The 57,812-nt window shown below is 44.3% G+C and overlaps 1 protein-coding gene across 2 annotated transcripts; it reads right to left on the bottom strand.

Annotated features, from left to right (window-relative positions):
- Positions 1 to 9,640: 9,640 nt before the first annotated feature.
- Positions 9,641 to 42,413, bottom strand: LOC146060098 (acidic mammalian chitinase-like). Of its 2 annotated transcripts, XM_083172982.1 has the most exons (12): positions 42,216 to 42,413; positions 40,620 to 40,663; positions 40,354 to 40,383; positions 37,792 to 37,993; positions 37,039 to 37,095; positions 36,792 to 36,957; positions 31,324 to 31,448; positions 31,015 to 31,138; positions 23,483 to 23,668; positions 15,932 to 16,048; positions 11,947 to 12,076; positions 9,641 to 10,490 (listed from the first exon to the last, which is right to left on the bottom strand). In XM_083172982.1, exons 2-12 carry the CDS (start codon positions 40,642 to 40,644, stop codon positions 10,201 to 10,203), a joined length of 1,452 nt encoding a protein of 483 aa, XP_083029108.1. In that variant the 5' UTR covers positions 40,645 to 40,663; positions 42,216 to 42,413; the 3' UTR covers positions 9,641 to 10,200. The 2 variants fall into 2 exon arrangements, with proteins under 2 accessions (XP_083029108.1, XP_083029107.1); XM_083172981.1 differs by lacking the exon at positions 42,216 to 42,413 and having other exon boundaries at positions 40,620 to 40,683.
- Positions 42,414 to 57,812: the final 15,399 nt, after the last annotated feature.

The raw sequence follows: 57,812 nt of genomic DNA, 5'->3' as shown, positions 1-57,812 counted from the left end.
TGCTACTCCAACTAAAAGTGCTGATCCTGCTCTTATGTCTAATATTTCTACACTCCAAATCCTTGTACTTGATACTTCTACAATTGAATCTGGGACTTCCCTTCTCCTGGAGGAGTGCAATATAGGCGAGGATTCCGTGTCTCAAGATGCAGATGTCCAGAGAGACGTCAATTATCTCTCCTGCATAAGTGATACAAGTGCTGTAATGCTGTCTGTCACTTTTCCTGAGCATGGTGATGTGGCAACCCCAATAGCTCCTGTGTCTCTGAATACCCAAAATATGTGCTCCCAGGGTGTTATATCTACTGTAAAGGCTGATCTGAATACTCTGCTCCGATGCTCTTCACTTGCTGAACCTTGCCCTGGACTGCCCTGCCTCATGTTAATGGTCTATGTACCACTCTGGGCTTGCTGCCCTGCTTATGGTGGAATATATCCTGTCGGAGAGAAACTTGCTCTATATGCATCTCCGTTGCTGGTGGAGGATTGGCCGGATTAATATTTTTACCTCCTGCGCCCTTCAATGCCTGTTGGCATAATGACTCTTGTGATTGTTATGTATAGGTGTGTCAGTCCTGTCTTGCCTAGTATTTTTCCTTATTAGAGCCCGGTCAGTTTTTCTTATGAAAAATATAATTTTTTTTAGTTCTGCCTCAGTGTACCAATCCTGGGTCCCTTACAGCTCCTGTTTATGTTTACCTTTTGAACATATATTTTCATGTGGGCATGACCAAATTGAAATTGTTTTGATATTTCTAAATGTGCAGTTAATCCTATGCTAGTTAATAAGATATCCTGTTATCGGAGGGAGAGACGGGTTCTCCACAGACGATTAAAATCCTTGTATAGTACCAAGCCATGGCCCCAGTTATCCCATCCGCTTATTATCCGATCACTATATGGGGGGGGGGGGGGGGGTGAGGGATGTTTAGGTAGGTACGGTAGTGTAGGGGGTGGGAGGAAGGGGTGAATTAGGTTTTTTTAGGCTAGGTTAGCTAATATAGCTGATGGCCACTAATTTATCTCTTTTTAGTGATGGGGAGTATAGTTAGTTGGGGGGAATGGTGCGCTGTTAGGGATCCAAGTATACCTAGGTTGGGGTTAGGTCATACAGGGTGGGGGGATTTTGGGGAGGTTTGTTTTGGGTTATTTTGGGGGTTTTGCTTTGGGTAGTGTAGGTAGTACTTTAGTTAGTGGTAATTAAGTTTTATTTTCATTCCCTATTTTTTATTCCTTATATTCCCTGTTTGCTCGGACATCTGATCTTGCAACAATCTTTCCTAGAATGTCTTTACCATGCAATTAGCATATGTTGTATTTTAGTGAGACATTTTACCATATATATCTGTGAGTTATATATTCCCTACTGCCACCAGTCCAAATGGCGCCTTTGGACATTGGTAGTTCATATATCCTGTAATGCGAAACTTTTTTCGTATCTCCGTATTGTGTTTTACTATATGTGTGCCCTATGGATGTCTATTTACCAACTATGCGGGATCTGATGCTTGAGCTTGTTACATTTACTGTTTACGCAGGGGGGGAAAGTATACTTGTAGTATATTAAAAATTTCAATAAAAATCATTGAATTTAAAAAAAAAAATTTGAGGGGGTGAGAGAGAAGAGGGGGGAAGGGGAGGGGATAGTGGAGCCAAGTATAAGGTTTTGTGAGTGGCACCTCAAAATCTCCAACAAAACTGCCATTATGTACAACATCCTGATGCAAGAGGCGTGTACACTTGATATCATGGCACAACCCCAATGCCGGATTGGTGGACCTGGAAAAATTGTTGAGTTGGATGAAAGTTGATTTGTTCAATGTAAAAGCCACATTGGACTTGTCCTACCACAGCAGTGGCTCTTCGTTGGGATATCCCGTCACGCCGGTGACTGTTTCATTATACCAGTGGCCAGCCGTGATGCCTAGACCCTAATGTCTGCCATCGAAGCACACATTGAGACTGTTGGTGTGTGTACAATACGCAAGAACTTGAGCAGGTGGGGTACCACCACATGCACGTCAACCACCGGTACAACTTTGTGGACCCAGACACTGGGGTGCATACACAGAATATTGAGAGACTCTGGGGCTCCTGCAAATGGAGGAATAATAAGCAGAGGGGCACTACACGCTAATACCTGGACTCTTACTTACAAGAATTTATGTGGCGTAAAACCCTAGGGGCAGACGATGCATTCCTGCGTGTCCCAACTGCCGACAAAGCAGCCGACGCTGAGCATGATGCAGCTGCATCAACATCAGCTGCATCTGGAGAGGCTGCTGTCAGGGAAGAATAAATGTTTTGAACCTTGATGGGACTTGTTGTTCTATGCTATTATTTAACATTGATCATTGTTTTTCTTCATTCTTCTTTATTCTGGGACTTGTTGTCTACACTATTAGTTAACATTGCTCATTGTTTTTCTTTTTTCTTTTTTATGTCAGCAAAATCCATTTGACAGTTAACACGAGTCATCATTATTGTTTCAGATAGATGACATGACGGATGTGAATGTGTTCTTGAAACACCCCCACTATCCACTTCCAAGTGTGGCGAGCGTATGCCGACTATGCTGGGCTGCCGTTGGCCTACGCTGACAACATAGCGTAACGGCACCTTGAAACTACACAAGAACCCCCCCCCAAAAAAAATGGTACAGGGGATAGCTTTGGGGCCCTTAAACCCCTGGGCCCCATAGCAGTTGCATCCCCTGCACCCTCTATTGTTACGCCACTGCTTTGAGGCAAAGCTGGTTATATACAATTGTAATCAATGCAATTATGCAGACATAAGTTAGATTTGAACTATCTGAATATAAGTTGATACGTATAGCTTGCAAACTCTGAACATTGAGCCAGATATTGTGTAAAGATAACTGGGCATTGAAGTAAAAGAAATCTACTCATAATATTTATTAATTAAAGTGCATACCTTCTCACTAAATAAGAGGAAATCAAATATGCACACAAACCCAGTAACATGGGGCCTTATTCTAGTTCACTCTTTCTGACAAAATACTTCTTAGATGGACAAAACCATGTGCACTGCAGGAGGGCAGATGTAAAATGTGCAGAGAGAATTAGATTTGGGTGAGTTATTTTGTTTCTGTGCAGGGTAATGTCACAATATGCATGTATTTCAGTTACCTGCTGGTCAAATCCTGCTGGCTTTGTCTCATGCTGCTGACAAGCTCTGTATAGTTGAACTGTGCTGTGAGATCTGAGCTCAGCTAATTAGTTACACCTGGTGAACCTCTCTTGCTGGGAAGCTCTGTGTAAACTGAGCATGCTCAGCCCGTTGATTAATTCACCTGTGAGTTCCCTGTGCTTCCTATAAAAGGCAGTCTCTGGGAGACAGAAGCTGCTAGAGTATAGGTTCACACCAGCTCCAGCGTTCCAGTGCCTTGTCCTATTCCAGACTTCTGATTATAGCATCTGACCTTGGCTTGTTCCTGACCATTCTCTTGCCTGATCCTCCGGTACCGTGTCCAGTGATTCCTGTGTATGACCTTGGCTTGTTCTTTGACCATCCTCCTGCCTGCTCCCTGCGTACCGCATCCTGTGCCTTCCTGTGTATGACCCGGCCTGACTCTGACTAATCATTGCTGCATCCATTGGTATAGTTTCTGTCCACCTGTTATCGACCCAGCTTGATGAACACGCTCCATATTCCACAAGCTACCATCACTCACACGGGGAACCTGACCAGGGGGCCGCGACTGACGTGTCGGGTGCCGTAGAAGCCCATATCCCGCTTGGAGGGGGTCACTGGCAGAAAACCCCCGGCATGGTTAGACTCCGCGCCCCTGTGTCAGCTCTAGCCAATCCCCGAGTGGTAGTGCACCCCAAGTTTGTGACAGGTAAATACTGTCTGCTTTATTTTTACACTGCAATATAGATCTCACTTCGAAGTAACACCCCACCCAAATCTAATAGTTTTTTTTTTTTTGAGGAGAAGGCCGCCTTTTATCTTAATGCTTCAGTGGGGGTGCTATCCAGGCAAATTATGTAGAACTTTGTTAGAGAAAGAGAGAAACTAAGAGGAAATGGTGTGCATCCACAGCACAAACTCTTTTTCTCTTTCTCTACCCAAGTTTTTTCTGAAGAACATGGCAAAATAATTGGAATAAGTATGTTTTCAGAATTTAGGCCTAACATATTTTGCAAAACAACAGCATTTGCTTGTGCCGATATCGCAGGACTTTATCAATGCAAATAAGTTATCTTCATAAAATAGCCCCACATATGCCAGAATACAAAATGACCTGCCTGCATCTTCTGTATATAAGGGACCATGTGTAAAATGTGCAAAATATCAAGGTTTGATAGCAGTTAGACTTGAAGAGAAATGTTCTGATTAAATGGAATATAGGGCCTTATTCTAGTTCACTCTTTCTGACAAAATCCTTCTTAGATGAACAAAACCATTTGCACTGCAGGTGGGGCAGATGTTACTTGTTTTGGGTGTTTTGCTTCAAAGTGAGATCTATATTGCAGTGTAAAAATAAAGCAGCCAGTATTTACCCTGCACAGAAACTAAATAACTCACCCAAATCTAATTCTCTCTGCACATTTTACATCTGCCCCCCTGCAGTGCACATGGTTTTGTCCATCTAAGAAGGATTTTGTCAGAAATAGTAAACTAGAATAAGGCCCATAGTGTGAAATTGTTTGTATGGTAAGAAAGTAGGGGGAAACTTGTGCAAGTACTGGAAGCCTACAGTACCTCCAAGATCACATTTTCACTATAGAACCTAAGGTCATGGATCATTGTTACATCAAAAGGGAATAGTCAAGACACCTGCAGCACACAAGTGATTTCGCCACCCTTCATGGAGCCCGGCAAACAGCTTCCCTCCTAGTCTTCAATCTCCTAAGGCATCTCTTGGTGTCGGCTCTATTCAGGGCTGTTTCTAGACAATTTAGCTCCCAGGGCAAAGGAATGAAAATGCCCCCCCCCCCCCCCCCAAAAAAAAAAGTGAACATGTCATAGAAAAAATTGCGCGCGCCTCAGGCACGCGCGGCAAAATAGGGGTGTGGCATATTTTTAAAGGGGGTGAGGCTTAATATAAGGGCGTGGTCTAGCAGGAAAACAATTACCTTACATCTCACCTTTGCAACCTGCAGGTCCAGATATTGGTTACCGCAGGAATTGTCATTGTACTGTGATGTCACTGTGTGAAGGCCACACAGTGACATAAAAATATAAAGGCCCACACAGTGACCTAGTACGCCTCACAGATCAAGGCCAAACAAAGACAGGCTACTTGAATCATTATACACTATTTATCCGTGATTCCAATTACACATGACACTGCACACCGTCATGACAATTACACATTGTCGCACACCGTGATGACAATTACACACTACGTCGCACACCGTGATGACAATTACACATTACGCCGCACACCGTGATGACAATTACACATTACGCCGCACACTGTGATTTATTTATTATTTATTTACAGTTTCTTATATAGCGCAGCAGATTCCGTTGCGCTTTACAATAGTAGACAGTGATAAGACAAACTGGGTAACAACAGACAGACTTGGAGGTAGGAGGGCCCTGCTGCAAGCTCTGTGATGACAATTACACACTACGTCGCACACCGTGATTACAATTACACATTACGCCGCACACCGTGATGACAATTACACATTACGCCGCACACTGTGATGACAATTACACATTACGCCGCACACTGTGATGACAATTACACATTACGCCGCACACCGTGATGACAATTACATATTACGCAGCACACCGTGATGATAATTACACATTACACCGCACACCGTGATGACAATTACACATTATGTCGCACACCGTGATGACAATTACACATTATGTCGCACACCGTGATGACAATTACACATTATGATGCCCGTTACACCCCACACTGTGATGGCAATTACACAATACTCTCCACACCGTAATGCCTATTACACATTATGCCCCACACGCCGCTGCCGCACAACTCATGCCGTTTACTAATATGCCCCCACAGTGGCATATATGCCCCCACAGTGCCACACATATGCCCCCACAGTGCCACACATATGCCCCCACAGTGCCACACATATGCCCCCACAGTGCCACATATATATGCCCCCAGTGCCAAATATGCCCCTAGTGCCACAGATATGTCCCCAATGCCACACATATGCCCCCACAGTGTCACACATATATGCCCCCACAGTGCCACACATGCCCATACAGTGCCAGATATGCCGCCACAGTGCCACACATATGCCCATACAGTGTCACATATATATGCCCCCACAGTGCCAAATATGCCCATAGTGCCACAGATGTGTCCCCAGTGCCACACATATGCCCCCACAGTGCCACATATATATGCCCCCATAGTGCCAAATATTCCCATTGTGCCACAGATGTGTCCCCAGTGCCACACATATGCCCCCACAGTGACACATATATGCCCCCACAGTGACACACATGCCCCCAAAGTGCCAGCAGCACAACTTACTGTTTCTCTGGGTCTCCCCCTCCAGTCCCCCGCTGGTGCTGTTGATGCTGCTACTTTCACTGTGTCCCTGAGCCGTCAGCCATTCATATCTCGCGGGCTGGCTCCTGATTGGCTGCCAGCCCGCGAGCTCCTATGATTGGCTGACAGCCTAATGACACAGTGAGCGAGGGGGAAGGAGAGCGTCGCGCGATGCGCTCCCCTCCCCTCGGAAATAACTCACGCTGGCTGTGCCTGCCCTGCTCTGTTCGTTGCGGAGTTGCGGACAGGGAGAGGGGGAGGGAGGCGGAGGCGGAGGCGGGCGTCATTGGGGTGAGCTCAGCTGCCGGCCGGGCGCCCCGGCTGTTTAAAAGAGGTGGACAAGCCGTGCGGCGCCCTGGGCTGCTGCACGGCTTGTCCGCCTGTAGAAACGGCCCTGGCTCTATTGTGTCTAGATACTGTATACATAAAAGACAAACCAATACAATACAGACATCAGGTGGACCTGGGCCCCTAGGACACACTGGGCCCTAGGCAGCAGCCTGGTTCACCTTGTGGAAAATCCGATCCTGATCGTGAGTGAACAATAATATCATACATTGTTAAGCAGTGGCCTAAGTTTGTAAGTAAGTTTTGCCCGCGATTTCCCATAGGGAACAATGTTAAAAGTGTGATTGGACGCGATTTTACTGTTCAATGCCTCAATGCCCGCGATTTTTCCATAGGAAACAATGTTAAATGGGCCACAGAGCCCAAATAGTCCCCCTGAAGTCTGAAATGGCCCCCACAATTGTTAACGCCACCCCACGATCAACGTGAACCCGAAGCGTGGCGAGCGCTGCGGTACGCGTCCTCCGACCTTTTCATACCCCCACTATCCACGTCGGCGTGGAGTTGAGAATAGAATAGTGTGGCGAGCGCAGCGAGGGGACGCGGATACCTTCACAGGTAAACGCGTCCCTTCGCGGGCTTCACAGGTATCCGCGTCCGCTCGCCACACTATTCTATTCTCAACTCCACGCCGACGTGGATAGTGGGGGTATGAAAAGGTCGTAGAACGCATACCGCCGCCGCTCGCCACGCTTCGGGTTCACATTGATCGTGGGGTGGCGTTAACAATTGTGGGGGCCATTTAAGACTTCAGGGGGACTATTAGGGCTCTGTGGCCCATTTAACATTGTTTCCTATGGAAAAATCGCGGGCATTGAACAGTAAAATCGCGTCCAATCACACTTTTAACATTGATCCCTATGGTAAATCGCGGGCATCGCGTCGCACCCGTTTTTTTAGTGCATGCGATGGGCGCGATTTTTTACCCCCGATGACCGCGATGGACATCGTGGGCGCCGTGCTAGGTAAAGAGTACCATAGTCTGTTATGAAATATATATTATATACTGTATGTATATACAGAAAGAGAGTGAGGAGACACATATATTTCAGTACTCAGCCACAGAAGCGATTTTGATGGCTTTCAATTAATTGACTTAAACTGGCAGTGGTGGAGAGGTGCCCCCTTGAGAGCAGGAGCCCGGCGGCAGATGACTCCATTGCCTCCCAGAGTTATGCAGCCTCTAGAGATACATGGTTCCGCTGGTTAAACTTCAAAGACTCCAAAACATTCAAGACTATTATTACATCTCTCCCCCCTTAGCCTCCACAGGATAGATCAGACTTCCTTGGTCAGTGATATTCTGGCTATAGGGTAGATTTATTTATGTATTCTCTCTATTATTCCTATTGTACTACCTGTCTACTTACAGTTATTACAGGACTTATATTTTATCCTCGTAGAAGCTAGAGCTGTTCTCTCCTCCCTCTCCCCTTCCTTCTTCACCTTTTCTTCCATGCTTTCCTTTCTCTCCTTGCTTCACCTACATCATGAGTGATTCCATGATTGTTATGCATGCTTTTCCCATGTCTACATTAAATTAGACTATGCGTTACATACTTGAAAAATATTTGTGCTGTTTTTGTTTTTTCTGTTCTTCACTTGTTTGTTTTCCATATGTAAACCAATAAAATCAATTTGCATCTGAAATGCTGGAAATCGCTTGATTAGGTCTGCTTCTTGCTTATTTAGAGGGGCATAGTATAATTAGTAGAAACCAGCATGGGTTTGTATAAAATCGTTCATGCCAAACTCACCTATTACATTTTTGCAAGGTCAGAAAAAACCTAGATATGGTGTATGCTGTAGATGTGGTTTACCTGGACTTGGCAAAAACTTTTGATACTTTGCTACATAAGAAGTGAATTTGGGTCTAGGCTCTCAGGGTAGAAATTTGTAGCTGGTTAAGAAACTGGCTGCGGGATAGAGAACAGAGAGTGGTGGTAAATGGTGCTTTTTTCAGGTTGGATACCTGCCCTAAGTGGTGTACCACAGGGATCAGTGCCCGGGAAGCTTCTATTTAACATATTCATTAATGATATAAAAGAGGAAGTACTAAGCTAAGTATCCATCTTTGTGGATGACACAAAACTGTGCAAGGTTATTAGAACAGATAAGGATGTTTCCTCGCTACGGAGGGATTTAAATAAATTAGATGAGTGGGCAGAAAAATGGAAAATGATGTTCTAAGCTGATAAATGTCAGGTCTTGGAAGACCTAACCAGTGTGCTACTTACAACCTAAATGGTATAGAAATGGGTAATTTAGATTTTGAAAATGACCTAGGAGTCCAAATTGGCAATGCTCAATGTCATGTAGCAGCCAATAAGGCCAAGAAGATACTAGCTTGTTTAAAAAGGGGCATGGAAGCTAGAGATACTCAAATAATACTGCCAGTGTACAAGGTGCTGGTTAGACCTAATCTGGAATTCGGAATACAAATCTGGTCTCCTCACTACAAAAAGGACATTATAAAACTGGAAAAAGTCCAGAGAAGGGCAGTCACGCTAATAAAAGGGTTGGTGTCATTAAGCTATGAGGACAGATTAGCCGAATTAGGAATGTTTACGCTGGAAAACAGATGTTTAAGAGGGGGCATGTAGAAATATATCAGGGGACAATATAACAAACTGTCAGGACATGGGGCCATGCACTCAAGCTAAAGGAGCAGAGATTTTTTACCCTCCAAAGGAAATACTTTTTATGGTCATGGCAGTAAAAGTATGGAACTTTCTTCCAGAAGAAGTGGTGGCGGCAGAAACAATAAATACACTTAAATTAAGGTTTTACAAGCATTTATTAGATAAAAACATCCATGGTTACAACATAATTAAGCCCAAAGTGCATTAGAAAAAAAAAATCAAACGGGGATTTAATATCTAGACAACACCCTCTAAACGGTCCTTGTAAAGATTGAACTTGATGGACATAAATCTTCTTTCAACCTAAATACTATGTTAGAAAATGATGGGTTTTAAAACCCATAAATTACCCCCTCAGGGATATAATTACTAAGATGGGAGTTCTACTGAAGATGGGATAATGCCCATAGCAACCAATAAGATTCTTCTTATTTATCTAGAAGATAATAGATAGAATCTGATTGATCCCAGCATCTAGGTTGGCTTCCGCAGTTGATTTGCTAAATTGATATGTCATGTACCCATTACAGTACGTGACAACATGGATTGATTCACTTGTGTTTATAGCGTATACAAAAAGTTTACAAGCAGGGTAGAATATGGAGCTGCAACTTTATTATATTGTCGTAGAATGCGAAAGAGGTGCTCTGATAAATGGGAGGACAGCAGAGGAGTTGAGAGGGAAGCAGTGGATAATCATGGCCAATTGCAGCAGCTGCATGAGAGATCAAACACTAAGCCACCTGGACACTTCGTGGAGTAGGTCCTTCCGCCTGCACACTGATAGAATTTGTTGGCGTTTAATGGGTTCAGATAAAAGCCATCACCTTTACCAGCACAGAAATTGGGGTCATCATCATTGGTTGGAGGAACACCCGGAGGGATAACTGGGGGCTTTGCTGTAGGGCCTGCAGGTGTAGTTGCAGCAGTGGTTTGGGGTGGGATCGCTGTGTCACATACACTCCCAGGGCAGTTTACGGTTGAACCTACGAAGTGAATTAAAACACCTCATAAATATACTAATCCTTTCATCTATAAACAAATACTCATCTACAATATAATGCAATATATTTAAAATGTAACCAATAATTAATACATAAAAATACTGGGGATGAGGAAGGAAGGAAGGGATGAGGAAGGAAGGGATGAGGAAGGAAGGGCTACACAGAAATGTCAAGGTGTGTACACACTTGTACAATTTAGACTATCTGCATACAATTTAGACAATATAGTGCAGATCTGCACTATATAGTCTATGCAGCCAAGACTTTCTGGCTGCGATACGGGAGCGCACATCGGGATCGCATCTTGATCGCAAGGGTTAAAACCCATACAATCTGCATGAGTTCCAGATGAGATTTTGACTATATAGTCAAAATCTCATGCACATTGTACAAGTGTGTACACACCATTAGTGATCATTTAACTTGCCAAATAATCAATTAATAACAATACTGTAACTGAACTGTAAAAAATATTTAAGAAAAAAGTAGTAATAAGTAAAATGAGTGGAATGGGCCACCCCGGCCTAAGAAGGAGAGTTATGACTAACGCTAGGTGCAGCACTATGGAGCCACCGCTACATTTATGTATAGATATGTGTAGCTATAGAAGTCAGGGCTGGTGTGCTGCAGAGAAGAGAAGCCAGTTGATAGTTTGGCATAGAGAGGCTGCGAGAAGTAAGAAGATTCAATAATGCAGGGAGTCATCATACGCTAGAAAACATTAGAGGTGAGACATAGAGAGAAGATGTAGATAAAGGTGCTGGAAGCATTGAAAGGTTTTGGAAGTGCTGAACTTTGGGATACAGTACCTATGATTTACACAGGTATATAAGTGTATATTGTTTAATAAATAAATATATGTATCTTTTTTTCTTAGCTTACACTGGGTGCCATCAAGCCTGGTCATTACAATGTGCACTAGTTCCATGTTTATTTCACTGCACACAAAGGCCCTAATTCAGGTTAATCATCAAATGATTTCTCCTGCATTCAGTCTCAAATGACATTTATTTTCGAGCGCTAGGATGAAGACGGGGCGGGCAGCTGACGTCCTGTGATGTCAGCCACCCACCCCCAGCAGGCATCGGCCCGTCCACATACCCATGTGACCGCCCAGCATTTTCATATAACGCTGAGCGTTCCCATGGGTTGGCCCAGTTTTCACCCCTGTTCACACCCGGCTCTCCCTCCCCGCAGCAAATGGCCCGGCGAGTGTGTAACTCCCCAAAGCCCATTCGCTCTTGGGGTTTGCACATGCACAAACTCCGGCCATGGGGGTTGGGACCGGATTCGGATCGCTACGAGCGATCCTGAATCGGCCTCAAAATGTAAATCACTGGATTGCAGAGAATATGCTTGTTCTGGATATTTATAGAAAAAAATATATAAAAAATATGCCATCATTATAAATATGTTTCCCATTAAAACAGTCTCATACCTCCCAGCAAGGATTTCAGGTGGTTAATCAGTGGATATTGCCCTTCATTACAGAATGATCCAAGGAAATCATCTAAATCAATGGTCCAAACCATAGCACCACCAAAACCACTTTCCTTTAAAAACTTTACCTAGGAAAAATGGGAGAAATCATTACAAATGGTCAAGCATTCCTTTTCTTAGTACAATATATCTATATCTATATTGGAAACTCCACAGAGCCATGTTTCCAAGCTTATCAACGTAAGCCATCTGTCTTCATGAACCAACTTTGACCCAATGGATATAAAAGTAATTGCTGAAATTGCTTGAATCCCACTACCTGTGATCTGGATCCTGCTTTATATAGGGTGTATGGACATAATTGGCACTGTATTTGCAAAATGGTTTATTGCTCTTTGCCAACAGGTTTGTTTCTGCCATAGGCGAATCTAAGGGGTGGTGCGCAGTAGCGCATGCAGGGGGGGTTTCTGAGTACCTAGAAACCCCCCAGGAATCTGAGGGCCCTAATCTGAAAGCTAAGTACAAGAATTTTAAAAATTGGACCTGGGGAACCGGAGATATCTGACTTCAAATCAGTGGTCCCATCCAAGCCTGTTAATTGCTTTTCCCAGTCAGATATTTCAGGTTGTGTCTGACTTAGAGTTTTTCTGAGGGTATATTCCAAAAGCCTCTCCCCCTTTGATGGACACTAATAGCTTGTCTCTACTGTTCCCAGAACCAGAGATATCAGCCTTCCAGCAGTTGGTTACTGCTCCAGCTCCACACACCTGGTATGTAGTTTTATATACTCAATGGCAGATTGCTCTGCGTCCTGAACTCTGATCCCCTAGTCCCCAGTACCATTTGGTAGGCGGGATTCTCTATTTTTTCATTCCAATAAAAGCTAAGAAATCTATTTCTGGGAACTGGAGATATCTGCAGTAAAGCAAGCTGTCCTCCCACCAAACATCCTCTACCACCCTGGAAGTTATGTATCGGGACCCCTTCATTCAGCCCAATGCCCCCTTCTCCCACCTCATCTCCCACCATCTGTGCAGTAAAGGGGTAATTAGTGGAAATTACTGAGCCCTACATGCTGAGTGGTTGATATAATACCCCCTACCACCCGCTTGATAGCTTCCGCTCATAGCACCCCCCACCCCTACCGCTGGAGGATAGGTAGGGGCCCCAATACATTGCTATGCCCAGGGGTCTACACTGCTGTTATGTATATATATATATATATATATATATATATATATATATATATATACATACACATTTGGTCTATCTATAATACTTTAACTGACCCGGCATATACTGGGTCACCTAAGTGTCCATATCCGTGCTTTGCTCCGCCCCTCTGGAAACCCCCTTCTGAAAATCCTGCGTTTGCCCCTGGTGCGGGGGTGCACCGGACCACCCATTAGACCCGGCAGCTAACATTGGGACACTCTATGGCAGCAGCGGCTATGCTCATGTCTTTGAGTGCTGAGCCTCCTACACCCACTGCACCAGCCGGACAGGGACATTTTTACAGGGGGACGAGCCGTGCAACTGCACAGGACACGGCAGCCAAACGGCTCGTCACGCTGTTACTACAGAATACTGCCGACGGAAAACTGTCCTTCTCCTCCTCCTCCAGTGAGTCATCTGTCATAGGCATGTTAATGACAATGTCAAGTGAAACTTTAAACAATATGCAAGTGATGCAGTGTAAACAATCGTGGGGCTAATGAATAGCTCAAGTTCTCAGTGGTGAGAACTTAAGCTATTCATTAGCCTCACCATTGTTTACACTGCATCACTTGCTTATTGTTTAAAGTTTCACTTGACATTGTCATTAACATGCCTATTTAGGTTCATGTGTAATACTTTGTACAGTGCACCAGCAATAAATGTGTTTTTCTTTGTAATCACAAACCATATATCCAGCATTATTTCTCCAAACACACACCTAGCGCAGGCCTCAAGAAAACCCACAGTTCATCATACCTCCCAACTGTCACGATTTTAGAGGGACAGTCCCGATTTTCGGGTCCTGTCCCGCTGTCCCACCCGCGGCAGGCATTGTCCCGCTGCGGGGGGTGGCAGTTGGGAGACCCCCCAATCTAGTAGAATAGACGCTGTGCGCATGCGCACAGCGTCTATTCTCGTATGAAAATGAGGTCGCGGCTAATTAGCATAAGCCGCGCCCTCATTTGCATACGCCCCACCCCCTTTTCGGGCGCTCGCGCGGCGAAGCCGCGCGAGTGTCCCTATTTCCTCCGGACAGAAGTTGGGAGGTATGGTTCATGGTATGATTTTTAAATTGTTTATATTATATTTTTATTGTGATAAAACTTATTTGCATTCTCACAATTTACAGAAATATGTTTTTAGAAAAAGTTCTATTTAAGAAATGATTGCACAATCCTGCTCTGCTCATACCCATTTTTATTTGTGGATCTTTGGATCTTTATCAGGCATTACCTGATTCAAAGCAGCTGCAATTTGTGAAGTGCGTGCATATTATTAGATACCGTATATAATATTTTATTTTGTAGTAGTTACACAACTGAGGGGTACTTGAATTGCACTCATTCTGTTTTCTTTTCATACATAGGAACAAATTGCACCCTGCTTGTTCTTTAAATGTGGTGCTCTGGTAATTATACCTTACAGTCAAAATGAACTCTCTGCTCAATCAAATGACACTGCTCTAAGGGGCATATTTTTGCAGAAAGCCCTCTGAAAATTATATTTTGTGGATGGCATTAGCCATTTTAGCCTTTAGACTACATTACCCCAAGTTAATTACCACCTGCACATGTATGGCCTGATAGCAGCGCATGTGCATTTAGCAAACAGAAGTACAGTATACTGTAGTGCTAGTTATCAAGTTTTCTTATACCCCTTTCAGACAGAAAATGAAATTACCGGGTGATGCAGTTCTACTCGGTAATTTCGTGAATAACACGGGTCCTTTTTCTGTGTGAAAGGGCACACCCGTGTAGTAAATCCCGTGTTTCCGACCCTGGAATTGACCAGGGTCAAGGACATGAGATTTATGACCCTTGTTGACCCTTTCACACAGAAGAAATACCCGTGTTATTCAGCAAATTACCAGGTAGAAATTTTCAACCCGGTAATTTGTTCTGCTGTGTGAAGGGGGGTCAGGCTGCTCCCGGCAAAATGACACAACATTTGAAATGCCGTGTATTTGCCGGGATTTTCAGACATTTCTGTCTGAAAGGGGTATTATTTTCTTCTCACAGACACAGGCTCTTAAAAGAGCTGTCTGTCCTTGCATGACTTTGGATACATTCAGGGCCACCGAGAGGTGGGGGGGAGCGGGTACTAATTACTCTGGCCCGAGCTTGCTGGAGGGGCCCGGCGTGGGCCCTGGACCAACCCCCCTTCCCCCTCCATCACAGCAGCACACACCTGCAGCATGTGCTGGGCTGACAGCAGTCTCAGCATGAGTGTCTCAATGACAGCGTGAGAGCTCCTGCTGAGCCTGCTGTCAGCACAGCACATGCTGTAGGTGTGTGCTGCTGCTGCTGAGGGGATGGGGGGGGGGGGGGGGGAGACAATACTAACAATCCCCCCTCTACTTTAGACTGTTTTTTCACCCCCTCCTAAACATTTTGGGGCATGTCCTAATTGCGGTAGGTGGCCGTCTGTGATTAGGTCCCCCCCTCTCGGCAGCCCTAGATACATTGCCCTGATACTGTAAAGAATTTCTTATTTAGGTGGTAAGACCAGGGCTTAAAGTGATTCTGAAGAGGTGGTGGAATACATTTCTGTCTGCCACCCAATCCCCTACCTCCATTAGGCAGAGCCAAGACCAGTGGTAAGATTTTTGGCACCCCCCTTCAGACCATAATGTTTTTCTGTTAGAATTACTGTGCAGGGCCATGGTAAAGGCTCCACCTCAACAGTTCCAAACCCCACCCCCCCCCGCGCCAACACACACACACTTTAACCGCCGTTTAACTAGTCACGATGAAACACCATCTTACTTTGCAGTCATAACTGTCCCTGTTGTCAAATCCAATCCACTCGTTAGCCTTGCAGGCATATGGCACCCTCTGGTCTGGAATCCATTTCACTTTGGCCCCTCCAAGCCAAGTACAGATCTAAAGAGAGTTTAGCATAGCGTATAGTGTTAAAATTCAGATATAATTGCACTGTTGCCAGAGTCAAAATAAATATGTTACATGGTGCGTTTGGAAGACAACACATTAAAATATGATATTGCATTCTAATTTGGTATATGACTAAAATGGTACGTTGTCCAATGGTGCAGAGTTTATATACATGTGCCAGAATTAGAGTAGATATTTTGAATGCAGGACTAAAGTTAAACTGTTTCAACGTTTACGAGAGTATGGAACCGTGCAGCACACGGTCTATGTGCCTATATTTGTGTATGTATACAAAATCCAATTTGGGAATTTGCTAAAAAGTACATACACACACGCCGATCTCTAAAATGATATCGAGCATAGTTTAGCACAGTTTAATGAACAAATAATTCTAAGGGCTATATTCAATGCCGAGGGGCGAGCTGTGACAGCTCGCCCCCCCCACACACACACATATACGTCAATTCCCCCTCGCCCCATTTTTGGGGCAAAGGGAAATCGGCGTATGCGACCGCAGAAGCAGCGAGACTCGTGGCTAAATGCAGTGGGCTCCCTGCATCAGCCACAAGCCTCCCTGTCCCGGAACTTAGAATAGGGTGAGCGGCCGGCGGGGGCAGTGGCGGATTAAGCACGGGGCGACAGGGGCGGTTGCCCCGGGGTCCCCACACATAAGGGGCACTGCTGCCAGTGTCGCCCTGTGCTTGGGTGGTGGGATCACAGGCGGGCTGGCGCAGTGCAGACGGGCAGGGGGTCCCTGCAGCGGTCTGGCCGGTCAGCGACAGGGTCCCTGCCGCAGATGGGAAGTCAGCGGCGGGGTCCCTGCAGCGGATGGGAACTAGTAGCCAATACCGCTACTAGTTCCCATCTGCTGCAGGGACCCCGCCACTGCATACACTGCAAGGACCACGGCGCTGACTGCTCAGACCACTGCAGGGACAGCCTGTGCTGCCCATGTACCAACCTACCCGGACGTGTGTGTGTGTCTGCGGGGGGGGGGGGGGGGGGTGTCTGTGGGGGCCCCCACAATTTTGTTGTCCAGGGCCCCCACTGACCTTAATCCGCCCCTGGGCGGGGGGTTAAACAGCAAGGATCGTTAAACCCCCTCGCCGGTCGCATTGAATATGGGCCTAACAGCCAACTTAAAAAAAAACAAAAAGGAAAAAAGGTTTAGTATAATTTGAAGGTACTGTAAATGGTTAAAATTGGGTTTCAGGACCTTAGATGATGTCAGTCACGATCACACTTAAGAGAGTGTATATTTTAAAGGTTCTCCAAACCCATTTATTTTTCAATATTACCCTATAATTTAGCTCCATAACAATAAGGACTGGTACAGGATATCAGCCATGACAACTCACTAGTTTGGTGGTAGAGGTGGGTGACCACCTAAGGAAGAGAACTTATGGACCCCATACATCTATGCACTGTTTTCCTGACCCAGCCAACCAGATCTGCTGGTCGGCGGTGAGTGCTCAGGGATTTTAAGCATGTTTAATATTCCCAATTCCCTAACTGTTGGGGATTGGGGCATTTGCAGCAATTAATTAGGGATGTACAGTATGGGGGCCATTATTTTTTAATGTGAAGAAAGTTTGAGTGTAAATTTAATAGTGCAATTTTATAGTGTATTTAGAGAAAACATAAATGGTTGGGCGTCATAATAGTAATTATTATACTGTATATTTATAGAGTCAAATAAAAGTTTCTCATATTGCATGCCATCTACATACAGTTGCATTAGGTTGCATGGAGGGTGATTAAGTGGGTATAGTATATAAAGGTGGAGTATTTTTATTATTAAAACATTTCTATTATCTTTTATGCATAGTGCGACACTAAGCATCTGTAGAAAGATAAAAGTAAAATGAATACAGACACTTCAATAAATTAAAACAAACAGCAGTAAAAGAAAGGTAAAATAATCAGATATAAAGAAACTAGGTGTTAGGACTCTGGGGAATATCCCCTCACCAAAACCCTAACTCCGTTGCCTCTAGCTGTGGTCAGCGGACAAGTGCGGTGCTAGGTTTCAACTATAACAGCCACGTTCGACGGACCAGGAACACGCTGACTTAGAAAACTCCCAGGACGCTATAACCGACGCCATAGTGAAGTCAGGAGGGAGTTTAAATAGTGCACTCCCTGCCTACAGGCATGGGAGTTGTGCTGCTGCCAGACGCCAGCGCTGGGCGGAAGTCCAGGACGTTGCCTAGCAATGCCCTGACGCAAGCCCGCCTGTCAATCACCGGCGGAAGTGCGGGGCTTTGCCAGGCAACGTCCCCGGGAGCTCCGTCCCACCTGCTCTGGCTGCCAAAGGTGCCCGCCGGACCCCGTCCCTGAGCCTCCCACAATAAGTACAGAAGGAGCACTCAGGGGCGCCGGGGGTCCACGGCACCTAACAGTACCCCCCTCTTGAGGAGAGGTCAACCGACCTCCAGAGCCAGGTTTCCCCGGGAACTCCTTAAAGAATTTATTCTTCATGGAAGGAGCATGAAGATCTTTATCAGAGACCCACAACCTTTCTTCTGGTCCATACCCCTTCCAGTGCACCAAAAAGGACATTCCCTTACGAGTGACCTTGGAGTCCAAGATGCTATCTACAAGGAATTCCATGTGACCCTGAACAAGGATCGGAGCAGGTCTCCAAAACCTGGCTGAAGGGCAGGCTTGAACAATGAACAATGGAAAGAATTATTGATTCTGAGGGCTTTGGGAAGAAGTCTGAACGCCACTGGATTGATTTTCTGAATAATATTGTATGGACCAATAAAGAGCATTGTATGGACCAATAGAGGACCCATTTTCTGCGAATGCTGACGTAACTTTATATTCTTGGTGGACAACCACACCCAATCTCCAATCTTAAAAGTACAAAGTCTCCGGTGACGGTCAGAAAAGCACCTTGCGGACATGGTCACAGAGGCAAGAGCCCTACGGACCATGTCCCAGATTGCTCTATTACTAGTCACCCACCTAGAATTACCTGTCCCGGCAAGAACAGGATCAAAAGAATTGGACCTAGGATGGAAACCGAAATTGCAAAAGAAAGGAGACATTTTGGTGCCATGCATTATTGTAGGCAAATTCCACAAATGGCAAGTTCTAAACCCAATCCCGCTGAGACTTAGAAACATAACAACACAGAAACTGCTCTAAGGTCTGATTCACTAGCTCCGTCTGTCCATTTGATTGAGGGTGATACCCGGAAGAAGGACTCAGCTTCATCCCAAGGGCAGAACAGACAGCCCTCCAAAAAGTGGGCACAAATTGGACCCCCCTATCAGAGATGATATCCATGGGTAACCCATGAAACCGAAAGACATGGGAGATAAAAAGGGAGGCCAACATTTGGGCGGAAGGTAGCCCAGGAAGGGGAACAAAGTGTGCCATTTTGCTAAACCTGTCCATTATCACCCAAATGGTGTTCTGTCCAGCAGAGTGTGGTAAATCTACCATGAAGTCCATGGAAATGTGAGACCAAGGTCAAGGGAACCAACTGACCCAAGGGGAGGCTGTGAGAAGATTTATTCCTAGAACAGACGTCACAAGCAGCAACAAACTTCTTAACATCCCTTCTTAACGAGGGCCACCTGATGACCTGAGAGAGTAACTTAAGGGTCTTAGAAACACTGGGATGACCAGCCGACCTACAAGAATGAAATTCGAAAAAAAAAAAAAATTCCCTGAGGTTAACAGGCACAAAAAGTCTCCCTGAAGGAATGGCATTGGGAGCCGAGACTTGAGCAAGCAACACTTGATCCATGAGACTTTGCGTGAGACCTACCAAAATGCGAGAAGGGGGAATGATGGGTTTAGGACACAGGTTTTCAACCTGTGGCCCTCCAGATGTTGTGGAACTACATGTCCCAGCATGCCCTGAGGTTTTTTGGCATGCTCTTATAGGAACAAATGGGGCAATGCATGTTGGAACATGTAGTTTCACAACATCTGGAGGGCCACAGGTTGAAAACCCATGGTTTTGGACAAGCATGAGGTTCCTGGACTGCAAAGAGGCTTCTAGAAAGAGCTCATAATTAAAGCGGGCAAAAAACAAGGTCCACCTGGCCTGCCTAGTATTGACCCTTTTGGCTGACTGCAGATAAGCAAGATTTTTGTGGTCGCTGAATATAGTAAGTTGAAACTTAGGTCCCTCTAACCAATGTCGCCATTCTTCTAGGGCAGACTTAATAGCAAGAAGCTCTCTGTTGCCGACATCGTAGTTGCATTCAGCAGCCGAGGACTTCCTGGAAAAGAAGGCACAGGGGTGAGAAAGACCATCCACTTTATCCACCTGAGAAAGAACCGCCCCAATGCCAATCTCAGACACATCAGCCTCCAGAACGAAACGAAGATCAGGATTGGGATTGCATAACACCTGAGCCGAGATGAACGCTCGTTCCTCTCGGCTCCTGAAACCCAATTTTAACCCTTTACAGTTCATTTTCTATTTTTAAGTTGGCTGTAAGGCCCATATTCAATGCGACCGGCGAGGGGGTTAAACGAATATCTCCCTGCACCTCTAGGCCTTGGCGTTTCTCGACCTTACTGGAAGGCATTCACCACATGTCCCCTTCCACCGCAATAAAGACAAAGGCCCTGCGAGCGTCGACGAGCCTTTTTCTGAGTAGACAACGGAGTGACCCCAATCTGCATGTGTTCCTCAAACTCCAACCCTATGTCAACCGGGGTACTCGAAGCGGGGACAGATGGGGAATCCCACTCAGAACGCCTCTCATGGACCTGCCTATCAATGCGGATAACCAACTGCATTAATTCATCTAGGGCAATGGTTTCCAAACTGTGCGCCGTGGCTCCCTGGGGTGCCTCGGGACACATGCAGGGGTGCCCTGGGTTGGTAGTCCAGGACCAACTAAAATTATTAATGGTTAATTATTTATAAGCAAAACCAGTGCTGGTGGCACTGCACTGTACTGTACTGTACTGTAATGTGTACAAACAGAAGCAATTCCTGCCCTTTTCCACATAACTGACCCTAAGAATAGCATATAAATCCAATCTAATTAAAATAAATTTGGCCTAGGGGTGCCGTGAAAAAAATTCTTATACTCTAGGGTGCCGTGATTAAAAAAAGATTGGGAACCCCTGATCTAGGGAGTTAGGGGCAGGATGCTGCACCAGCAAATCTTTGATTTGATCGACTAGACCCTGACAGAACGGGCTCCGCTAAACCGCCAAAACTCCAAGCAATATGCCTTGTCCGGGTCATCGTTAAGTACTAAATGGCCTGAAAAAAGGAATCCACTGACCGAAGGGCAGGACTGTCGGACTTAAGGGCGAACGCCCAGGTCTGTGGATCCCCCTGCAGGAGGGAAATTACGAGACCGACCCTCGAGCCTCAGAGCCTGAAGACAGGGGTCGTAACCGAAAATATAATTTGCACCCTTCCCTGAAATTAAAGAACTGAGACCGGTCACCAGAGAAGCAATCATTTTCGGTTCTTTTACCATGGTCGGCACAGCCAGGGACACCCTCCTGACCTCCTCTTGCGATTCCACCCTCAATGTGAGATCCTGAAGCTGCTGAGTCAGGAGATGGAGTTGGTCAGCAAATACCTGGGCTGGATTGACCGTGTTTGGATCTATAGTGAACCCACCGAGATATGGGCAGCGATAACAACTCTACCCACAAAAGTTAGGTTTCACCTATAACAGCCGCGACCGACCCTCGAGCCTGAAGACAGGAGTCGTAACCGAAAATATAATTTGCACCCTTCCCTGAAATTAAAGAACTGAGACCGGTCACCAGAGAAGTAATCATTTTCGGTTCTTTTACCATGGTCGGCACAGCCAGGGACACCCTCCTGACCTCCTCTTGCGATTCCACCCTCAATGTGAGATCCTGAAGCTGCTGAGTCAGGAGATGGAGTTGGTCAGCAAATACCTGGGCTGGATTGACCGGGTTTGGATCTATAGTGAACCCACCGAGATATGGGCAGCGATAACAACTCTACCCACAAAAGTTAGGTTTCACCTATAACAGCCGCGTTCGACGGGTCTTACGCGGGACAACATGTCTGCCGAGGAAGAGAGATGGCAAGGGGCAAAGCTAACTAATTCCCTACATGGGATGGGGTACCCCCAGAGCCCCCCAGGGGAGCAACAATGCTGAACAGATGACACACTAAAGATAAAGGAATAGGTGTAACAATACACAGGATGATAGAGAAATAACAATAGGAAATGCAACAATGCACAAGATGACTCCGGAAAGATATAAATAATACACAAGATTGGTAATGCTGACCAATCATCTGAGAGATGACCAGTGGATAAGATCAGGTACGCAGACACTGACAGGCAGGAACTGACAGACTGAAGAAAACACCCAGGACGCTATAACCGGCACCATAGTGAAGTCAGAAGGGAGTTTAAATAGTGCACTCCCTCCCCGCCTACAGGCATGGGAGTCGTGCTGCTGCTGCCGCCGGACGCCGCGACCTACCTACGGGCTCAAGATAGGTAAGTGTCAGTATGTATGGGCTTCGGATGTATTAAAGTTTTATTTTTCTTGTGTGTCAGTGTGTTTATTTGACTATTTTTACTATTTTAGTGCCAGCGGGCCCTTTAATGCCCCACATGCTGGGACTTGTGGTTCTCCAAGTTCCAGCTTGCGGGCGAGGCTTGCTGGGACTCATAGTTCTTAAACAATAGTTTATTCTATTTTTTCACACTCAATCAGCCAGGTGACCACCGCACAGGGTCACCGGGGACAGCACCAGGCTTCAGCCTGGTCAGGTAAGTCCTGGAGGGGGGGGGGGCTTTATTGGGGGGTCCCCACTCCCCCAGGGCCCCTAGCCAGGCTGACTGGTCAGTAGGGTTAATGTTTTGGCCGAGAGACGTTATCTAATAAGTGTCCCCCGGCTGTGACATTACCCTGCTGGCTGGTTTGGCCTGAGGCTGGTTCTTAAAATACGGGGGATCCCTAGTCATTTTGTCCCCCGTATTTTGGTAACCAGCCCCGGACCTAGAGCCTGGGGCTGGTTTTAAAAAATCAGTGAAGCCCTATTTGCCGGGTTTCCTGATTTTTTATTACCGGCCCCGGCTCTTTCAAAGCCTGGTACTGGTTACAGCCGTGGGGGGGGGGACCCCACACCGTTTTTTAAAATTGTTTATTTATTTCTCTTTTTTTTTTTTTACACACTGCAGCCTGCACGGATCTGACTGATCCGTGCAGACTGCCTGTACGAATTCGTATTAGCGGCCGTATATACGGCCAGCTAATACGAATCATTACGACATTGGAGGGTTACAAAGCAGTCGTACTTGACTGCTTTGTAAATTCCCCTCCGGAACACAACTTTGCATACGGCTGAAACAGCCGTATGCAGTCGTATTCATTCGTATTAAGAATACGAATACGATTTTTTGTATTCGTATTCTTAGTAAGTTTCCCCCTAAATGTCACCTCATAGTAGGCCCAAAAGCCAGCCTCCCCAGTGTATGGGCCAGATGATCCTGCTCCAGACACAGGGATCCCCACATCACAGCTATTAGGATTAGGGTTCCTGACTGTTCTTCCGTAAGTTGGGAATCCAATAAGGAGTTTTTCTGCAGGTACTCCATTATTTTTCCAGTAATTCATAGCAAACACCTGGGAATAAAGAGGACATATCAGTGAGGGAAATAGTATAGTATATTCCAACACTACCATGGGGAACAATATGTACAATGATTTAATAGGAGCGTTATTTACTAACAAAGCTTAAAAGATGCAATTCTGCATCAAAACATAGGCAATTAGGGCCAGATGTATCAAGCTTCAAAAAGTGATAAAGTGGAGAGTGATAAAAAAACCAACCAATCAGCTCCTGTCTGATATTTTTCAAACACAGCCTGTAACATGGCAGGTAGGAGCTGATTGGCTGGCTGTTTATCACTCTCCATTTTATCACTTTTGAAGCTTAGTACATCTGGCCCTATTTGAACTTTTACCTGCCTATAGTGAGTTAGACTGACCATACACCTAAAGATTGTTTGTCCAATCTGACTTGTTGGAACAATAATATTGTTATATATGGGTGCAAAGGACAATTGATCATTTGTTCGCAAACACTGAAAAACAGAAATAAAGGGGTTTATATACTAATATGGGCCTTCTATTGAAGATGGGATGTTGCTATAGGCAACCAATCAATTTATATCTATCATTTACCTTAAGGTGCTAAATAAATAAGAAGTAGATTCTGATTAGTTGCCCATAGCAACATCCTATCTTCCATGTAACACCTATCTTAGTAAATATAAACCCCTAATGGTGAATCAGACAAATTGGCTAAACCTATTTACATATAGTAGTTAAGGCTGAATAAAGACTTGTGTCCATCTAGTTCAACCTTGGCTAGCGTGTATGATCTATTAGCTTCATCCCTTATTATACAATGTGTATTCTGATATATTTAAAAACAGATTATGATTATTGTATGTACCCCTGGATGTTTTTACCCAATAGATGTTTGTCCAACCTTAATTTAAATGTATTTATTGTGTCTGCTGACACCACATCCCCAGGATGAGAGTTCCACAATTTAACTGCCCTGACCATAAAAATATTTCCTTCTAAGGGAACAAAATCTTCTTTCCTCTAATCTAAACTCATGCCCACGTGTCCCTGAGTCCTTCCTTACAGCAAAAAAGGGCGCCTGACAGTTCCTTATATCGGCCCCTGATATATTTGTATATGTTAAGCATGTCTACCCTTAAACGTCTCTTCTCCAGCGTAAACAATCCCAATTTGTTCAATCTGTCTTCATAGCTTCAATTCTTCATTCCCTTTATTAGCTTTGTTGCTCTTCTTTGGACTTTTTCCAGTTCTATGATGTCCTTTATTTATAGTGCGGGGCCCAGAACTGTACTCCATATTCTAGATGTGGTCTAACCAATATTTGTATATTGAAGGGTTAAAATTAGGAATCCATGTAGCATATGAGAAATGGCACGTAGACTGTCCTTACTATAGTTACGTGCAAGGTCATACATTGTAAGCCTAAGCATGCCTTATCTTTCGATACAGAGTTTCTACTCCCCCCTTTGGTTTCGGTATGCAGTATGTTCATGCATAAACTCCCTTATAATGGAACCCCCCCCCCCCCCCCTCTGCTACCCATTCTCTTGTGTATGATATCTTGTATGCCCCCTGTTGAATCTGCCCAGCAACTATTAACGACCAATAAGAATGTAACATATACTTGTATACTCCCATGTATTTTTGCCTTTTTAAGATGTTGTTAATCTCCAAATAAACCAGAGTGTTTCTTAACTCGCCACCGTGTGTTTGGTGTGTAGTGTTAAGTTACATTCTCACGGGTACCTAAGGGGCTTATCACATCGAGGGGCTAGAGATATATCCTTACAATCTGGGGGCTGAGTCCGGGATCAGCTTGACTGTCTCCAACGCGGTAAGATAGAGAATTTTGTTGTCTGTCTTTTCTGCCGTGGAATTGCAGCCAAAACGCTGAAACTGAACTGAGACAAGACCGTGTTCAGGGAACACGTGAGACAAAACCGTGTTCAGGGAACACGTGAGACAAAACCGTGTTCAGGGAACACGTGAGACAAAACCGTGTTCAGGGAACACGTGAGACAAAACCGTGTTCAGGGAACACGTGATACGAGACCGTGTTCAGGGAACACGTAATAAAGGTAATTCAAGTCCGGGACTTGAGATTACGTAGTTTATTGAGGAAAATTTAAAGGCGCCATAGTTTGGTATCTGGGATACCGTGGTGGATCAGGGATCCACAACCCCCTCGATTTGATCGCCTAAATATATGTATGTACATGTTTGTCTGTTAATGTTGCAACTGTGTATTTGTTTAAACACTCAGTAGACGGGTGGTAAGTGCACGTACGCTGAAGTGTTCTGTCTGTCTTATATACAATTGTACTGTATATTTTGTATTAAGGATACTCAGTAGACGGGTGGTAAGTGTACGGCCACTGAGTGTCATTTTTGTTTAGAGCAATCCTAAGTAGATTTGCAAAGTGATTTGGCTACTGAATGTCATTTTGTTTAAAGTGATTTTAAGTACAATTGCGACTTGACTTGTGACAGATATTATTGTGACCATATGGACGGACAGACTGTTATATTATGGGATCACATCAGAGTAAAGAAACAGAATATCCCCCGCCTTTACCAGGACAGACATGTAAAGAATATGTTGCCCGTGTCTCCCCCACAAATTACTATTTTATTAACCCTTGGGTAGACAATTTAGCGGGATGGATAGGATAATTAAAAATCGTCCCAAACCAATGATAACACCAATAGGATGCATAACATATTTAAAGAAAGCATGCAAAGGACGCAGCTTTACCCAAGAAGATATGAGACTCATTGTTGATGGTATAATTGACCATTACAATGGATGGGACTGGGAAAAAGTTCCACTTATCAGTGTACCCTCAGTCACACAAACAGCTGTAGGTTACCCACTTAACACACAAGAAGGCATAGATGCTATGTGGGATCAACTTGCTCCCCATAGCTGTAAGTTGTAAACAGAAAGTGTCAGAAACAGTGACAAATTTCTGGAAGAGATTCAAGAAGTGCTGGACCGAGGAAGCAGGTCTGCCGCTTCTGCATAATGATAATTTACTTGTTTCTACTTTCATTAATAATCTGCTGCCGATATATATATCCTCGCTGTGAAGCAGAGTGTTTCAACTTGGACCTCTGATACAGTGAAGGATTTTGAAAAACATTTGTATGAAAAGGAAGCAGCAGGTTGTTTTGAAGTTAGAAGAAACACTGTCACACCATCACATACCCTGTTCACACGCTTCCAAAATCAAAACAATCCTAGGAGACAGAATAAACCATTCCGTCCTCCTAGAGACAGACTACCTCAGAGGGCTCCTGCGGGACCCCCACCCAACAGGCAGACAAGCTGCTATAACTGTGAAAGGGATAGCCATTGGGCTAGAGACTGTCCGTTCCCTTCAAACAAACCCCGACAGGTCAGTAACCCCATGCAGCCCAGCCAACCCAGACCAAGAGACAACCCCAGATTTCAGATTGACTGGCAGGGACAGACCTTAAAGGGCCATGACATGGGAAAACATGAATTTACTGTAATACCTGACTGCCCAATCAATTTGCTAGGCAGAGATCTTCTCTCTGTGCTAGAAATCACAATCAGTCCATCAGAAGCAGGAAAAGGAATTGATGTTTCATCACCACACTTGCTCATGACTGACAGTTCTGACTCAAACACAGAATTAGACACTGTAAATCCTCAGATATGGTCAACAGGACCTCAGAGCAATAAACCAATTAATTGTTCCCATTGCACCCATTGTACCTGATGTAAACTCACCCATCTCAGCCATCCCTGTAGATGCCGCCTATTTCTCAGTAACCGATTTGAAAAAATGCATTTTTTAGCATACCTGTGGACACCCAGACACAACTGTTATTTGCATTTTCTTTTGAGGCCAGCAGTTAACATGATGCAGACTGCCACAGGAGTATATTGACTCCCCTGTTGTGTACAGCATCGTGCTCCAAGCCACATTAACCCCCTGGCACCCCCCCTATGGTTCAGTCCTGCTACAGTGTGCAGATGATCTGCTTATCTGTAGTTCAACAAAGGAGGCATGCCGAGAGGATGGTATATCACTGTTAAACTGGCTCTGTGAATGTGGGCACAAAGTGTCAAAAAAAAACAAAAATGCAATGGTGCAAAAAGGAATGTTGATTATTTAGGTTTTGTCTTGACAAAGGGAGAAAGGAAAGTCAGTCCACAACGCATCCAGTCTGTACTGGGTCTGGTCCGCCCAGAAAGAAATGCTGTCTTTTCTGGGAATGATAAACTATTGCAGACAGTGGATTTCTGACTGTTCCTACTATGATAACATTTTGAGACAAGCCACACTCAATGACAAACCTAAACAGATACAATGGTCACAAGAAATGTTAAATGCATATGAACGCCTTAAATGTATGTTTATGAAAAGTCCGGCATTGACCCTCCCAAACTATGTACAACCATTTCATTTATATGCAAGGGACAAATGTAAAACCATGGCGGGTGTGCTGACACAAGAACACGGAGGTAAGCTGCGCCCAGTTGCATTCTTTTCTAAAGTAATGCCTGTGTCGGTCCAGGGAATGCCTGCCTGTCTTCGGGCACTGGCGGCCTGTGCAATGGTGACTGAGATGGCAACCACACTCACTTTAGGAGCACCCACTGTTCTCCACACAACCCACAATGTGGTAGCCCTACTTAAGGGATTGCACACACAACACATGTCAGCCCAAAGACTTAGTGGATATGAGGTACTGCTGTTAGGAAGCCCCTCACTCACCATTAAGTATGCAAACGCATCCTCAGGCCCCGCACCCATTCTAAATGCACTTTTAGGACTAAAGGGCCCCCAGGATGACATTCCTGACGATCATGACTGTTCTGCATCAATAGAGTCAGAGACCTCCCCTAGACTTGACATTTCCCCTGTACCAATACCAGGTTCTGACCATGTATTTGTGGATGGTTCTTGTAGTAGACCCAATGACTCGACATATCAGGCAGGCTACGCAGTGGTACGCCTCCCAAATGACATCTTAGAAGCGAGACCCATTCCATATCAATCAGCACAAGCTGCAGAACTCATAGCGCTCACAAGAGCTTGCCAAATGTAGAAAGATAAATTTGATCACTGAACTACAAAGCTCAGCATCACAAAAAGACTTGGATGACTGGTTATTTCCAATATTGCAGAAAAATCCTATAACAGGATTGATCTGCAAAGAGGGGAAGCCATGCATACCACAATCAAGCGCCCCATTGTTCATTGCTCACTACCATGGGGTAGGACATCATAGCAAAATCACCACAGCTATACTTTTGAGCAAAGACTTTTATATCACAGATGCTAAAACATTGGTAGATTAGTACATTAGCAGATGTATTACCTGTCTGCGCAACAACCCTAATAACCCAATGAAAGCAAAGCATCAACACCTGGAGTACCCAACTACTCCTTTCACACATTTGCAAATTGATTTTACACATATACCTAACAAAGGTACAAAACAGGAGTATGCTTTGGTTATAGTGGATATGTTTCCACGATGGCCAGAGGCATTCCCAACAAAAGCAGAAGATGCTAAAACTGTAGCAAGAATTCTAACCCAAGAAATTATCCCTAGATGGGGATGCCCGCTGCAGATAGATAGCGACAAAGGCACTGCCTTTACAGCAAAAAATCACACAAGCTTTAGTGAAAGCCCTTCAAATAGAGTGGAAATTTCACATTCCCTATCATTCTCAAAGTTCAGGGATAGTGGAGAGGATGAATAGGACTTTAAAGGATAAACTTAGGAAAGCAACAGGAGGAACATTTAATAAATGGAAACAAACCCTCCCCATTATCCTAGCAGAAATTAGAATGACCCCCCAACAGACTCTGGGTTATTCACCTTTTGAAATACTAATAGGAAGACTTTTCCCCACACCCTGGGCTAAGAAACCACTAGTAGTACAGGAAGGAGATCTAGAACAAATTAGAGAAGAGTATGTCAGATCCCTCATGACCAGACTGAGTGAAATTGAAAATGATGTTGTACGTAAAAATCTTTTTAATCCACAGGAATCAACACATCCTTTTCAGGTCGGAGACAAAGTCGTTGTGAAGGTTCTCCCCAGGAATAAAGGTCCAGGAGATTTCACCTATGGTCCAGAGACGGAAGTCGTAGCAGTAACCAGGACGGCTGTCCTAACTGAAGAAGGCCCGACGTGGATACACGCATCCAGAGCGAAGAAAGTCCCGAGTAACGACCCGGATAGAGAACAGATCAAGGAAGGGGTACTAACGGGAGTAGACAACTCTGACCCCCAACAAGGCAAGGTACTAACGGGGGCAGACAGCCCTGACCTCCTACATGATGGAGAAGACGATTCACCAACAGATGAAGTCATTCCAGGATTCTGGACGATGGTGGATAACGTATATTATTCCATTAATTCTTGTCTGCCAGATACCTTTGCACAAAAACTGAAGTGGACATGACTGAAAAGGCAGGCGTATACACTTTCTGGTACAATTCTTTCAACACCGAGGTAGCCGCCTACCAGATAGACTTTTGTACCATTAACCCCTGTGTCTCCAAACAATGGACATAGGGATGTAATAAGAATGGTCACCCAAATGGTATAGAACAGGCCCTTGTTCAGTTAGGAATCTATATATTGATTATTCTTACTATTATCTGTGTTGTTGTTTTTTTTTGTATTATACCATGTTGCTAGGAAGCTTGCTACCAAAGGTATTGAGAACACCCTTATGTATGAATCCATTGCCCCTGCACACGCAAATTCCCCTGAAGGCTACAAGCAATATCTTGCTAAACACAGAAATAAGGAGTTTAGTAAGAAGAATCATATCATCTAAATTCATGATTCTAAGAGGGGATTGAAGGGTTAAAATTAGGAATCCATGTAGCATATGAGAAATGGCACGTAGACTGTCCTTACTATAGTTACGTGCAAGGTCATACATTGTAAGCCTAAGCATGCCTTATCTTTCGATACAGAGTTTCTACTCCCCCCTTTGGTTTCGGTATGCAGTATGTTCATGCATAAACTCCCTTATAATGGAAACCCCCCCCCCCTCTGCTACCCATTTTCTTGTGTATGATATCTTGTATGCCCCCTGTTGAATCTGCCCAGCAACTATTAACAGACCAATAAGAATGTAACATATACTTGTATACTCCCATGTATTTTTGCCTTTTTAAGATGTTGTTAATCTCCTAATAAACCAGAGTGTTTCTTAACTCGCCACCGTGTGTTTGGTGTGTAGTGTTAAGTTACATTCTCACGGGTACCTAAGGGGCTTATCACATCGAGGGGCTAGAGATATATCCTTACATATATATGCTTTGATTTTATGCTTTAATTATATAATTCTAGCATCAATGGTCAGCATGCTTACAGTGTTAAAGTATATTGAATCTCCCACGTCCTTAGAGCCTTGGCACAGGGGGCTGTTGTGTCCTGCCAGAGTGTCCCACCCACCATGGAAATCGTATGTCATCACACTGATGAAATCCAGGAGTCTATAGAGAAATATGGTGAAATAGTCCATCACAATGTTAAGCACAAACCACAGATCAGACACAGGACAAACCAGTCGCTGAAAACAGACATTTTTAAAAACAGATTTTTTTAATATATGTTAATTATAGTTTATTTGTATTATGCTCCTTTTCTATCACCATAATGTTTCACCTCTGCATCTTACCTTCCGATCTTTGCTATCTCATATCCACCATCGATGGTCTGTTTTCCTGCAGCCACTGCTGCTGTGATCAGGAGCCGTGGACGACCCGATCCTGCAGCCTCTTTAGTAAACGCATCAAGCATCTCCTGATAGTGTACAGAAAGAGCTTATAAGTAACTACAAAGGATGAGCTCATGTACCTTCTATAATGGCTACAGACGGGGAATCTGACAAAATATTTCTGTTTATTTTATACCAGATCAAGTAGTCTAAAATATAATTATTATTATCTAAAAGTACCCATTCAGATATAGCTTTGTATAAAGTGGGTCTAGGCTCACAGGAATTTCTCCCACAGAACTGAAATCAACAATACCTAAACATTCTAAACACTTTACAAATGATAACTAAACTGTTATAGCAGTGTGCAGATACCAAGGGCCCAATTCATACCTGATCTCTGCTGTGCAAATTAGCAGCGGCTAGTAAACAGGAGGACACTGCCCCGCTATAGTGAAATTTGGCTCTGCAAATAGATGTGTACGGCTAGCGAAGACTTTGCAGTTGAGCAAATATATCAAAATCCATTTGTTAGACATCACCATCTAATAATTTTCCCCGGATCAGAGTGAAGCAGCTTTTACGTATTAAAGACATCACTGGATCAGCACTAGGGTGGCCAATCCCGGGATCGGGATCGGCGGGATCCCGGGATTTGGCCCCTAAAATGCTGGGATTTCAATCCCGGGATTGGAGTTTCCAATCCCGGGATTTTGGGATTAGACTGCGCATGCGCAGTCTGATGCCGGGCAGCGTCTGAACTAGTGCTCAGACGCTGCCCGGCTTCCCCCGTCCCGGGCAGTGCGGCTCTGCGCAGCGTGACGACGTCAGAGGTCATGCTGCGCAGGCCACATAAAAGCAGCCGCATCCTGCGTGCACCGCGGCCGCGCTGACCTCCCAACGCCTTCATAATACCGCCCACCCAGGCTGCCTGTCTGCCATCGCCTCTTCCCGGACCCCCATACCAGCGCCGGACGCCCGCCCGCCCACCCACCCACCCAGGCTGTATTTTACTGCCTAAACCCCCAGCTCCATCGCCCACCCGCCCGGCCGCACCGCAACTGTAAGTAAATATGCGGGCGGCCGGGCCGGGTTTTTGTATAAAGGAAGCCAATCCCGGGATCCCGGGAATCCCGGGATTGGGCATTTTTCAATCCCGAATTCCGGGATTGACTTCCCTAATCAGCACCTTATTTAAGGAGGACACTGCCATCTAGTGGCCCAAGTTATATTACCGGAGTTAATTTCTCTCTTGTTCAGAGTGACAGTATTAATCCTCTACTTCGGAATATCATTCAGGAACCTATCCCCAACAAGGGTGTATTTTGGACTGTGTTGTTGTGAATTGTTTTAAAGCCCTAGTAAGTGATCTATGCCTGTTTGCACCTTGCCTGCATTGTATTTCGTGCATGTTGTACTGGTATGTTGTAAGGGCCCGGGTTGTAGCGCTGCAGAGGGAGAGTACCACGTCCCCCGCACTTAGTTGACAGTGGCGGGATTTGTGCTCCCACTCTCCAGGACACGGAACTACCGTGTTGTATTTTAAAGTAAACTTGCTATTGTAAAGTTAAGCTGTGGTTAAGACAAGTATAGTTATCTACCAGTGCCGTTATATGTGAAAAGCTGTTGGTTGCCTACCCCGGAGTGGTGGCACGTGTTGTTAATAAACACCCTTGAAGTGTATCCTCAGCCTGGTTATTGCCTCAGCCGCATTACGAAGAATGAAGACGTTTGTCCAGCTCCGACATCAAGGCAATACAGAGAGTTACTGGCCAACCTTTCTGGTGTACCACACAGACATTGTGGTGCATAGTGTGATCAGATTTCTCTGTCTAAAGGGTGTGATGTTAGTGTATTAGAATGCTTAATATTTGTAGACACTCCCTTACTAATATGTGTAAGCCTGAATCTTCGGTGATGGTCCCTAAGACTAGAGGAATGCTGGGAAGTGGGTGTTCCTGAGGCAGTGTGTCTGGAGTTGGAGGGAATAAAGCAGCACAGCAGTGAACTCACTCACATGTCTCTGTGTCCTTATGACTGGATTTACAAACATATGAACAAAACATGTTGTCAGAAGAAGTTTAACTTGGACTGCTAGTGCTCTCAGAGTGTGAAAGATCCTGCAGCAGTCTGTAAGGCTGTGATACTCAGTGTCTGCAAAGCCTGCCGTGTGCTCCTCTCTTCAAAGTGTGAGTAACCATGGATAAACTTGCTCCTTCAACTGGCATGCTAATGTCTGGTAACTTGTCTGAGAACTGGAAAATATTTAAGCAAAGGTTTAATCTATATCTTACTGCATGTGGAGCTGATACAGAGGCTGACAAAGCGAAGGCATCCATTTTCCTCCATGTGATAGGAGAGGATGTGCTGGACATTTATAATAGTTTTCAGTTTGCTGAGGGGCAGAATATGGTACTATCTTCTATAATGCAAAAGTTTGAAGATTACTTTTGTGCCAAGGAAAAATGAGACATATGAAAGATACAAGTTTTTCACATGTGATCAGAAGTCTGGAGATGGATTTGATCAGTATGTTACAGAGCTGCAATCACTCAGTAAAACCTGTGAGTTTGGTGATTTAAAGGATTCACTGATTAGAGATCATATTGTCTGTGGAATACCTGATAATGGACTCAGAGAGAGACTGCTGAGAGAGCAAGACCTAACACTAGACAAGGCAGTGACTATTTGCAGATCTGCAGAAATAACTAGATTACAAGCTAAAAAGTGACCCAAGGAAGCTGATGGTGTCATACATGTAGTGCAGAAAACAGAGCAAAGCAAACCTCCATTCTCAAGAATGAAGCAGTCTAAGCTACAGTCTAATAAGGTAATTTGTAGTAGATGTGGAAATGCTCACAATCCTAAAATGTGCCCTGCGTATGGGAAAACCTGCATGAAATGTGGTAGAATTAATCACTTTGCCAAATGCTGTAAAATGAAAAGTGAAACAACCAAAGTGCATGCTGTTAAACAAACAGAGGAGTTCTTTTTTGGATTGCATTGAACTTTGCGGTGCATATAAGAAAGAATGGATTGTCCCTTTAACTGTGAACGAGATTGTCATTCCCTTTAAGCTTGATACTGGCGCGCAGGTGAATTTAATATTGTTTCAAGACTATAAGACTTTTAGAGTAAAGCCTAAAATTCATCCAGCCAAAGTGAAAGTTACAGGGTACACTGGGGAGGAAATTCCTGTAAAAGGTACATGCTTAGTGACACTAAAATATAAGGGACAACAGTTTAAAACATCTCTACTGATTGTGGATAAAAATGTGCAACCGATTCTAGGATTAAGTTCCTGTGAGAAACTAAGCTTGCTAAAGAAAGTTTTTACGGTGACATCACAAGTAGAAGAGGACTGCAAATCGATGTTTACAGAATACAGAGACTTGGTTGAAGGTCTAGGTTGCTTGCCTGGAGAGCATAAAATAAACATAGATACGCAAGTTTCTTCCTTGATACACCCCTGTAGAAAAGTACCGTTTGCGCTGAGAGAAAGACTGAAACAAGAGTTAAATCACATGGAAGCCTTGGGTGTGATACAGAAAGTTGATGAGCCTACTAAATGGGTAAGCTCCTTAGTAATTTTCGAAAAGAAAAATGGACAACTCAGAATATGTCTAGACCCCAGAGATTTAAACAAAGCTATTAAACAAGAACATTTCAAACTACCAACTAGAGATGAAATCATGTCGCAATTTGTGGGAGCAAAATGGTTCAGTAAATTGGACACATCTTCAGGATTCTGGCAAATGAAGCTAGATGAGGCCAGCTCAAAGCTTTGTACGTTTAATACACCAGAAGGTCGATGCAGATTTCTTTGACTACCATATGGAATTTTGTCTGCTCCAGAAGTATATCACAAAAAGATACACATGATTTTTGAACATATTCCAGGTGTTGAAACAATGATGGATGACATTATTGTCTGGGGATCTACAAAGGATGAGCATGATTCTAGATTGAGACATGTAATGGAACTTGTCAAGAAAGTGAATCTAAAGCTAAACAAGGACAAATTTGAATTTGACCTGAATACACTCACCTTATATGGGCGACGTGGTCTCGGATCAAGGTGTAAAACCAGACCCAATGAAAATATCAGCCATAGTGAACATGGAACGTTTTAACAACAAAGACGACGTCAGAAGATTCATAGGAATGATTACTTACTTAGGAAAGCCTATTTCTCAACTCTCTGAAAGAACAAACTCTCTTAGATGGTTGTTGGACAAAGATAACGAGTGGATGTGGTCACATGAACAAGAAGAAAGTTGGCAAAACTTGAAACAGATCGTTACAGAGCAACCAGTGCTAAAATTATTTGATTCTGCGAAAATTCTGGGGGCTTTTTACATTGGAATAAATGTAACATTGGGTCTCAGGGACCATTTCACATTGATTCCAATGTAAAAATCTCGTCAATCGCGTCGATTGCATCATCTCATGCATCTTATGCCGCACAAACACATAAGATGCATGAGATGCTTGCAATGTAAAAATCTCATCCATCTCGTCGATCGCGTCGATTGCATCATCTCATGCATCTTATGCCGCACAAACACATAAGATGCATGAGATGCTTGAGATATCAGCCCCACACATACAATCTAGATCGTGGGCGCCGTGCTAGGAAAGCAGTACCCTTTAAAGAAAAGAGGGTGTTTTGTTAGTGTATTAAAATGCTTAATATTTGTAGACACTCCCTTACTAATATGTGTAAGCCTGAATCAGGGGAATGCTGGGAAGTGGGTGTTCCTGAGGCAGTGTGTCTGGAGGTGGGGGGAATAAAACAGCACAGCAGTGAACTCACATGTCTCTGTGTCCTTATGACTGGATTTACAAACATATGAACAAAAAAAAGGGCATATCAGCTGTCGAAAATGATCGCCAACTTGTCAAGGTGTATGGTTATGATGTCATGTCACGGAAACATGTTTGGGTTTGATGCATACCTTTGTTAAACAAATAAGAAACCATGGTGGTTATTGGGACTGTGGGGTATGGTGGGACTTGAGGACCCTGGCACCAAACTTGTGGAGAAGTGCAGCAGAAGCTTCTCCTCGCTATACCAGGCCTGCCCACTGAAAGCCCGGAGAGAAGAATTTTTGACAGAACAGATACCCAACTTTAGCAGAGTTGTACGGGGCATGGCACCTCACGCCAGGCATCTCACTACATGGCGTTAAGGCTAGATGTAGATCTTACAATTGATGTTGGGACCATATGACTGATATGAGGCTCAGTCTAATGGCCCTGAGTGGAAGCAGTGTTGTACTCTGGCAGGAAATTAGAATTAGAATGAGACACATGTTGAGGGGTGTTGTTACCTTATTTATTAAACCACCCTCATACTATCCATGAGGAAAGTAATAACTTCCTATGTGATAGCAGATCATGTAAAGTGAGTAGCAGTAGCAGCCCACCTGTATCAGTATAGTAAACCTTTGCTTGTCCTCAGGGGGGCTACCTCGAGTTCCTGGGAACTCAAAGTCCAAGTCAATTCCATCAAAATCATATAGACGGAGATATGAAATCACAGATGTAATGAAGATGTTACGGTTCCCAGCACTGGCAACCATGTCTGTGAACCTAACAATAAAAAAAAAACCAGAGCAAATCAGCAATATGTGTTATGAATATTTGCATTATAACACTGAAATTGATGCTTACTTCTGGGTCCCAAAGTTCCAACCACCGATTGCCAATAATGTCACCAACTTTTGATTCCTAAAACACAGAACACGACAGTAACATAAAACTCATTTTGTAGTAATAGCAGAATCAGGATATATGATGTGTCATTATGGGTGAGAAGTGGTATCAGCAAATACAGTATATGCTATGCTCCCCTGTCATTATCGACACCGTTTTCTTTAAGATGTACAGATGTGCGGGCACTGTGTGACTAGTCAGTGGTACTGCCCGTTGTGACAACTGCAGGTATCAATATCGAAAGCTTCAGGTGTCGTTGCCAAAGCTGCTGGCGACAGGCTGCATGGGAGATCCTACGATGCTAGCAAGATCTTGTGCATGGCCAAAGATGCCAGCCAGGAGTAGAGACACAGGGACAGATGTATCAAGCTTCAAAAAGTTATAAAATGGAGAGTGATAAACAGCCAGCCAATCAGCTCCTACCTGTCATGTTACAGGCTGGGTTTCTAAATGAAAATTCAGAGCAGATTGGCTGGTTGTTTATCACTTTCCACTTTATCACTTTTTAAAGCTTGATACATCTGTCCCACTGTGCTTCACACTAGGTTGATGTGCTGTGGGCTCAATTAAGGGGGGGGGAGGGGGTTCACTCCCCCTCTTCGGCAAACAAGAAGTTTATATATCTTGTGGCTGCCGCTTAGCATATGATATTTCAGCATAACTAGGGCGTTACATAACTAGAGCTATGGACTAGTTCATTGTAATACAAACCTTTGCTTTAAATCGTTGAACTGCTTATAGAGGACATCATCGTTCCACTCATATGGTGCAATCTTGTGCTGGCTCATGGTGGCAAAGCCATATACGAGATGAGTGCAGAGCTGCGGGTCAACATTTGCTGGCATGTACTTTGCAGGCCCGGGCCGATACTGTGACCAGTTTGTGAAGTAACAAACCAGTTTGTAGGAAGAACCTGAACAAAGTAAATTATAATTGTGTTTCATTTATAAAGTGTCAGCATATTACTCAGGGCCAGATGTATCAAGCTTCAAAAAGTGATAGCATGGAGAGTGATAAACAACCAGCGAATCAGCTCCTACCTGTCATTTTTTTAAACTCAGCCTGTAACATGGCAGTTAAGAGCTGATTGGCTGTCTGTTTATCACTCTCCATTTTATCACTTTTTGAAGCTTGGTACAAATGACATAAAATGAATAAAAAATGTCAGTATGACCCTAAACTAGATAACAACATAAGAGGTGTGTGGTACATATCAAACATAAGGCATACCTCCCAACTGTCCCGCTTAACCCGGGAACGTCCCGGTATATGGGGACGTTCCCGCGTCCCACCCGGGGCTGCCATTGTCCCGCGGTGGGGAGGCAGTTGGGAGCTCCCCCCAGCCTGAAGAGAATAGATGCTGTGCGCATGCGCACAGCATCTATTCAGCGGCACAAATCAGCAAAAAATGGGGGCGTGGCCTTAGGTTGCATCATCCCGTGATGCCACGCCCCCTTTTCCGTAGACCACGACCCCCTTTCTGGGCACGCACGCGGCTTTGCTGCGCGCCTGTCCTGGACCATCTAAACAGAATGTTGGGAGGTATAAATAAGGTAGCGAGCGGAATAGTTTTAGAAATGTTTTTGATTAATACCCTTTGCTCGTTACAGTGCAGGCACATGTATTACTCTAGGCAGTTACCAGTTATTTCTATAGTGGATACCGGCTCAACTCTAGCTCCTGGCAGTCATAGGCTACAAGGAAAGCACTGGGTCCTAGGTCTAGATTGTTGTTAAAGGCAGTTCATATCACTAGGACAGTCATAGAATATATGCCCAACATGTAATTGAGTCAAACATGCCTTGCACAATACATTTTCTTATTTATCTTTATCTTATCTTTATTAACTGTAAAGTGCCTCGTTATTCAAATTTGTATTCATAATACAATATTAAGCATTTGATTATTTATAGGTAGGGTTTGGGGGAGGGTTCCCGCTTTTTATTAGAAGATATAATAAATATATATTTGTAGGTGGTGTTCCCTGGCATAAAAAAAATAGTCTATCAATAAGTGGTCCTCGGCTGAGTGCACAGAAAAAGAAAAACTCCCTTTTGGGGCGTTTTTATCTTTAATCTAATTATATAATAAAATAGTTAAAACATGACATAGCATTTCATAGGGATATTTTAAAATTGGTTGCAGCAACATAGAAGAATATTAAAATCTCTGAATCAGTATAGAATTGAGACTGTTTTCAAAGGCCCTTATTCTGGTTCACTCGCAAAGGCAAATTCCTTCTCAAATTTATTTATTCCAACATTGTGTTAATGGTTTTAGTCCAGGTGTGTTCTCTGTAGATTAGCAAAGACAAATTCTAAAATAAGCCTTGGTTTTGCTCTAATAGTGTGACTGTATGATCAAACAGATTGTCAGAAACAACTAATATGCTGCACAACATTTACATGCCAATGATATATCCACTGTCGATATTGGCTGCCGATGCGGGAGGGCGACGAGTGCAGGGGGAGGGGAACGGGGGCCATGCTGCAAAGATGATGAAGGGGGTTGTTAATGCCCCACAGGCAGAGCATATACACTGGGCGATATAATTCAGATATTGCTCAGAAGGGCTATAATGAGTGAGATCCCTCATTATATCGCTTGGTGTGTACAGGGCTTTATGTTTTATATACAAAGGTTCTGTCCCTAAGGAGGATAAAACTTTAGAGGAAAAAGAAGAGTATTACATCACATTATATATGGATTTTAAACCTCACTTTGGGGGAGTGGTCTGGACAATGTAGGCATGACCGGACCATTTCCCGAGTGAGTGCTTGATGTCACAAGCAGCCGTTGCAATTGGGAAAGATGGCGGTGGTGCCATGGTTTGACCAGGGGGTTACCCTAAATGCTGTGATCTCAACAATTCCTGTGATCGCGCTGTGTTGGGCGGTCTACAGCATACGAGTGAGTCACTTGTTTTTTATAGGTCTTTATAGTCAGTAGATATAAATGAGCAAAGTCTATCTACTTCAATGCTCACTTTGATCATAGGTGTGCACAGCCCATTTTCTTAGGGAGTGCACCATTGGAGGGGCGTGCCTATCATCGCCTACTGGACTTCAATGCATGCTCATTGCCAGGGTGTTACTAACAGCGCGCCGCAATCCTCCTCTCAAAATGGTCGCCGCCTTGGAGGAGACAGACACAAGAGGTCCGGCCAGCCTTCAAAGCAGTAACCTTAATGTTTTATAATGTACTACATAACTATTGTTCAATTCAATCTCTTTAGCAGACACACAGCACATATTACATAAGTCATGTCCTCACCCAGCTGTACATTCAGCAGCAGGAAAAGACCTGTGAAAGAAAGCATAAAGTTATAAGACATACAATAAGTGAAATATGACAAGTGAAATATGACATCATGTACATTTAGACCTGCCTAATCTCTTTAAATGTCAGGGAGAAATAGTAGCAATCTCCCTGACTCTCTGATTGCTCCTTACCCCCATTATGTATTTATTATACACTCAGAGAGATATATGCATGGGATCATCAAACAAGAAGGCAGATATAACAAATAGTTCTCTTACCCGCCCAAAGCAACATCTTCGTCATGACTCTATCTGGGTCAGCACTAATGGTAGGTTAATGAGAGAAAGAATGGCTGGTATCAGTGTGGGAGCACCACAGGTGAGAGCAGTAGATAAAGTAACTTACAGACTTTGACATCATAAAATATATTTAAAATAAAACCCAGAACACCCTACAAGATTCAGTTACTGGGGCTGATAGTACTGCCTGCCATTGCATACAGCCCATAGTACGCATGCGCGGGGCTGTCCTTTGATGAGAGCCCAAGGTGATTGACATGAAGCTGGAGTTTGGGGGATAGTAAAGTATGAAAAACTCATGTCTACCTTTTTAATGTCAACCTTTCCCATGTTGACATATTGCACATGTCGACCTAAGGTATGTTGACCTTTTCCATGTGTCAACCTATGGCCTGTCGACTAATAATGTTCAACCTATTAAATGTCAACCTGCCAACATCATCCCTAATGGTGTAATGGTTAGCATTACTGCACAGCACTGAGGTCATGGGTTAAATAAAATTCCCACCTAACTGTGTGAAGTTTGTATATTCTTCCTGTGCTCACATTGGTTTCTTGTGGGTACACCAGTTTACTCGCACACTCCAAAAATATATTGTCTCCCATCAAAATTAACCCTATCGTGAATGTGTGTGTGTATACGAGGTATGGGACATAGATTGCAAGCTCCACTGGGGCAGGGACTGATGTGAATGGCCAAATATTCTCTGTAAAGTGCTGCAGGATATGTAATAATAAATCAAATCAAATAAACTTATTCCCTTGTGTACGATTGTGTGCCTAAATGTGCAAGGACTGAGACGCCCACCTGTGCATGTTGTAATAACATCTAGTGAACCCTTTTATGTCATCATTGGTCCCTCCATTGAAACTGAATATGTATCTCTTATTCCTGCTCGATTCCTACAAAATAATTAAAGGAATAAGAGATACATATCTGTATACAATAAGAATCACTCAATACAAGGTTGGAGAACCATGACAATTTACTCAGGGTCTTTATAGAACACAATAGCACTAACAGTGGTGCAGTATAACCGCAAATTCCCGGAAAAATACCAATTTGTCATTACAAATACTCCAATAAATTTAAGACAGACAAAAAATACAAGGACACCGCTTTTAATAAAATTATTTACTTTATACATACTATTTGAGATATTTCACATATCTGACAGTTTTTATAACACTTAATAAAATATTGTAATTTTAAAATAAATTGACAAACATAATTTCTTCTTCTACCTCTGTGCGCCAACAAAGAAGACACTCTTCTCTATCCTCTCTATTTTGTCAGATGAATTAAGCCTGGCGAAGAGATAAACTGGAGATAAAGTTGAGATAAACTTGAAGGATATAATGCACCAGCCAATCAACTCCTAACTGACATATTTAAAACACAACTGATTGGCTGGTGCATTATCTCCTTCCACTTTATCTCAACTTTATCTCCAGTTTATCTCTTCGCCAGGCTTAATACATCTGCCCCAGTGTACGCTATATCCTCGAAGGTGCTTTGGCAGTCCATTCAGTCTTACCAAAACGGTGCTCCCCGGAAATATACCGTAGACTTACCTTGATCAATGCAGCTTTAGGAGATCCACAGCACGAGACAGAGGTGCAGCTTCTTACAAAAGGCCTTTCAGTAGTGATGAAAAGTGGAAGGGAGAGCTACAATAAACTCCAGGAAAGTAATTCAGGAGTGATACATCCCGAAACACAGACTGACGACAACAGGCAGAGCTGTCAGACTGGTTGGTAAGTAACCTTACCAAGCTAATTGAAGGGGTGCTGGAGGATTCTTCTGATATAAAGAAGGAGGTGGGCTGTCAGAAGAGGAAGTAACAACAATAATCCAGCACAGGAATTAAGCAAGGCTTCAGTGAGCACAGGTTATACAATACATTCATTAATCAGCATCCATAGTCTACACAGTGTTAAAAGACATAGACATTGTGGCCCTCATTCTGGTTCACTCGCAAAGGCAAATTTGTTCTCAAATGGCCTAAACTATGTGCACTGCAGGGGGGCAGATGTAACATGTGAAAAGAGATTTAGATTTGGGTGAGTTATTTTTTTTCTGTGCAGGGAAAATACTGACTGCTTTATTTTTACACTGCGATATAGATCTCACTTTGAAGTAAAACCCCACCCAAATCTAATTCTCTCTGCACAAGTTACATCTGCCCCACCTGCAGTGTACATGGTTTTGTCTATTTGAGAAGGAATTTGCCTTTGTGAGTGAACCAGAATAAAGGCCTGTATCTGCAGTGAAATGGGGAGAGGTAGGATAGCTGTAGAAGAGAGAGAGAATCATTTTTAGAATTCTATAAGCTTCACTATAAACAGCTAAAGGCAAAGTGCAGTCCATAAAAAGAAGGATTTTGCAAGATTGTATGTGAAAAAAAAAAGAAGAAAGCGTAATTTACACACATGTGAATTAAGCCGACGTCCACCGGCTTTTCTCCCTCACGGGGGTCAACAACCCCCATAGAGGGAGAATAGAATAGGTGGCGAGCGTTGCTCGCCACCGTGCCCGCAGCGTGGCGAGCGCAGCAAGCCCGCAAGGGGCTTTGTTGCGCTTGCCACGCTGTCTGAGTCCGGCCAGTCGCGGTCCCACCTGTCGGAACCCTGTACCACACCCGCTCCATATTAATCTCAAAGATTTAATAAGCTTCTGACCAGACCACTAAAAGACTTTTAAGGAAAACTCAGTGAACCAGAAAGAACAAATGTCAAGTTAATCTGTTACGACATATTAAAGATTTCAGGAAGGAGTTATTATGCAATTTAAACCATCTTCAGAACTTAATTGCAGAAATAGATAAAAAATATTATGTGTACATGAAAACTGAGGTTAACCAAATTGTGCAATAGAAAAAAGGGAAAAGTTGAATTTATTGATTAAATAATATTTTTGTCCTGTAAGTTTCATTGTGATTTTTTTTTAACAAGTATTGAATTGAGACATTGAAATTGTGTTTTATTAATCCAATTGTTACATTGTAGGTCAAGGACTGCTCAGTAGTAAAAAGGAAAGGGGTACTTGTGTATTTTGGCGGCGCCCGATTTCAGCATCGTTCGATGAACGTATCGCATCGCATCGCATGCCATGTACCCGATGGCATGCGATGCGACGCGATTTTGACCCCCTATACGATGAAAAATCGTATAAGCACCCCAAAGGGTGCTTTTGAGCACCCTAATAGGTGCTTACAATGTTAAATGCACCCCCACGCCACCCCCCCCACTATAAACGTGAACCCGAAGCATGGCAAGCGCAGCGAGCCCGCGAGGGGTGGCGGTAAGCATCCTACGACCTTTTCATACCCCCACTATCCACGTCGGCGTGGAGTTGAGAATAGATTAGTGTGGCGAGCGCAGCGAGCCACCGAGCCCGAAGCGTGGCGAGGGGACGCGGATACCTCCACAGGAAAACGCGTCCCTTCGCGGGCTTCACAGGTATCCGCGTCCGCTCGCCACGCTTCGGGCGCCACGCTCGCCGCGCCACGCTCGCCGCCCCTCACGGGCGCGCTGCGCTTGCCACGCTTCGGGTTCACGGTTACAGTGGGGGGGTGGCGTGGGGGTGCATTTAACATTGTAAGCACCCATTAGGGTGCTTAACATTGTATAAGCACCCATTAGGGTGCTTATACAATGTTTAATCGCATCGCATCGTATGGCATTGTATGCCATGTACAATGGCATACAATTTGAAAATTGTATGCCATCGTACACTAACCAACGAAATCGCGTCGCATCGCATACCATCGCATGCGTAATGGTATGCGATGCGATGGGCGCCGCCAAAATACACAAGTACCAGGAAAGGAGATAACTATTCTTCTGCTCTGTAATAAAGCAAAAAAAACAACATTTTGTTCAATTGTACTGGAGACTACCGGTTAAATTCTATTTGATTTTATTGATTGTACACTGTATGTTGTTGTAAAGGGGTCATCCCTTATTAAGAAATGTTTCTGTAAAATAAATTAGCTCAAAACTTTAGAATAGAAAACAATGGGCAGTATTCAATGCCGCTGATTCACAAATGTGCGCTATTCTCTTGCTTCACGGCGTATCTTTTGACTGAAAAAGTGATACGCCCTATTCAACGCTCAAAATTCGCCGACGGCGAACAGTGAATGACGCCGCAATTCACTGCTGTTTTCCAATAGGTTTTTCACTGTGATTCGCTGTGAGTGTATTCAATGCCAGGATGGCGAATTGCTTTCAGTGTGATTTTCACTGTGCTTCACTATGTAGCAATCACCATCTTTTTAAGGTTAACTGGAATGTTATCTTTTAAATATAGTTTTTTATTTGGTGTAAAAAAATCAGTAATTTTTTTCCTGTGAAAGGTGCTATTTTTATTCATGTGCACTTGAATTCTGCACATGAATATATATTTAATTAAAAACAAAATTCCACATAAGCCAGCAGGGGGCCGGGAGCCACTCATTACATATTCATATATTCACTTCACACTGCACCCACTCGTTACATATGCATGAGCGGGAGTAGTGCAGTGGCTCCCTTACCCGCGTCCCCTGCCAGCTTTCTCCGGGAGCCCTCCTCCCCCCTCCACACATTCTGGGGCAGGCAGGGAGACTTCCGTCTCCCTGCCCCCGCTGTCCCCCGGCTCCCTGCGTAAATCGCCACAGGGGTTCAAATTGGCCATCTGGGGCAGCGAGCCCCTGCGGCGTTGAATAGGGCAACAGGGAAATCTGGCAGCGAATGCTCCAGCCCTCCGGAACGCGGCGAATGTGCAGCAAATCCTAAACAGGATTCGCTGCACATGTCGCAAATCGGCATTGAATACTGCCCAATGTGTCAAGAGAAGACTTGCCAAGAAAAAATAAATAAAGAATAGATTAATAATACTTACCTGCTCAGTACTTCATCAAGAAAACAAAGTTATTATGGTTTGGACATTACAAGTGCCGGAAGTTACAGATTCTGGGTGGATAGATATACCTTTCCCCTGGCAATGAGAATGTAAACCCCTGGCAATGAGCATGTAACCCACTAGTAACAAGCAAAACACCACTGGCAATGAATAAGAAAAATCTAGAAATGAGCATGTATCCCCTGGCAACGAGCATAAACCCCCTGGCAATGAGCACGACACCCTGGGCAAAGAGCCTTTAGGTAAAAAAATTATAATAAATGTATAGGAAAGGGGTGGTACCATATTTATTTTTGTCAGGAGGACACACACCACTGGAATCACGCCCATAACCTACAAAGTTGAGGCTTTTTAAAGGACTGCTCAATCTAAATTAATGAATAATTTGTAGAAAATAAATGTTAAAAAATGTGTAAATGTATATCAAAAGTGTATAGCAGCATAAAATCTGTATGGCAACTGATAAACCGCGAGATAGGAAAGCCACTGCAGGTTACACAGGCCGTGGAATATTGAGACCCTTCCCCTTGGCATACCATACCCTTGGCATACCTGTAGGCCCAACATTACATTACTGGTCTCTCCAGGGTGCATTCCCAGAAAGAATTCAATAATCCACTCAATAAATTACTTATGAGAGAAAACTCCTCTATTAAGGCCATTTCTGTACATTAATTATTTATTCATGCCCCCATAAACTACGACACTCATCAAACAGGATTGGCACAATGGAGGGACCAGTTCCCTTCACTTACTATTAAAAACATATTGAGAACATATGAATTATCAGTTAAGTTAGTCCCAGCAACATCGTATACGGAATTGTTTTTAAATGTAATCCATAAAACATTTATTGCCACATTGTCATTACCTTATTGCTACCTGTTCATTCCTGCCCTAGCTGTGGTTCTCAGAGGGCGGAATTATTCCATTGTTTATGGGGCTGCCCAATAACTAGAAGATTTTGGGACCAGGTTTGGAGGTATGTGATTCAGCATTTAGTGAATTGCTTACCCGTGGCTGAAAAACCCCCTAATAGGCTATTTTATCATTTATTTCATACTGGAAGGAACCCGGATAGCACAGGAAGTCAGGAAATTACTTATAATTGCTTCCACAGCTGCTAAAAAATATATCTTCCAATTGTGGTTACAACCTACAGTCAAATCGTTCTATATATACTGGTGCATCACAGATGATGTAATGGTTAGCATTACTGCCTCACAGCACTGAAGTCATGGGTTCAATACCCACCATGGCCCTAACTGAGCGGAGTTTGTATATTCTCACTGTGTTTGCGTGGGTTTACTCCGTGTACTCCGGTTTCCTCCCACATTCCAAAAATATACTGGTAGGTCAATTGGCTTCCAACAAATATTACCCTAGAATATCTGTGTGTGCGTGTACATGTGGTAGGGAATATGGTACTTGTTTCCTAGCACGGCGCCCATCGCATGTGATCGTGTACCTTATTTAGTGCACTTTAAGGTGCGCGACGCGATGGGCGCGATGCTGTACAATATTAAATTGTATGCCATGGCATACAGTGTATAGTGGTGTACAATCTGTGTGATGCGACCGACGCGATTTTTGATTGTACAAGCACCCATGTCATGATATGAGATGGGTGCTTAAAATGAAATCTCCCATAGCAACGTACTATGATATGGGTGGTTTCACTTGAAATTTCACATAGTGACATATGTCACCCAATGTAGTAACATATGTCATGTAATGCGAAGAGATATTTAAATGTAAACGCTCCCATGCCATGGGAGCGTCTCAACGCGTGGTAGGACTTTTTCAAACCAACACTGCCCACGGTATGAAAAAGTGCTACAACGCTCATAAAACAACAGTATACATGACAATCAATTACATTTTGAACACTCTATATTACAATTATTTACCACAGTGGTTCCCAACCCTGGTCCTCAAGTACCTCCAACAGTGCATGTTTGCAGGTCTCCACACAGAATCACAAGTGCTATAATTAGCTCCACCTGTGGATCTTTTCTAATGTGCCTGAATAATGAGTGCACCTGCCGGGTTACCTGGAAAACGTGCACTGTTGGGGGTACTTGAGGAGCAGGGTTGGGAACCACTGATTAACCTCATTACATTTTAAACACTCTATATTACCAATATTGACTTACAACACTACATTAAAATAAATCAGACATTTAATCAAATTTAACTGTTTTATTTAAAAAAAAATTTTTTTGGCCTTCTATGGCCTAGGTTTTCTTTTTTGTGTTTTTATTTATTTTTTTTTTTTTTTTGGGGGGGGGGGGGGAAACAATGGTCACCATTTTTGGGGGAGATAACTTGAAATATACACTGAAAATAGCTGCCTTATTGCAAAGGACTATCACAACCAGACAAATCAGAATGTGGCATACAGAAATTGATTATTACGTAACAGTGGTTTGTGAAGGAGCACAACGAGCACGGATCCGATACGATTTCCCGGCGGTCGGGATCCCGGCGGTCGGAATCCCGACACTGGAATCCCGACCGCCGAAATCCCGACAAGGGGGGGACATGGATCGCCCCCCCTTGCGGGCTCGCTTCGCTCGCCACGCAGCGGGCCCGGTGCCTCGCTACGCTCGGCACGCTATTTTATTCTCCCTCTATGGGTGTCGTGGACACCCACGGAGGGAGAAAGTTTCGGGATTTCGGCGGTCGGGATTCCAGTGTCGGGATTCCGACCGCCGGGATCCCGACCGCCGGGAAATAAACTGCATCCCACGAGCACGGACATCGCAAACTTCAGAAGTACCGTACTGCAACCTTCACAAACCAAAATTGCGGTACATGAGCAAGAAAGTTCATCATGGAGCAAAAAAATCAATAAGAGGAACAAGGGCATTGTTGCAAGCTAATAAATTAAAAAAATTCAAGCCAAATTAGAATTAAATTAGTATTGGAAATAACGTTCTTCATCTGGGGTAGGGGTCTGTACATTTATCAGAGCAGTAAACAGACCACCAGACAAAGACGAGGGGTCAGTGGCAGGTGGCATAGGGGGTACTGGCGCATAATAAGAAGGGGGAGGCGGAGGATTAGCCAGCGCACTGTACGTGGGGTGGTGAGGTGGGTAGTTGGGCGGTGGGGCTAATTGCCTTTGGCTCGCAGCATATGGTAGTATGTCGCATTTACCAGACAAAGTTTTGTCTGACATGCGTTCCCTGAAAACTCACCTCTTCAGGCAAGCCTATAATGTTTAAGTTCTACATGCATAACCCTCTGAGGCACTTATGTATTATATAGCTTCCCTTCTGGACTTGTAACTTGGTGGGACTGCTATGGTATTACTGGTGCCTGTCCTTGTGTTTCCCCCTATATCCCTATAGATTGTAAGCTTGCAGCAGGGCCCTCCTACCTCCAAGTCTGTCTGTTGTTACCCAGTTTGTTTTATCACTGTCTACTATTGTAAAGCGCAACGGAATCTGCTGCGCTATATAAGAACCTGTAAATAAATAAATAAATAAATAAATATACCAACCGCTTAAAGTAGCGGAACTGGTCTGGATCCATGTTCCGCATCTCATGGGTAATGTGGTTGGATAAGCTTTGGAATTGATCAGGGGGGTTTGAAAGCGCTTCCTCCGCATACCTGCAAGAATGCCCTTGGCCACTGGCAGCATTGCTGGTCAGCTGTCTCCTCCTGCGCCTCCTCGGGGGAGCTGGTGTAGTGCTCTCCTCCGTAGGGGCCCCCACCTCCGCCACCGATCCAGACTGCTGCTCCGGCTCAGGGGGAACTCCCTAGAAAAAAAAAAGAAACAATTGTAAAATCATTACATTTTACAGTCGGTTACATGTAAGACATGTCACACCAAAAACTTACTATGTCCGTACTCTCCAATTCACTGGACGAAGAGCCTTCATCCGTCTGAGTTCCCTCTGTTCCTCTCCTTGCTCTTTGCTCCACGATGAACTTCATCCGCTCATAGTACCAAAATTTCGGCTTGTAAAGGTCGTCAGTATCGGCTCCTGAAACTTGCAACTCCCGAACCCGATTGCACTCCTTCACCACCACTGTACGCATATTTGTGATCTTCCTCCGAACCCACGCAATGTCCACATCACCGGCACGTGTTCTAGCGTAATTAACAATTTTGCGGTATGCCTCATTCCTCTTCGCCTGGTTGTGATAGTCCTTGTGTGCAGTGTTCCAAAGGCAGATCAATTATCTTCCCCCAAAAATGGTGATCCATTGTTTTAGGCATTTCTGAAAAATATCAAACAAAGAAAAACATTGATGAATAATTGAAGGCTATACTCCCTGTAAAATACAATGCACTGTAAAGTTAATGATTAATATGCAATATAACTCCACTAATATTTACCTTAGGCAGAGAAATTGTCTGAAAAAATAAGGGCAAATTGGCCAAAAATGGCAATGATATCAGCAACTACAATAGAAAGATAAAAGAAAAGAAAAAAAAAATATTACATGCTACTATAATATTAAAAATCAAGTACAATATTAATCACATTTAATTACATGCTAATACAACCAGTACAAGGAAATGGGTTGTTGTTTCTTAGATAGTCTCCATATTAAATGCACAGGAGTGCTTTTGCAATGAAATATCGCATAGGATCGCATGTCAGCAAATGGGATATGATGCAATACAATATTTCATTCTACAAGCACCCATGCCATAACATGTGATGGATACTTACAATGAGATGTAACACCCATAGGTGTATTCAATGCTCCTTTTTCGCTGTTTTTATTGGTGAGTATGCTGTTGTTTCAGTGAGAAGTGAACTTCTCTCACTAGTTTTGGTCCTCACTCTATTCAACTCCACATGTTCTCCAAAAATAACTAGCGATGGTCACATGGTTCGCTGTGCTCTTCTCCCCGTTGTTCACTGGGAGTTTTAGTGTCTCTCTCCAAAAGTCTATTCAATGCAGAATGAGCGAGTGCTGCAGGTTTTATTTTTAAGCGACATTCTCTGTTTTCTCCTCGTCATCTTTTTTAGGTGAAGGATAGTGTTATCTTTGTGGTTTTTTTATTTTTGTTTGTGTTGTTTGGTTTAAAAAAATCTTGTAATGTACTGTAATGTATTTATTGCAAATGTATTTCGATTTTATTATGTTATTTTCCTGGTGATCAATAAGAAAGCAGTTTGTAATGTTCCTAGTTATTTCCCATGATTCCTTTCTTTTTCCTCACTCCTTTGTTTGGCCTTTGAGGAGAAACACAGCTTTTCCACAAAAGACTGACCTTTGTAATAAATCCTCTGCTGAGTCTGCTTACTAAAATGCTCTGAACAGCATACACAAATCTGCCCAGCTCACGTGGAGAGCAGCTCGCAGCCTCGCACTCCTGCAGGAAATGGATCTTCTCTTTCTCTCCAGCTACAGCAAGCCCAATTACACTCGCCCAATTATGCTAAGTTTGCTCAGAGGGGCGGCGACCTGGTCAAGCATTGAATAAGGCGGCTGAACAAATGACGAGGAGAACAAAAATGATGAGTGCTTTGGCGAGGTCACTGCAAAACCAGAACAGTGAGCAGTGAGCCGGACTCGCCAAAGCATTGAATACCTGCCCCACTATCAACGCCATCCCAAAGCGTGGCGAGCGCAGCGGTACGCGTCCTCCGATTACTAGGGGTGGCGTTGACACTGGTGGTGACACAAAATGATGGAATAACATTCATACATTTGAAAAAAGTGACACTGCAGTCTGCTCCGCCAGTATAGTTATAAAAACATAACACAACAATCTACATCAACAACATGACAACAAAGTCTACTCCAACAGTGAAAAAAAAACTAAAACATTAGACACCAACTTGCACATTAATAGTAACATGACACATCATCCTGCTGCACCATTCCAATAACATCCACATGGCACCTCAATCAGCTACACCTATATATCTGTATTAACATAAAATAACAGGCTAGTCACCCTGCATTACAATCAGAAAAGACAGGCTACTCTACTTTTAATATTACACCACTCAGTACATATTTTCCTGCACATGATCACCTCTACACATAACCACAATACACACATATGGACATTATTCACCTCACCCTGAATCCTGCACATCATTACCCCCTTCACATGATCACTCCCTGCCCCTGTACAGGAACACCACCCCTGCACATTATAACCTGTACATGAACACCACCCCTGCACATTATAACCTGTACCCCACCCTGCATATCATCACCCCCGCACATAATCACAATCCCCACATATGCACATGATCCCCCCTCCCCCCCTGCGCTCCCCCCTGCACATTATAACCTGTTCCCCACCCTGCATATCATCACCCCTGCACATAATAACAATCCCCACATATGCACATGATCCCCCCCCGAGCCCCCCCCGCATGCGCCCCCCCCAACCCTATATATGCCCCCCCCCCCCAAACCCCACACCCCACCTATGTAAAAGATGCCCTAAATTTCTTACTTTTAGTGAGGGGGCAGGGAGCCAATTCCAAGAGCTGCAGCCTGTACTTCTCAATTGTAGAAATGGCTGCTGTTGTACGGTCCTTTTGGCACCTTTGCGCTTTGAGTGACAGGAGAGTCGCGTTGCGTCGCATCGCAGGCATTGTACTGTACTCCGTACAGTACAATGCGTGCGTTGCTACAGTACAATGCGTGCGTTGCTACAGTACAATGTGTGCGACGTGACGTCCATGTTAACTGCTGTGGAGAGCTTGTACAATGAAATATCGCGTCGGTCACACGCATTGTACTGTAAACCGTAGAGTACAATGCGTGCGACGCAACGTCCATGTTAACTGCTGTGGAGTGCTTGTACAATGATATATCGCGTCGGTCGCACGTTTTGTACTGTAAACCGTACAGTACAATGCGTGCGACGGGACGTCCATGTTAACTGCTGTGGAGTGCTTGTACAATGATATATCGTGTCGGTCGCACGTATTGTACTGTAAACCGTACAGTACAATGCGTGCGACGGGACGTCCATGTTAACTGCTGTGGAGTGCTTGTACAATGAAATATCTTGACGTTACGTACATGTTAACTGCGGAGGAGTGTTTGTATAATTAAATATTGCAACCCTGAAGAAGAACTGCGAAGCGTACGCCGGCCACCATAGCCGTGCGGACGCTCCCTTTGCCTTATTCCTGTCTGATATACCAGTCCTTTTAAGGACTCTAATGTTTAGCTTAAATTGATTTATGTCTTTATGGTCACGTGTTGGTGCAGTATGAGTATTTGGAATGTAGCCTGCTGACCCTGTGAGAACCGTACCTCAGCCACAGGGTTTATCCCTCATGGTCGGTTACAGCATTTAAGAGGTCATTGCGGCACACTCATACTCACTACTCAATACCATATAATACGGCGATTTATGCAAGCGTGATACGAGTGAATTTGAGCAGCCGTATGTCTAACTGTCCACATCTCCGATGCAGAGCGCACGGTGTGGCTCCCCATACGGCCGCTATTTGAAATTTCCCATACGCCTGACCATCGCCAATAAAGGGTACTTTCTGTTTGTTTAACAAACTGCAGCTATGTCTGCATAGCCAATTTAGCGGCCAGCCCTACATGGTTTTGAGCGGCACACACTAGGCAATTTCTGCCCGCTGCACAAAACCAGCCGCTACACAGGGCGCACCACCTTCAGTACTAAACGGTATAACGCCGCCAGCTATCCTCAGGTGGACCGTCCCTAAATCCACAGGGTTTTACCCGCAAGGTCGGCCACAGCTACTCAAAGGAGATAGCGGCATGCACGGTCTGTTTACCTAATACTGTATTATACTTTGACCAGCCTACTAGAGAACTCACCACAACTCTGTTGTAGAGTGATTATTGTGTAGTTCCATACGGCACTATTTTGATACTTACCCTATATTTGGCGTTTGGTCACTTCAGGATTTCGTTATTAAATATTATAACTCGATACACAGCATACCAGCTCAATTGGTTTATCTATAATAGAGCAGCAGCACATATTAGGCAACCTCTGCCCGCTGTTTAAACTATCATTTGGAACGTACCATTCCAGTCTCTATTCTTTCTCATTATTAGCTGGTTATACCTGTGATTCACGCTGTACCTCCATAGCGAGTAATTAATACGGTGGCACCAATCATAACATCTGCACATGACAGCATTGTGACATAACAGACGTACATACAGACAGGACTATATCCACTAACTTAACACGTCCCCCTGGTGTCAAGAGACGATTCAGCCGACACACAGGGTAGAGACGAATTCATGATAAATAGGATTTTGAGTGCAAGGGACGCCGCATGAGCCCCAGTTTTTAATTAGCACTATCTGTTCACTTGTCTGTGTTATGTGTTATATGTAGTTTGTCATATTTCGCAGCATCCTTGTTTTATGTGAATAAATATTAAAAGTTAATTTTTAAGTCGTTCTTATTTACTGCAGTGCACCACTACCGTGACAAACTGCCCCTTTCCCCTTCCAGTTATCTCTAACCTTTGTCCCAGTGGTAGCACACCCCCTAGCATTACGCAAGAGATTCATGCATACAGCTAAAGGGGGGTCTCTCTTAATTACGCTATAAGAATTGAGATATTTATCCTGTGCGATTTGACCCACCCACATTTCCTGGAATATAAATCTCACCAAAGTGAGGAAGGGTAAGCGGCGCCCAGGGAAGAACAGTGCCGCTCGCAGACTTGCTGCCGACATCCCTTCTTTCAGGCTCAGCCGCATCGGATGTCCATTCCCACAAGTCGCCTCCACCGGCAGCAGGTGATGGCGCTGGAAAAATTTAACTGCCTCTACCTCCGTCGCTGGCAGCGAAAACAGAGTCATCTCAGATGCCATCTCAGATGCCACGAAATCACACAGATCAGCAGTCAGAATCAGCAACAAATCAGCAGATCAGCAGTCGGAATCCAGAAGTAATCCACAGCAAATAATCCGCACTATCAGTAGTCAGAATTAGCAAATATAAGCAGGGCCGGCGCTGCCCGCTCAGCAGCTCCTGCAAAGCAGGGAGGCGCCATGCTGAAAAGGCGCTGTCTCCCTCCCTGCTTTGCTAAAGCTGTCGGGAGGCACCAGCGGCATCATGTCAGAGTCTCACTGAGACTGACATTAACATATCCCCGCCCCGCTTGCCTCACTTGCCTGCAGCCTCCTGTACACAGTAGTATACACTACAGTGAGAGCCGGCAATTGGATGGGTGGGCGCAGTGTAACTCCTGGAGGCAAGGGAGCCAGGAGTGCACAGAGGAGCCGGCATCAGTAACATGAAAATAAACTACAATTCCTAGCAGCCCTTGCTGCAGGAAGGGGGCGGGGCTACACGGCACTGACTGCAGTCTGCACTGTACTGTACAGACTAGTGCCAGGCCCTCTAGCAGCATGGTAAGTGTGTGTTTGTGTACTGGACTGCATGTATTTATCTATGTGTGTAACTTATATACTGTATTTATTTATGTGTGTGTAATTATTATACTAAATAAGTAGGTGTGTGACTGTATACATAATTGTAGGTATGCATGTGTATATACAGTATGTGTGACTGTATATATGCATGTGTATAGGTGTGTGACTGTATATGTTTAATTGTAGGTATGCATGTGTATGACAGCATGTGTATAGTGTTCCCGCTAGGCTGTTTTAGCGGGGCGCTGCGCCCTGCCCGTTTTTAAAGGGCAAAATGCGCCCTGCCCCTCTGGCAGCGCCCCGCTAAAACAGCCTGTCTCCTACTCTTAGCGTGATACCGGGGAAGCCAGGCGCCGCAGTATATAGCGGTGCCCGGCACTTCCCCGGCAGCGGAGAGCCTTCGGTGCGGCCAGGCCCGCCCCTTTCAATGACGATGCCGGCCGGGCCCGCCCATTTTCTTGACGACGACGGCCGGGCCCGCCCATTTTCGTCACGACGCGGCCCGGGCACGCCCCTTTTGTGACGTCGGCGGCCCGGGACCGCCCAGAACAGTGACGTCGGCGGTCCCGGTCCGCCCCCTTGACGATGCCCCCGTGCAGCCGTGCCCTGCCTGCCCCGGTTCCTAGAAGGAACACTACAGTATGTGTATATACAGTATGTGTGACTGTATACTGTATATGCATGTGTATAGGTGTGTGACTGTATATGTATAAGTGTAGGTATGCATGTGTATGACAGTATGGAGGTCATTCTAATTCATACTCCCTGTTGCAAAATCACGTATATTCACTTATCCACATGTGCACGCCATCTGTGTGAACTGATACGGCGATTTACATAGTCACCGGCACGTTTGCACAGAGCTGTGCGGGTGGGGGGCATGAGGCAGTAGGCACAGGTTTTGCCCATGGGAACGCCCACCATTTCATGGGCGGTCCCATGAAAATGCTGCGGGTTCCCATGGTAATTTGCCTGTGATGCAGGTGGGGGGGGGGGGGGCAGCTGACATCAACGGATGTCAGCTGACCACCCTTTTTCCGTACAGGGGCGCCGCAAATGAGAGACTTATTTAGATTTGCGAGCGCTTGAGAAAATTTCTGTGATGTTTATTTTAATTTAATTTTATTAAACAGCCGACCCGCATATCACCATTCACAGGATCCAGCCGACCCGCATAGCACCACTCACAGGATCCAGCCGACCCGCATAGCACCACTCACAGGATCCAGCCGACCCGCATAGCACCACTCACAGGATCCAGCCGACCCGCATAGCACCACTCACAGGATCCAGCCGACCCGCATGTCATCTCTTGGAGGAAACCAGGACACACACAATGAAGGTAATGTGGATCTGTATGATGCTCCCTGCACACTTGTACCAATGCTCTCTCTCTTCTCTCCCTCTTTCTAACACTGACTCTCTCCCTCATATAGTTTTTCCTCACACCCACTCTCCCCCCTCTCTTTCTCTATCTAACCCCCCCGTTGTTCTCTCCCTCTTTCTCACATTCACACCCACCTTCTCTCTCTCTTTCTTCTCTCCCTCTTTCTTAAGGTCCATACACACTGGGCGACTATGCCCAGCGTGTATGGACAGCGATGATGTCAATCACCACTGTGGGGAAAGCCGTTCAGTGCATACACACTGAGCAGCGTTCCCTCTGCCCGGCGCCGACGGAGGGGGGAGGACGGCATTGCATAGCGCAGAGCTATGCAAAGCCGTCCTCAACGCCGCTCATCTGCTGGTATTATCAGCAGATGAGAGGCTTTCCCGGTGATGATGCGGGAGCGTGCAGCAGCGCTCACTGCTCATCGCCGGACCATACACACTGGGCGGCTTTGAGCGGCTTTCAGCTCAATCAGCTCATTCAGCTTTCAGCTCAATCAGCTCATTCAGCTTTCAGCTCAAAGTCGCCCAACGTGTATGGGCCTTTACACTCATTTTTCCCTCAACCTCGCTCTCTCTCCCAGCAGAGAGGCAAGGGAGAGAGCAGAGCAGACAGACAGTGCTGTGTCTCACCTAGAGCCAGACTTGACATATATTATTTACTTTTTTATATATATATATATATATATATATATATATATATATATATATATATATGTGCACGAGAAATAGATATAGAGAGCGTTATTAAGGAACCTCCACCTTAGTGTATTGTGCAACAGTAGGTACAGATTTTTACAATTTGTAAAATGACTTTATTAAAACATAAATGGTGTAGTCGATGTCAGACACAATTGACAACATTGATGGTACATTTATGGTACATGAATTTCAGGTGAGTCGAGACCCAACGCGTTTCGTCGCTGCACGACTTCCTCAGGGGTGATAGACTCTAAAAGGATATATACAGCCCTTAAGATATTTAACTTCATTTAAAATCACTGGTGTTTAACGGTATGGATAATTGTATATACATACCGAGTTTTCTGAGCTTTAGAAGATGTGTGAAAAGTTTAAAAAAAACGTTGTGATGACGTCTAAAATATTAAAAACATATATATATATAAGTAATGGATGAGGAATGAGCATGTGATGGGAGGATATGAATAATGAAGTGGTGGCGCTTTCGGCCTCTTAAAGGATACATACCCTTAGATGACGGAAAGTGAGATCCTGCAGAAAGGCTGGATTCGCTGTCCGGGATTATAATAAATACCTAAATGATAATGTGTCTTATTATTCATGGGTGGAATATCTGCTTTGGTAATATTTTTAATTTATTACTTATTTATATATAAAAAAATCCATCATGAAAACCGTTTGTGGATCTTGGCTTAATGGTGCTTAAAGACAGTCTGTTAGTTGTAAGCTTAGTCTGGTGGCCGTATAAACTATATAGATGTTACTTTCTTGTGTAACCTTACTTAGCTTAGGT

Source organism: Crinia signifera, chromosome 2, assembly GCF_055691185.1.
Source record: "Crinia signifera chromosome 2, ASM5569118v1, whole genome shotgun sequence".
NCBI lineage: Eukaryota > Metazoa > Chordata > Amphibia > Anura > Myobatrachidae > Crinia > Crinia signifera.
Note: the sequence above shows the minus strand (reverse complement) of the source record. Positions and strands in the feature narration are given on the sequence as shown.

Excerpts from the sequence above, each read along its gene's own strand:
- LOC146060098 (XM_083172982.1), bottom strand. The coding sequence starts at position 40,644 with ATGACGAAGATGTTGCTTTGGGCGG. Across the intron at positions 40,384-40,619 it reads GAAGATGTTGCTTTGGGCGG|GTCTTTTCCTGCTGCTGAAT; the intron begins GTAAGAGAACTA and ends TTTCTTTCACAG. Across the intron at positions 12,077-15,931 it reads GGGACAGTTATGACTGCAAA|GTAAAGTTTTTAAAGGAAAG; the intron begins GTAAGATGGTGT and ends CATTTTTCCTAG.